Source organism: Loxodonta africana, chromosome 9, assembly GCF_030014295.1.
Source record: "Loxodonta africana isolate mLoxAfr1 chromosome 9, mLoxAfr1.hap2, whole genome shotgun sequence".
Lineage (NCBI taxonomy): Eukaryota > Metazoa > Chordata > Mammalia > Proboscidea > Elephantidae > Loxodonta > Loxodonta africana.
In genome coordinates, this window is record NC_087350.1 from 29895002 (window position 1) to 29967090 (window position 72089).

Consider the following 72089-nt stretch of genomic DNA (forward strand, 5'->3'; position numbering starts at 1 on the left):
AGTGCTTCAAGTCCTCTTCTATTTCAGCAGGCAAAGTTGTGCCATCTGCATATCGCAGGTTGTTAGAGTCTTCTTCCAATCCTGATGCCACATTCTTCTTAATGTAGTGAGCTTCTCAGATTATTTGTTCAGCATATAAATTGAATAAGTATGGTGCAAGGATACAATTCCGATGCACAGCTTTCCTGATAGTAAGCCACATGGGGTATCCCAGTTCTGTTAGAATGACTGCCTCTTGGTCTATGTACAGATGCTACAAGAGCACAATCAAGTTTTCAGGAATTTCCATTTTTCAAAATGTTATCTGTAATTTGTTATGATCCACACAGTTGGATGCCTTTGTATAGTCAATAAAACACAGATAAACATCTTTCTGGTACTCTTTGCTTTTAGCCAAGGCCCTTCTAACATCAGCAATGATATCCCTCATTTCACTTCCACTTCTGAATCCGGCTTGAATTTCTGAAAGTTCCCTGTCAATATATTCCTGCAACCAGCTTTGAATTTTCTTCAGCAAAATTGTATTTGCGTGTGATATTAATGATATTATTTGATAATTTCTGCATTCTGTTGAATCACCTTTCTTTGGAATGGGCATTTGCTAGATCCGGTTAAGTCTGCCATATGCCATTCTAGGATCAGGATTTCTGAACTCTATCATAACCTTATAGGACCATGGATGCATATGCAATCAGACATTGTCCAAACACATTGTGTGGTGCACAACTGTATTTACCTTCTCTGGTTGGCCTATTACATTGATATTCATGTTATCCTAATAAGGCAAGTACTTTAGCATGCTTAAATGTCCTTTTGCTCTTCTCATGTTTCCTACTTTACCTGTCCCATCCTGTGGACATTTTCGATATCTTAGTCCAGAGTTGTAATGGGAATACCTTCTGCTTTCCTTTTCTTTGGTCCTGTGCTTGTTTGTTTGTTTGTATTTAAACAACAAACTACTAAGACATTTAATCACTCTTACTTCTCATATCTTTTGTATTATGTGCAGGATGTATATCTCTTTTTATTTGAGTACATTTGGCAAAAGAGATTTCGGTGTTGGTCTTTATAAGGTAAGCTTCTAAAGTCTTGCATTTCTGATAATATTTTTCCTATTCCTATTCCTTTTTAATTGCCTGTATATAAAATTCTAGATTCAAATTTTTTTTCTTCAATACTTTAAAACTATTACTGCAGTTTTGTGTTGAGAAGTATAATGTCAATTTGATTCTTTTTTTGTAAATAAGCTGCTTTTACACTCTGGATGGCTTTAGAATTTTCTCATTTGCTTTTCTAATCTTGAAGTTACCCGTATTATTTCCCAGTACAGGCTTTTTCTTATATTCCCTGTCAGAAGTCTTGGTTTTCTTTAATTCTGGAATATTTATCTCCATTATTTCCTCAAATATTTCCACCTGTATTTTTATTTTCTTCCTTCTAGGATTTCATTAAATGGATATTGGAACTTGTATGTCTACCCTCTATAAATTGTAAGTTTTATCTTTTTTTTTTTTTATTCTTTCTACTGGCTTCTGTAAGCAATCTTTCCTCAATCTGAATTTGCAAGTCGCTTATTCAGACTTCAGCTAATATCATGCTACTATTTATCCTATCTATTACATTCTTTTTTTATACCTAAAATCACACTATGGAGCCCTGGTAGTGCAGTGGTTAAGCACTTGGCTGTGAACCAATAGGCCGGCAGTTCCAACCCACCGTTTTTTAAATGATTTCTTGGTTTTGTTGCATATTGCTAATATCTTCCCTTCATTTGTACACTGATTTATCATAGTTATTTCAAATTCTTTCCCATGGGCTTAATAATTCTGGTTAAGTTTTGATCTTTTTTTTATAGTATGTGTTCTCAGGTGTTTCATTGTTTTGGCAGGTGAGTTCAAGTGTCCTGGAGGTATCAGTTTCTCTGTCTGGTAATACATGTTGAGGAGGACCAAAAGACAGGCCCTAGTCTGTAACAGTCTTGTCAAGTTTAAGGAAATGGGAAGATGAGATTAGCCACAAGAGGAAGAGCTCCCACTGCTAGTAATTGTTGGATCCTTCTCCACTAAACAACTCCTCTAGTCAGTAACAGCCCTGGTAGAAAGTAGCTGATTAGATCCCAATTTGTGAGCCTTTGGTGGATAATGCCTTAATATTAAGTTTGAGAGCCCTGGTGGAGCAGTGGGTTAAGCGCTCAGCTGCTAAACAAAAGCTTGGTAGTTCGAACCCACCAGCCCCTCCATTGCATAAAGATGTGGCACCCTTGGAAACCCTATGGGGCAGTTCCAGTCCATCCTAAAGGGTCACTCTGAGTCAGAATCAACTTGATGGCAATAGGTTTGGATTTTGTTTTTTTAATATTAGATCTGGAGTCCTTGGGTAGTGAAAATGGTTAAGGCATGTTTGGCTGCTAATTGAAAAGGTGGAGGTTTGAGTCCACCCAGAGGAACCTCAGAAGAAAGTCCTGCTCATCTACTTTCAAAAACTCAGCCATTGAAAACCCTGTGGGGAACAATTCTATTCTGACACACATGGGGTTGCCATGAGTCAGAATCAACGTGACAATAACTAGTTTAGTAATATTAGGTCTACCTGGGGCAATTCCTGCCTGGTATCTGTTGAAATGAATTAGGCAAGGATTGCTCTAAATCAAACATGGAAGAGAGGCAAGAGACCCAGGGGGGTAGTCATGGGGAGGGCAGTGGAGGCTTCTTCTCCAACGGCTGTTAGGTCATCACTGCCTCAGGCAATACCAGGTCCACAGCCATCCCTCTTCTCACCCCAGTTCAAGGTAGACTTGGCATGTTTCTAAATAAAAGCCACCAGAAGTCAATGTTTAAATAATTGGCTAATTAGAAGATAATAACAAACACATAATATGTAATGGGTTATTATGCAGAGTATATTAAGTGTTCCTGACAATAAGTAGTAAAAAAGCAGATCTTACTTGAAATTTGAGCAAAAGACATAAGCCAGCTTTTTTCTTAAAATTAAATGTATATGACCAATAAATACATGAAGAAAAAAAAATTCATCTTTAGCAGTAATCAGGAAAATGAAAATTTAAATAGCAACAAATTACCATATAATTACCATAAAAAAAATTACCATACTTCATATTAAATCAGAAAAATTAGAAAGAATGATAATATTTAATATTGGTGAGAATTTTTAAGGAAATGCACATTTTAACACCCTTTTTCTGGTATTGCATTAGCCCAGTTTCTTTGGAGGATAATTTGGCAATATCCACAAAATCTAAAATACAGATGCCTTGTTACCTCAGTGATACACTAGTAGGGCTCTACCTATGAAAATGATGTCACACATGCACAAACATATGTGTATAATAACACTGTTTGTAACATTAGGAAACCCTGGTGGCGTTGTGGTTAAGTGCTATGGATGTTAACCAAAGGGTCGGCAGTTCAAATCCGCCAGGCAGTCCTTAGAAACTCTATGGGGCAGTTCTACCCTGGCCTATAGGGTCACTATGAGTCAGAATCGACTCGACAGCACTGGGTTTGATTTTTGGTTTTGGTTGTAACATTAAATAAAATAGAAAATTTGGAGGAAAGAAACTAAAGGCACATTGGAGAAAAGGTAAAATATATATATATATGAAATTAGACCGTTAATATATTTTCAATAATTAAAAACATTGTAAATATATATGTTCTCACATGGAAAGTTCTCCATAAGTACCAAAAGTAAGTTGCACAATAATTCAGATACCATAATATAACTATGCAAAACGAAACACATGCACACATCCACATCCAGTCTTGAATTTATTTAGAGAAAACACAGCAAAGATTCACACCAATATTAAAACTGCCACAACCCTTGAAGACAGAGCAGGCTGTGTATAGTATTACTCTATTATTATGTCTGTTTTGTATCTGTTTTCTCCTCTACAATTATGTCTCTTTTATAAAGATAATATGTATTCATATAATTTGGAGGCATTTTACACCCACCAAAAGTGTACAGAGAGTATATTTTTTTAATTTGCATATAATTAATTAGAATATCAGGCCTCTATGGTCTTACTTCTAATTGGAACATCTTTCTTCATTTAATCCTAAATGTTTGCATCGTCTCATAATATGGAAAGATACCAAAAATGATAATGAAATCTTTGAAGGAACAAAATTAAATTCTAGTACGAAGTTAGTAAAATAAAACAAAATAAAAATTGTGTGTTACGATCAAATTCACGTAAAAGTATATATGAACATGAATAAAACCAAGAAGAAAACAAAATGAAAAGAGTTTTGATATCAGACAAGTAAACTATTGCTTACTGCTTATGTTTTTTTCCCAAAATTGTCTTTACTCTTCTCACAATTGAAGACTCCATGGAAACAAAGTGTACATCATATTCCTATGAGAAAACAATAGTTACTTTCCTCCTTTTCTACAACATTCTTATTTCTGCAAGTTTCATATGAGAATCAGGAAATGAAGTTACGTGCCAGCTTCATATAGATGGTTATTTAGTGAGAACAAGAATTAGGTGACACAGGTCTAGAAAAAACCCAACATTCCCTCTCCATTCCAGTCATGCCAACCAAGTTCTATCTTTTGGTATCCTGTTTCATACTACCTCATAACCTGACAGATTTTCTATATTCATTAGGTCTAGAAGCTACAACAAATGCACCGAATTTTCCGTATTTTTCTAGTCTCAAAAGAACATGCATTCTCACTACGGGAACTCTGTATTTGTACCTCATTCTCCAGGTTGGCATTAAGTGTGTCCTTTTATTTCCTCCATGTATAGTCTGAAATGTTGCACCTTTCCTGGTAATAACGTTAAAAGAACATTTAGGACTCTCTTAGCATACAGTCCCATCATACACTTGCACTGTCCATAAAGTCGATTGCAATTTCCTACCTTTAAGCATTTGTTATACAAGGGTTGGAATGTTCTCTTCCCATTAGTACCCACCGATGCTGCTTAAATTGCATAATATGTAGTTATTGTCACATTAACAGTATTAAAGAAAGGAAGTTATAACACAAAGTATATTTTAGAGTACGTTAACTTCCCTTTCCCATTTGGCTTTGAGCTTCTCTTTGAGGTAGGCAAACCGAAAATTAATAAAGAATGTTGAGAGTGAAAAGATTGATAATAAATTTGGGGGAACTATTGAAAAGAGTAAAAATCAAAAGATCTTTAGTGATACTAGGAAAATTTATCAATTTGATATTATTTGTTATGGTTTTAACTTATATGATAATTGAATAAAAGCAAGGCATGTCGTTGTTGCTGTTAGGTGCTCCTGAGTTGATTAGAAGAAAACACTGCCTGGTCCTGCAGCAGCCTCACAATCATCGTTATGCTTAAGCCCATTGTTGCAGCTACTGTGTCAATCCACCTCATTGTGGGTCTTCCTCTTTTTCACTTACTCTCTCTTACCAAGCATGATGTCCTTCTCCAGAGACTGATCCCTCCTGAAAACATGTCCAAAGTATGTGAGACATAGTCTCACCACCCTTGCTTCCAAGGAGCATTCTGGTTCCACTTCTTCCAAGACAGATTTGTTCATTCTTTTGGCAGTTCATGGTATGTATATTCAATATTTTTCACCAACACCACAATTCAAAGGCATCAATTCTTCTTCGGCCTTCCTTATCCATTGTCCAGCTTTCACATGCATATGAGGAGATTGAAAACAATGTGGCTTGGGTCAAGTGCACCTTAGTCTTCAAGGTGATATCTTTGCTTTTCAACACTTTAAAGAGGTCTTTTGCAATAGATTTGCCAATGCAATGTATCTTTTGATTTCCTTACTGCTACTTTCGTGACTTTCATGCTGCTTCATGGGTCTGTCAGTTTGTCGTACAATGGGGGCTTACGTGATGCGTGATGCTGGAAGCTATCCCACCAGTATTCAAACAGCAGCAGGGTCAACCATGGTGGACAGGTTTCAGCTGAACTTACGTACTAAGACAGATTAGGAAGAAGGAGCTGGTGGTCCACTTCTGAAAAGAATTAGGCAGTGAGAACCTTATAAATAGCAGTGGGACATTGTCTGATATAGTAAGGAAAGATGAGCCCCTCAGGTTGGAAGGCAAAATAAGACTGGTAAAGAGCTGCCTCCTCAAAATAGAGTCAGCCTTAATGATGTGGATGGAGTCAAGCTTTCAGGACCCTCATTTGCTGATGTAGCATGACTCAAAATGAGAAGAAACAGCTGCAAACATCCATGAAAAATCGAAATATGGAGCGTTTGAAGCATAAACCTGGGAAAGTTGGAAATAATCAAAAATGAAATAGAACACACAGACATCAATATCATAGGCATTAGTTAGCTGAAATGGACTGGTATTGGCCATTTTGAATCAGGCAATCATGTAACTCTACCATGCCAGGAATGACAACTTGAAGAGGAATGGCATTACATTTACCCTCAGAAAGAAAATTTCAAGATCTATCCTGAAGTACAATGCTGTCAGTGATAGGATAATATCCATACACCTACAAGGAAGACTAGTTAATATGACTATTATTTAAATTTACATACCAACCGCTAAGGCCAAAGATGAAGAAACTGAAGACTTTTACCAACTTCTGCAGTCTGAAATTGATAGAATATTCAGCTAAGATGCATTGATAATTACTGGTGATTGGAATGCAAAAGTTGGAAATAAATAAGAATCGGTAGATGGAAAATATGGCCTTGGTGATGGAAATGATGCCAGAGATTGCATGATAGAATTTTGTAAGACCAGTGGCTTCTTCATTGCAAATACCTTTTTTCACCAACATAAATGGCAACTATATACGTGGACCTCGCCAGATGGAAGACACAGGAATCAAATTGACTACTGTGGAAAGAGATGATGGAGAAGCTCAATATCATCAGTCAGATCAAGGCCAGGGGCCAACTGTGGAACAGACCATAGGTTGCTCATATGCAAGTTTAAGTTGAAACTGAAAAAAATTAGAAAAAATCCATGAGAGCCAAAGTACGACCTTAAGTATATCCCACCTGAGTTTAGAGACCATCTCAACCATAGATTTGACCCGTTGAACACTAATGACTGAAGACCTGACGAGTTGTGGGATGACATCAAGGACATCATATATGAAGAAAGCAAGAGGTCATTAAAAAGACTGGAAAGAAATAAAAGACCAAAATGGATGTCAGAAGAGACTCTGAGACTTGCTCTTGAAAGTCGAGTAGCTAAAGAGAAAGGAAGAAATGATGAAGTTAAAGAGCCGAACTGAAGATGTCAAAGGGCAGCTTGAGAAGACAAAGTAAAGTATTATAATGACAAGTGCAAAGACCTGGAGATAGAAAACCAAAAGAACATGTTTGTGATTTCTTAAGCTGAAAGAACTGAAGAAAAATTCAAGCCATGAGTTGAAATAGTGAAGGATTCTACAGGGAAAATATTAAATGATGCAGGAAGCACCAAAAAAAGATGGAAGGAGTACACAGAGTTACTATACCAAAAAGAATTGGTTGGTCAACATTCAACCATTTCAGGAGGTAGCATATGATCAGGAACCGATGGTACTGAAGGAAGACAACCAAGCTGCACTGAAGGCATTGACGAAAAACAAGGCTCCAGGAATTGACAGAACACCAATTGAGATGTTTCAACAAATGGATGCAGTGCTAGAAGTGCTCATGGTTTATGCCAAATTTGGAAGACAGCTACCTGGCCAACTGACTGGAACAGATCAATACTTATGCCTATTTCCAAGAAAGGTGGTCCAACCATACGTGGAAATTATGGAACAATATCATTAATATCACACACAAGCAAAATTTTGCTGAAGATCATTCAAGAATGGCTGCAGCAGTATATCAACAGGGAACTGCCAGAAATTTAGGCTGGTTTCAGAGGAGAACTTGGAACCAGGATATCATTGCTGATGTCAGATGGATCCTGGCTGAAAGCAGAGAATACCAGAAGGATGTTTACCTGTGTTTTATTGACTATGCAAAGGCATTCGACTATGTGGATCATAACAAACTATGGATAACACTGCAAAGAATGGGAATTCCAGAACACTTAATTGTCCTAATGAACAACCTTTACATAGATCAAGAGGCAGTTGTTCAGACAGAACAAGGGGATACTGATTGGTTTAAAGTCAGGAAAGGTGTGCATCAGGGTTGTATTTTTCACCATACCTATTTAGTCTGTATGCTCAACAAATAATACGAGAAGCTGGACTATATGAAGAAGAAAGGGGCATCAGGATTGGAGGAAGACTCATTAACAACCTGCATTATGCAGATGACACAACCTTGCTTGCTGAAAGTGAAGAGGACTTGAAGCACTTACTAATGAAGATCAAAGACCACAGCCTTCAGTATGGATTACATCTCAACATAAAGAAAACAAAAATCCTCACAACTGGACCAATGAGTAACATCATGACAAATGGAGAAAAGATTGAAGTTGTCAAGGATTTCATTTTACTTGGATCCACAATCAACAGCCATAGAAGCAGCAGCCAAGAAATCAAAAGATGCATTGCATCGGGCAAATCTGCTGCAAAGGACCTCTTCAAAGTGTTGAAGAGCAAAGATGTCACCCTGAAGGCTAAGGTGTGCCTGACCCAAACCACGGTATTTTCAATCACATCATATGCATGTGAAAGCTGGACAATGAAAAAGGAAGACCGAAGAAGAGTTGACACCTTTGAATTGTGGTGTTGCAAAGAATATTGAATATACCGTGGACTGCCAAAAGAATGAACAAATCTGTCTTGGAAGAAGTGCAGCCAGAATGCTCCTTAGAGGCAAGGATGGCGAGACTGCATCTTACACACTTTGGACATGTTGTCAGGAAGGATGAGTCCCTGGAGAAGGACATCATGCTTGGCAGAGTACAGGGTCAGCGGAAAAGAGGAAGACCCTCGACGAGGTGGATTGGCTGCAACAATGAGCTCAAGCATAACAACGACTGTAAGGAAGACGCAGGACCAGGCAGTGTTTGTTCTGTTGTGCATAGGGTTGCTATGAGTTGGAATCAACTCGACGGCACCTAACAACAACATATTGTCTATGTAATATGCTTCAATATGGTGTTGTTTTGTGCCATCGAGTCGATTCCAACTCACAGCGACCTTACATAACAGAGTAAAAAGAAAAAAAAGTAGAACTGCTCAATTGGGTTTCCTAGGCTGTATTGTTTACGGGAGCAGATAACCAGTTCTTTTCTCCCACAGAGTAGCTGGTGGATTTGAACTGCCAACATTTTGGTTAGCATTTGAGCACTTAAACATTGCACAACAGGACTCCTTGTGGTTCAGTACAAACAGGTGTAATATATACATTCATTTTCACCTACACCTTGGGACATTTAAACATTTGGAGAACAGTTTGCGCTCATCTCCTAACCAAACTTGTTGGTTGGAACCCATTCGGTGGTGCCTCAAAAGAAAGGCTTGGTGATCTACTTCCATTTAAAACCCTGTGGAACACAGTTCTACTCTGAAACACATGGGGTCTCCATGAGTTAAAATCAAGTCAATGGCAACTTCTCTTTCTTTTTTTAAGCTGGAATTCTCACTTCAATGGTTAGGTAGTATTTGAAGGACTCTAGTCAATAAATCTATGGCCTGGTATTCCCAGGGGATCTTCCATTCAAATACTAACCAGATCTGACCCTGTTTAGCTTCCATGATCAGACGAGATTAGGGTTGAGTCAGAATCAACTTCACTGCAATGGGTTAATCAATAAGCTACATTTAGAGGCTGCTGTGTAAGAATTTGTATTTTGTCCATAGAATCCTTCAATATTGCAACTCGAGTCTTGAATTTTTTCTCCAGTTATCTCAGGTTAAGAAATACTGAGCATGTTCTCCCTTTTGGTTTTCTAACTCCGGGTCTTTGCATATTTCAGTATAATACTTTGTCTTCTTGAGCTGCCCTTTGAAATCTTCAGTTCAGCTCTTTTACTTCATTATTTCTTCCATCTGTTTTAACTGCTCTAGGTTCAAAAGCAAGTTTCAGAGTCTCTTCTGACATCCATTTTGGTGTTTTCAGTTTTTTCTGTTTTTTTAATGACCTCTTGCTTTCTTCATGTATGATGCCCTTGATGTCATTCCACAACTCATCTGATCTTCAGTCATTAGTGTTCAGCATGTCAAATCTATGCTTCAGATGCTCTCTAAATTCAGGCGGGATATACTCAAGGTCATAATTTAGCTCTCTTGGGCTTGTTCTAATTTTCTTCAGTTTCAACTTGAACTTGCATATAAGCAACTGTTGGTCTGTTCCACAGTCGGCCCCTGGCGTTGTTCAGACTGATGATATTCAGCTTTTCCATTGTCTTTCCACAGATGTAGTCGATTTGATTCCTGTGTATTCTATCTGGCAAGGTCCATGTGTACAGTTGCCATGTATGTTGGTGAAAAAAGGTATTTGCAGTGAAGAAGTCATTTGTACTGAAAAATTCTATCATGCAATCTCAATGTCATTTCTACTGCCAAGGCCATATTTTCCAATTTCCTATTCTTCTTTTTTTCCAACTTTAACATTCCAATTACCAGTAATTATAAATATTGAATGACACAGGAAGCATCAAATGAAGATGGTACACATAGAGTCCTGTACCAAAAAGAATTGGTCAACCTTCAACCATTTCAGAAGGTAACATATGATCAAGAACCAAAGTCCAAGCTATACTGAGGGCATCGGCAAAAAGCAAAACTCCAGGAATTGAGGAAATACCAGTTGCAATGTTTCAACAATTGAATGCAATGCTGGAAACACTTAATCATCTATGTCAAGAAATTTGGAAGACAGCTATCTGGACAACATCCTGGAGAATATCCATATCTGTGCCCATTCCAAAGAAAGGTGATCTGACAGAATGCAGGAATTGTTGAATAATATCATTAATATCATATCCAAGTAAAATTTTGCTGAAGATCATTCGAAAACGGTTGTAACTGCCAGAAGTTTAAGCTGGATTCAGAACAGGACTTGAAATGAGGGATATCACTGTTGATGTTAGATGAATTTTGGCTGAAAAGAAGAGAATACCAGAAAAATATTTACCTGTGTATTATTGACTATGGAAAGACATTCAACTGTGTGAATCATAACAAACTATTGATAACATTGAGAAGAATGGGAATTCCATAGCACTTAATTGTGTTCATGAGGAACTTGTACATAGACCAAGAGGCAGTCATTCCAACAAAATGAAAGGATACTGAATGGTTTAAAATCAGAAAAGGAATGCATCAGGGTTGTTTGCTTTCACTATACTTACTCAGTCTGTATGACTAGCAAATAATTTGACCAGCCAGACTTCGTGAAGAAGAACACAACATCAGGTTTGAAGGAAGACTCATTAACAACAGGCGATATGCAAATAACACAACCTTGCTTGCTGAAAGTGAAGAGAACTTGAAACACTTAACTGATGAAGATCAAAGACTACAGCCTTTGGTATGGATTATACCTCAACATAAGATAACAAAAATCCTCTTAACTGGACCAATAAGCAACATCATGATAAATGGAGAAAATATTGAAGTTGTCAAGGACTTCATTTTACTTGAATCCATAATCGATGCCCATGGAAGCAGCAGTCAAGAAATCAAACGGCTTATTGCATTGGGCAAATCTGCTTCAAAGGACCTCTTTGAAGTGTTAAAAAGCAAAGATATCACTTTGAGGGCTAAAGTGTTCCTGACCCAAGCCATGGTATTTTCAGTTGCAGCATATGGATGCAAAAGCTGGACAATGAATAAGGAAGACCAAAGAAGAATTGATGCCTTTGAATTATGGTGTTGGCAAAGAATATTGAATATACCATGAACTGCCAGAAGAACAAACATGTCTGTCTTGGAAGAAGTATACTCAGAATGCTCTTTAGAAGAGAGGATGGTGAGACTTCATCTCACATACTTTGGACATGTTATCAGGAAAGGCGACTCCCTGGAGAAGATCAGCAAAAAAGAGGAAGACTCTCAACAAGATGGATTGTCACAGTGGCTGCAACAATGGGCTCAAACATACTAATGATTTTGAGGATGGCACAGGATCAGGCAGTATTTCATTCTGTTGTACATGATGTCACTATGAGTCAGAACCAATTCGATGGCACCTAACAACAACAATAACAACATGTAAGAATTTCAAATACGAGCAGTGAAAGTGGTTTCATTAATTAGCGTAAGAGGTAATTTCACATTGGTGAAATGACTGGTATTAAAAATATGTGGTTGACCAGAAAGAAACAGTCCCCAAGACCCTTGCATAAAAGAGATAAAAAAAATGTTTCGGGCCCTTGTGCTAATTGAACCTGTGCAACTTTTTCTCCATTCAAGAGAACACTGTGGTTGATCCAACTAGATATTGGCTAAGACTGGGTTTAGCGCGTGTGGTTTCCGCCTCAGAATGAACCTTCCATAGTGAGTTCTTGTGTGAGTGCCTAAAGGCAGAGAAGAGAGACTTCCACCATGCTTACTAGAACAGGTTGTACCTGCTTGTTAATAAATATTTATAGTCTGGTCTAACACTTGTTTTCATTGTAAAATACTGTCTGGTAAAGAGATCTTATTACTTCTACATATTCCTAATCTCTTCTGATATTTACCAAAATACTTGAAAATTGCTGAAAATCCAAATTGGTTTGGTCAATTCCCTATCACCCTCTCTCTGGAGAATAACGCAAAAGTGTTTCAGAATCCCCATTTCGAGGGCTTGGAGGTTTTATTATTACACTAGTTTTAGATTTGCTGTATTGGTAAGCCTGGACTCACATGAAGGTGGAAGAGGGGACTACACTTGGTAGATCAGGAGTAAGTCTCCCACGTCATAAAAATTTCTTCTGAGTCAGTAGCTTGATTCCTATATTTCCACAGTTAGAGCACCATGGCACTAACTGAAGGTTTTTTTTCTGTTTCATAATTGGCTTTGTCATTGCTGTTTTTTAAGCAGGAAACCTTATTACCAAGAAATGAATTCCTCTGGTAGTTTATATCCTGATGGTTTGTTAGAAAATTCTTTTTTAGTTGCAGAACATCAAAAGTCACTTAAAGAAATTTCTGTCTGCTTGTAAAAGAGATGTTGCTCACAGATGTGTGTGTGTGGTTGTGTGAGTTTGTATGACTGTGTGTCTGTAGGTTTGAGTGTGAGTTTGTGTGTATATGAGTAAGTATGTGTGTTTGTGTGGATATATGAGTGAGTGTATATGCCTGTGTTTCTTGGTTCTCACTGTATTTTAGTTTATTTAAAATTGGGGAAAGCAATTAGATTAGATTTTTACTGTTACCATAGAATCACTAATTATTAAGGTCTGCTGTTTTTATTTGCCTAAACTTTTCTTTTCCTCATTAACTGTACTAATTCTTTGAAATATAATGTATCAGAAACCACACTTTTGCCCTAATTTTTCTCAAAAAGCCGCAAGAGAACACACAGCATAGAGTTCTACTGAAAGGCCTGGCAATGTGGAACTGATCAGAGTACGAACATGTTCTACAGAGGAGATTAGCAGTTAGTTTAAATTTCCATCCTAACTGTCCCTTATCTAATGCCACATTTGGGCTGAATGCTGTAAGCAAGCTTCTCCCAGTCTGCAAATGGAGAGTTCTCTCACTTGTGTTAATTTTCTTTTTATTTATTTATTTATTTTCATTTAAATGACATCAGCAGAGTTTGAGGGTCCTTTTGTCAACTAAAAATACCTCTGGTGCCTTCCCCCTCATCCCTTTCTATTGTGGAATGAACCCATCCCATTGAGTCGATTTTGACTCATAGTGACTCTATAGGACAAGGTAGAACTGTCCCATAGGTTTTCAAAGACTTTAATCTTTACGGAAGCAGACTGTTCCATCTTTCTTCCGTGGAGCAGGTGGTGGGTTCGAACTGCTGAACTTTTGGTTAGCAGCTGAGCACTTAACCACCGCACTACTAGGGCTCTTTATACCAGCCCAAAATGAAATAATTCATTTGTGTCAGGAGAGTCATCGTCAGATGCAGAAAATAAGTTCATTTTCACCTACAGAAGCACAACCATTTTAAAAAACATTAGTGTCCAGCATCTGGTAGGCAAGAAGTGAAAAGGCCAGACTATGTGAAACCCTCAGAAAGCTGGTATAGATGACAAGCACTATAAGGAAGGCAGGGGAGCACTCACTGAGGCTCTGAGGAGATACTGCCTTAAAGTGGAGATGCTACCTGAACGTCGCCTTATTATCACCTAAGAAAGAAAACAATGTACAATACAGTGTGCTTTGCTGGTCCTTCTTCATTCTCCTGAGCTCTTCAGTTGGAATGTCCCAGGGCTCAGTCCTTGGAACTCTTCTCTTCTCTATCTATACCCATTTCCTTAATCATTTCATCTAAGCTCATGCCCTTAAATACCATTTTTTTTTTCTATGACAGAAACCATATAGGCCTGCAAAACCAAAAATATTTTTTATCTGACACTTTGTAGAAAAAGTTTGTTGACCCCCGCTTTATAGCCACGGAGTTTTCTATGACAGTTATTTGGAACAGGAGTGTATTAATTATGGCTTTTTATTTTAGTTTTTCTTTTTCTGACTCAGCTTTCTTTTGCCTCCTTAACATGGTGTCAATATCCTCTAAGACATAAATAACGTCATATTTTTTCTTTGATGTCCACATGAACACATTGTTAGTGAAATCCAACATTGTAAATGACCTTAAAGTCCAGCTAGTCTAACTCTATGCATAACAGACAGGGTTGAAGTGACTTTTCAATGTCAACCAAATAAGAGGTGAGATGGACAGAAGGGGAAATCAGGTCTTCAGATTCATAGCTCCTATGCTTTCACTTACATAAAATTTCTGCTTTTTTTTCCAGGACTTACATGAGGCATGCTCTGATTTTGCTTATAGCAGTGGTCCCAGTATGAGCATAGCATTCATTTACCCAAGGAATCAAAGAAGACTGAGGAGAATGGCTTGCCATGGGTTTGAGGAGTTTCTCAGAAAATAATTCAGCCTAAGGAAAGGTGTTAAACCAAAGTCCCCATGTCTATACGGAAAAGAAGAGACAGAGAGAGTGAATGTTGTGGGTCACCAGCCAGATGCCCCTTCAAGATCAAAGCACTTAGTTGCCAAATTGCAGAAGGTGTTAGCTGTGACTACTCATAGCTGAATCCTTCTTTAGGACTTGCACTCAGCTGAAGCCACCTCACGCCTCTTTGGGGACAATACCTATCCAAAAACTAAGCCAGTGTGGAGCTACAAAGCCTGGCCTTTTGTGTCAATTGGGTACAAGCTACAGATCATCCATGTAATTAGTGAAGGCATCTGTTGTGACCAAATTATGTTTAACTCGTCCCTCTGCCCAATCCTGCTTTCTTATCTCCCTTCATACAAGGTGTTAATCTTGAGTACACTCCCCAAAAAATATCCTGCACAGGAATCTCCTTCTGAGTTTCTTTCTGGAAAACTTGACCCAGGCACTAGTAATTACTCAGACCATCCTCTGACCCAATCACAGTGGACTCAGGGCTTCACCTTTAGACATGGGGGTGTAGCAATAATGAAGCAGTGGTAGCAAAAAAGATCAGTTCTATTGACTTCTCCGAGTCATTGAGTTTGCATTGACTGTAGAAGAAAACACCTGGATAAAAGCATTGGTGCCTGACACTCGGGCAGTGACTTGAGACTCCGTGTGGCATGACATGCAACAGGGGCAGTGCCAGCAGCATCATAGTGGCAACGATGCCCTTTGCTCTGGGCATCAGTGACTGGCTCAGGAGTTGGCTGCCTCTCCTGATAGACATCACCACTGTGCGCAGAAGGGGAGGAGGAGAACCTCAGATATGGTAGCCAAAAGAACTGTGTTCAAAACTATGGGAGGCACGTCCTGAGTTCGCCTAGAAGCAGTTGGCCAGGTGGAGAGGAGTGTGCAGGTCCTGCAGTTGTAGATAGGGCTGAGCCAGAGAAATATGATTTGGGTAAGAGCATGACCTTCTCCTTGGGTGGCATGGCTTGGGGAGACACTGGCTAAAACCTGTGGCTTTTTTCACTAGATCCAATTGCTCTATTAAATTCTTTTCCCTGCACCTTCAGAGCAAATAATTTCACATAACTGTCTCCTTTCTTTGATCCAAGTGACTGGAAGGATGAGCCAACAGTCCCCCTCCCCCACCAAACCTGCCATAGCCCAAGGCATAATCAATTTCAATATGCAGGGGAAATAGACCACACAGGATCTATGGCCTCCCAACAGGGACCTGACATATTAACTGTTGTAATGCCTCTAATTCAGCCTGTTTACTTTGGGATGGCCCTGTCTCTCCTGCTCATCATTTTAACCCATATGTTGGCGCTATGTCATGACAATTTAGAGTGATGGGGGTGATCTTTGGGGCATAGTCAGGAGAAGCCTAATGAAGGAGCAGCTACAAAGAGTCCACGCTGCCGCTGCAGGGTAATGATGACTAATTCCATTCATGCCCCTCACCCCTGCATTGAAATCTGATCTTGCCTTTTAAATTGACGTCTGTCCTAGGGAATGAGCTTCTGCCAGTGTCACTGCTTGATGCATTGGTTCAATGGGGGCATTCCTTCTTGTCATGAGCCGAAGACAGTGAGAGGGAGAAAAGCAGCAGAGAAGGGGAGATGAAGGCCTCCTGGAAGATGAAAAATGAGCAGGGAGAGAAGGGGAGACATGTTCAAACCAACACCACAATTTTGATTGGAACATTTGTAAAGCAGATTATTGAGACGATCTCGCCACATGTATGTCATAGCTCTAAATATCTCAAGTTGGTGTATTTTTTCAGAAAGTATCAAAAGTGTGAGAAGTAAGTAAATAAGGGCTGCATTGTGGCAGGTGATACCACACAGGTGACACTTTTCTTTTTAAACTGCTCAGGAATCTACAACATGATTTTGACCCCTGATGAAGTCTTAATTTGCTGGAGTAAAGGACTATCCTTCAGATCTATTTTTCTCTAGCTCATCAAGGTTAAGTTAATTGTTACACAGTTAACTGTCTTTAGAAAATAAATAAATGGGCATGTTTGAGGTCAGACTTTAAAATGAAACACACACACACAAAAGAAAATGCTGCTTCTTCCATTTGTAAGGTAAGACTCAATTATTCTCTTTTATTAGGGAAGTTTTTTTTTTTTTCTTTCCACTTTTCCTTTTGCTTTTATTGACACCATGAACACCTGAAGGTTTTAGAAGACAAGAAGACCCAAACTGTGGTTTGGCAGAAACTTCTGGCCTCTGCTGAAAGGGTAAACCAAGAAAACTAAACCAGTTGCCATCAAGTTGATTTCAACTCATTGCGAACTCATGCGCAGAGTAGAATGGCACTCCACAGAGTTTTCAAGGCTATGACCTTTTGGACGAAGGTCTCCAGGCCTTTAGTCCAAGGAACTTCTGGATGGGCTCCAACTGCCAACCTTCAGTTAGCAGTTGAGCACTTAACCATTTGCACCACCAAGGAACTCCATGCTGAAAGGCTAGAATGCCATTAATTAATTTCAATAATCTAGGGATGGTTGCATACTCCTTTCAAATAAATGGTCAGATGTTAAGATTTTCGTTTTACAAGGATAAATCGCTTTGATTTAAAATATATATGTATATTTTAAATATATTATATATATATTCCATGAATTTTGATATAATGAACCCACTAAAGAAGGTTATGGTTGGGAGAGCTGGTTAATGTTTGGGTGAACCTCTACACCTCTCATGCTAGAATAGGTCCTGGCTCAGAACTGATTCTGCAGCAAGACCAGAAAAGGTCTTCAAGAGCCTGGTCCTGCTCCCAGATATTTTTGTTGAGGGTGCTTACTCCTGGCCAGGATGAATACTGAAATTCTGATCTGCCCTACCAGTATCGAGCCTTATCAGCCCTGCTTTAGAATGAGTCTGACCTTCTCCCAGCAGGGATGGCTAAGGTCAAGGGCAGGCTTCTCATGGGCCTTTTTTACTCAGAGGAACTAACTACTCTCCTTCACCCCATACACAGTTCAGCCAGGAGCAGGAATGTGCAGACAAGCAAAGCTCTGCCACCGCCTGATTGCCTGGGCCAAGGGCTTCAGTTTATGTCCCTTGGCTTGTGCTTCTGGTATACCCAAGGCAACAGATAGTAACAATAATCATTACCCTTTACTAAACAGCGTCTTTGCCAGGCACTGGGTTAGCTTAATAAAAAACAACACTGAAAGCAAAAATTATTGCCTGTTGTCCTTTTGCTTGTTGATTTTCTCTGCTTTAACTCAGTAAAGATTTAACAAGCTCAAGAGAATAACATTATTCACCCAAGTTCACACAACCAGCAAGGAGCAGAGTCAAGAATAAAACCTTGTTGTTGTTGTTGTTATCATTGTTAGTTGCCATTGAGTTGGTCTCAACTTATGGCGACCTTAAGTATAAGGGAACAAAACATTGCCTGGCCTTGCACCATCCTCAAAATTGTTGATATGTTTGAGTCCACTGTTGTGGTTATTGTGTCGATTTTTCTCAGTGAAGATTTCTCTCATTTTTGCTGAGCCTCTACTTTACCAAATATTTTGTCCTTTTCTAGCAATTGATCTTTCCTGATGATGTGTCCAAAGGAAGCCGAAGTTTTGCCATCCTTGCTTCTAAAGAGTGTTCTGGTTATATTTCTTCTGAGCCTGTTTTGTTCATTCTTCTAGCAGTCCATGGTATAGTCAATATTCTTCACCAACACCAAAGTTTGAAAGCATCAATTCTTCTACTGTCTTCCTTTTTTATTATACACTTTCACATGCATATGAGGACTTAGCGTTTAAAGGACTTGGCTTCTAACCAAAAGGTCAGCAGCTTGAATCCACCGGCTACTCCTTGGAAACCCTATGGGGCAGTTCTACTCTGCTCTATAAGTCCACTATGAGTCAAAATCAAGCTCTACTCTGCCCTATGAGGTCACTATGAGTCAGAATCACCTCGATGGCAATGGGTTTGGTTTTTCTTGATTTGATTTTGGGTAATGCAAGATGTGAAGGAGCCCCTGTGCTATGCCCCTACCCTGCCCCTGCCCTCTGTGCAGTAGCCCAACAGGCCTATATGTTGATTTAGATACACAGTCCTTGAAGAAGTAAAGGCCTAGAGAAAGGTGGAAAGGAGTCACCTCACAAAGTTAACAGCAATTCTGAAAGTATCATTGTCATGGATTGAATTGTGTCCCCCAAAAATATGTGTATCAATTTGGTTAGGCCATGATTCCCAATATTGTGGGACTGTACACCATTTTGTCATCTGATGTGATTTTCCTATGTGTTGTAAATCCTGCCTCTATGAGGTCAGTGAGGGGGGATAGGCAGCAGTTATTGAGGCAAGACTCTCTAAAAAATTGGATTGTGTATTGAGCCAATCTTTTTTGAGATGCAAAAGAAAGAAGCAAGCATTGAGGATCTCATACCACCAAGAAAGAAGCCCCTGGAGCAGAGCACATCTTTTGGACCTGGGGTTCCTGCACAGAGAAGCTCCTAGTCCAGGGGAAGATTGATGAGGAGGACCTTTTTCCAGACCCAACTGAGAGAGAAAGCCTTCCCCTGGAGCTAACACTCTGAATCTGGACTAATAGCCTACTAGACTGTGAGAAAATAAATTTCTCTTTGTTAAAACCATCCACTTGTGGTATTTCTGTCATAGCAGCACTAGATGGCTAAGACAATCACCACTCCCACTGTGCCCTGAATGAAGTGGGGGAAAAAAAACTGTAGTGAATTAAAACATCATAATGTTGTTTCTATCTGCAAACATGGGACTTCCGAGTGGAAGGGAGAAGTTACCTGCCAGCAAAGTCATTTCATTGGGATTTTTGGTTCTCTCTCAGGTATAATATTCAGGTAGATAATTTACTAATACATTCAGTTAATTGACTTACTCATCTACTTCAGTAAAGAGATTAGAAATGGGATTGAATCAAGTCCATGACTCCATAATAATAAAAATTTACAAGGCAATTCCACATATATTTTCTTTTATTAGTATCAAAATAATGCTATGATATTGTTTTATCATAATAACAGAGTGTTATCATCTCTCTTGAATAGATTAAAAAGCCAAAATACAGAAAGACTATGTGTTACTTCAGAGTTATTAACAAAAAGACAGAGGATCAAAACTCTGGTTTCCCAATTCTGGTTTACTGTTCTTGGCCACCTCACTGGTGGTTCCCAACTCAGCCTGGATTGCCATACATGAGACTCTCAGCCAGAGATTCTCATACATTTTGGTCTGGGATCAGGTCCAGGCAACAGCATTTTTAAAACAAGCCCAGATACATGTGTAGCCAGGATGGAGAAGTACCACACTACAGGATTCTGTCTGTTGATGAAAAGCACAGTTGGCCAGGCATAACCTGAGACCGGCCATGTTGTCACTCTAACACAAGCATCTCCAACGTGACCTAATATTTGCAGAATTATTGATAAAAGATATTAGTTTCACAAGGGCTATTGATTTTTAAAGGCAGCTTCAGGTATTTGCCATTCTTTAGAGTTTTCAAAACTGAAAATTTAATTATTGCGTTTATGACTGTTCTCTCTATTACTAACCACACACAGAAAAATTTCCCGAGGCCAGAAACCATGTCTAATTAACCTAAGGGTTATTTAAACTAAAGAAAAGAAGACTGAAAAGCAACTTAATGAGTCCAATTATTTCCTTCAAGCCCAGGAGGGCATTAGCAACATGCTTTTCTTAGACACAAAGCAGGCAGACTTCCCTCTCATCCTCCTCCCAGTCTTTCCTTCAACAACAAACTGAGGGTTGGCTTAAGACAGAGTGATAGCTACCAATAGTTTCTTTTATACATGACTTCCAAAAAATAAAAGAAGTCCCTTGGTGGTGCAAATGATTAATGGGCTTGACTGCTAACTGAATGACTGGCAGTTTGAGTTCACCCAGAAGCACCTCCGAAAAAAGGCCTGGTGATATACTTCAGAAAAATCAGCCATTGAAAACCCGATAGAGCACAGTTATACTCTGACACACATGGGGTCGTCGCGAGTCTGACCAACTCAACACATCTAGTTTATAAAAAGTACAAAGGGTATGCAGAATTAGAGTCAACCAATGCAAAGAAAAATGATTGACACTATTGTATTATTGTATTAGTCAAGATAATTAGGTTATATTGCAGTAGCCACAGCATATTTACTATTCCTCAGGGACATTATGTGACCTGAGCTGATTGCTGAGGAAGCAGACGAGGGGCTCTGGTCCAGTTACCCTGGCACACAGCAGCACCAACGTCTTGTAACTGACCAGCTAGAACGTGCAGACTTCTCAGTTGCCATGTATGGGAAGAGGAAGAAACTGGGAATTTTTCATGGGCTTTTCGCTCCCTCACTCTGTAACCGACATAAAAGTGTTCACATTTTCCTGGTCCAAACTATTCACATCGCCCTTTGCTAACTGTAAGTGGACTGGGAAATTCAGGGCAACTAATGGAGAATTTCGTGGGTAGTACTCTCTTTGCCACAAGACTCTAACGTGCCATATACGACTCTTCCCAATATTTTGACCTAGCTTGCTTCCGTAGGACACCCCGTAAGTTAAGTTGCTCTACCTTTTCTTAGAAGGACAAACGAATGCCCCTCCTCTTGATTACTCTTTAAAAAATAGTCATACAGGAGCTTTTTGGAAGCTATTGTTTATTTTTACGGGGAATAGATAAGTAATGAAATACTAAACAGTAAATTGTTGGTTTGGACATTAGAAAAAACTTTGTTTTGGGAAAAAGGACTAGGTAGTGGTCCCAGTGCCTTTCAGGTCTATTGTTCATTCATGTATTCATTCATTCATCATGGACTATTTCCTAGAATCTAAAAAATATAATTGGCTTGCATGGTATGACTTATGCACAGTCATAGCTGGATTTGGTAGCCTTTCTGAGGGCCCTTCCAAACCACTAAAGAAGTGGGCTTAGAAGATTCTTTAATTGAGCTAGGTTTTGCACAGTTGAAGAAAACCTAGAACGAAGACTAAACCAGACAATTTCCAAAAGAGCATTACATTAATTTCTCTGGAACCCTGGAGGCTGAGTTCTCAGGAAGCTATCAGCTTAATGAGGAGGAAATAAGATATCCTTTTCATCAGATCTCCATTTGGCAGCACAGGTTCCCAGCATCCAAGTTTCTGTTCATAGAAGTCACTGGGCCAACACAAAGGAAGCAAGCCAGTTTGATCACTTAAATATGGTTTTTGAAATAGTCTATCATTATAATAAACAAGTTTTAGGATAGCTCCTCTTGGAGATCTATTTATGGTAGCTTTTCCACCGTGAAATTTAGGCCTAAGATTTCCATTAAGGGTAGAGAATTCTAGATGGAAGGAAAAAAAAGGATGAGAAAAATTAAAATATCATTCAGCAGTTCTTCAGGGTACTTAAAGATGTTTCTCAGTTCATACTTGAAGGTAGACAAAATATGTACTCATTGAAAATAAGCAAGAATTTAAAGCAATTTTATATATCAATATGGTAATGAATGTTTTTATTATATATAGAATGCCATAGGAACAAAGTGATTACTGTAATTTGTTAAAATATAGTACCTTTGAAACCTGGAGGCCTGGTGAAGCAGTGGTTAAGAGCTTGGTTGCTAACCCAGAGGCTGGTGGTTGGAACCCTCCAGCCATTCCGGGAGAAAGATGGGGCAGTCTGCTCCTGTAAAGATTTACAGCCTTGGAAACCTTTTGGGGCACTTCTACTTTATCCTATAGGGTTGCTATGAGTCGGAATCACCTCCATGGCAATGGGTTTGATTTTTGGATAAACGCTTTGAAACAATCTCACAAAGGAAGGCATTTATGAGATGAACTGTTTTGAATGCATTAATCTGTATAAACACTGAGAATCTACAAAATCTGTGTAAGATAATACCATCAAGATATTTTCTTCTTCATTGGAAATATGATGTCTTACACTTAAAAATTCTCACAAATCACCCAGTTCTTGTTGATAAGTATTTGGAAGCATGATTCTAAGCCCTGAATGCACATTAAAACCACTTAGGGAGCTTTTAAATAATAGCGATGATTGAGCCCCACCTAAACTACTTGAGTCGGAATCTCTGGGAGCGAGGCCCAGACACCGATATTTTTCCACACTCCATGGATGAGTTTAATGTGCAATCAGGGTTGGCAATCACTGATACAGAATACTTGCTTTCCCCATCTCTCCAGCTGGCAGCAATATTCTTTTTCCCAAACTTCCTGTTTTTATACTTCCTACTCTTTAGAAAAAGTAGAGGTGTACATATTATCTCTTATCTATTAAAGAGTAAGTTCCTGGAGGGTAGAGCCTATATCAGATTCATCTTTCTACTCTCATAGTTTCTAGAAAGGCACACGGCATGAAGCATTTTGACTAAGTGGGAATCAATCTGACAGCAACAGGTTTGGGTTTTTTTTTTTTTTTTTTTGCTGTTTCTGGTTTTTTTTAGCTGATTGAAGGGCTTACTGTCTGAGCAATTGAGTAAATCGGATACCAGGCTTACTAATTTCATAAGCTTTAAGGAGCCCTTTTCAGTGGAGTGGCAAAGTAAGGATCAATGAGGAAATGGAAGTGAGGAATTAAAATTAGTAATTTGGTGATGCCTGTCCAAAGAACATCTGAAATCTAATTGCAAGCAGTTGCCCTGACATGTTCTTAGAGAAGAAATACAAGACAGGATGGCTCTTCTTCCGGGACATTCAGTATAGCCTGTTCCTCTGTAACTTTACAGTTGTCTTAAAAGCAATAATGCCAAGGGGTGGAAAGTGGGTACTGAGGAGCTAGAGAGTCTCAAACTCATAAAAACTTTCTTTTTTTTCCAAGAACTATAGGTGTATAATATATTTCATCTCATTACAATAAACTAAAAATAATAAATTGATTTAAAAGATGGCCAGACTAGATATAAATGTTTATTTCTCAGTTGCCCTTTGATTTATACCTCTAAGAATCTGCTCTTTGTCCTCACCATATTTGATTTTGTCTAGGTAGCTTACCCGTTACGGTCCAGTCAATTCTGACTCACAGTAACTCTACAGCTATGAATCAGAATCAACACAATATTAACGGGTTTTTTTTTTTTGGTAGGTAGCTTACTTGCAAAATAGCTCACAACTGGTAGCTCCAATCAGATAGACATCATGCTACCTGATGAAGCAACTCCTCAGCCAAAGAGGCAGGTACAAAAATGTTTTTCTTCAGTCATGACTAGTTACCAATTCTTACCAGTTGCTGTCGAGCTGTCTCGAACTCATGACGACCCCGTGTTTGTCAGAGTAGAGCTGCGCCCCACAGAGTTTTCAGTGGCTGATTTTTCAGAACCAAGGTCATCAGGCCTTTCTTTCGAGGTGACTCTAGGCAAACTCGAACCTCTAAGCTTTCAGCTAGCAGCTTAGCGTAGTAACTGTTTACACCACCCAGGGACTCCATTTATCAATCGTTACTGCGTTATAAAAAACAGAAGCTTTGTAGTGTATTAGTTCATGTATTAAGTCATCCAAGTACCATATTTAAGATTTTTGCCATATGCTCGTAACTCTTATAGTATTTATAATTAGATTAACATTTTAAGACAATGTACTGTCTTTTACTAAAACGGATTTAAAAGGAAAATTTCAAATCCCTGTCATAAATAGAAGTTGTCTATAAAGGTCACATAGAAATACTAAAATAAAACCTGTTTGTTCATCTCGCATGCCACCAATGGTGCGTGAACCACCAAATAGTGGGAAATACCAGCATAAGTAAAATCAGTTTCTTTAATTAGCAGTTACATTATAGCCACACAATGATGCCGAAATTTATGCTATTGCAAAAATGTCAGAAATTAGAAGTACCTCTCAATTTTCATTAGCACCGGGTAAATTTAGATGGATAGCAAAGAGATGTAACTCTCTGGCTATTTCCAGGCCTTCGTGGAGGCAAGTGGTTAAAAAGTAAGTCAAGTACTTTTTAGAGAGTAAGTCGTTTAAAATTTTCTCATTTTGGAAATAAAATCCCGGGACATGCTACAACAGAGATAAAGCTTGAACGCATGCTGACTGAAATAAGTCAGTCACAAAAGGACAAATATTGTATGATCCTGCTTATGTGAAATATTTAGAATAGGCAAATGCATAGAGACCAAAGTTTATTAAGGGTTACTAGCAGTGGGAAGAAGGGAGAAAAAGAGAGTCTTTGCTTAGGGGTCACTGGGTTTCTTTTAAGGGTGATGGAATAATTTGGCAACAGATAGTGGCGGGTTGTACAACGTGATAAATATAATTGATGTCACTGAATTGTACACGTAAAAAGTGTTGAATTGGCAAAAGTCGTCTGTGTATATATATATATTTTACCACAATAAAATTTTTTACTCATTTTATATGTGCACAAATATTTTTCTAATTTTCAACAGATTTCTTTGTCTTCTGTATCCAGAAATGATTATGATCTCATTCTGAACTCAGTTATAAACAGCAATCGTTATCATCCATGGTTTAATTTGGAGTCAGTGGAATGACGACAATTGTACGAGTAGAGGAACGTGGCGCTCTCTTTGGAAGCATGTTTTTCTGATGACCAAGCTGAATTTATAACACCCAGGCAGACATGTGTCAGGGTATCATTGACCACCTTAGCAGTTATCACAGTTTGTAATCATTTATTTGTGTGTTTTTCTTTGTTCATTGGACAACTAGCTGTTTCTAGACTACCGCTCCACATTCTATGAAAGAAGGGGCCAAAGTCACTGTTGGAGTCCCAGTGACTGACACACAAAAAAAAAAAAAAAATTTTTTTTTTTTCACTGCTGAATTAATGTTTGTTACATAAATGACTCTCTTTCAGTCTTGTTAAAAATCTCCACTTCTCTGTTCACTCACATTGTACTCTGATCTGAAATCATACAGCTTTAAACTCTCCTCAGTGACAATAGTTTTACATACCTCTCACAGCAATCCCTAAACCCACCATTCTCTCCTCCCCCAACTTCCTATGTCCTTCCCTACCATAAAATCCTAGCCTGGAAGAATTCCACTGTAATTTACTTCCACTCAGGCAAGCTTCTGTTAGCACCTTAGGACCCAGATCTTAGATTCTCAGGAAACCACACCTCGGGAGGGAGTGACAACTATAAGTCACAGCGTGTCATGTTACATTATGATCCAAGGTAACACAAAGTACAAGATTCGCTTGACTTTCTGACTTCAAGGAAGAAAAATGGAGAAGACCTGGCCAGTATCCGAAGTGATTTAGCAAGGAGCATCCGAAGTATCTCCAACGTCTCTACCCCTTTTCCATTCATCTTTATTCTGTCATCACTGGCATCACCCTAACAAAGAATCTATAGAAATTAGGACAAGGTAGCAGCACTAACACAGAGAGAGAAAGAGAGAGAGAGAGAGGAACACCCTGCTATCCAAACCCGTAAAAAATTTGATTTTAATTCCCTGGCTATCACAGATAGCGGCTGCTGCTAGCATTTAAGATAAGATTAGTTGGTGTTGTGCTATCAGCACCTCCACGTTTTCCCTGCAGGGATTCCTCTGACAGGCCGAAGCTGGAGGCATGTCTCAGGATTAACACGAGCTAATGATTATACACTAAAGCTTTGGAACTGTCAGACTAATAGGATTAAGCCAGAGCAGATGCAGGTCCCCGTTCAGGTTAAAAATGCACTTTTTACATTACAAAGTCAGACAGATCCCTTTGAACATGCAATGAATATGGATGTTTTCAATTATCACAGTCTTCCAGGGCTATACGATATGGTAAATTAATCCCTTTAGAACGTCGGAAACAGGACAAAATAGCCTTCTTGAAGCTGAAATCCCTAGTTTTAGATTTTCTTTCATGGGGATAAGCAGCGGTGCACCTCACATAATTAATCTTATTACCAACAGAGAGAAAGGGGAAATAAAAAAAAATGTGTAAAAACTATTTAAATATTTGAGAAACTCAGGGAAAAAAGCCCTTTGAAATCAACATCTTTTAATTAATTTCCGAACAGTCCAAAATAGAAACATAAGGCATGATAAGCAAATGTCTGGATGTGTTTTGGGATGAGTTTGTATTTCTCTATGCCTCGGGCTGTTAAAGCAACAAGGTGGAGGGGGGAAAATTAAGGTCACTTAAAAAAACGAACACAATCATAGCTGCCAGTAGAAACCCTTACTTATACGAGGTTTAAGTTGATCTCTCTTATGATCCAGGTCCTGGGAGGGAAGGGGGAAAGAAAAGGGCATGTGAGATATTTATATTTCACTGTTCCGTGAAAGGGTCTCCGCTTCCCAGTAGAGAAAACTATCCCTTAGAATAGCTCAGAAGTAAATTCCCATTATTGCAATTAAATGGGGTTGGGTGTGAACATTAGCAGGGGGTGGAACTAAGAAGTTTCATGTGTTTGATTGACTTGGGAGGAGAAGGGAGAAAAGCAACTATCTATCATGAGAAAGGCTTCCTGTGGGAGCTGCCAGCAGGGAATAGAAGTAGTTTTACAATAATCAGAATAAAGCAGGAATAAAGCATCATTGGTTTGATTCTCTGGAAAGTCTATCTCTCTATTTGGGTTGAGCAGTTGGTACCCTGGTGGGGCAGTGGTTAAGAGCTATGGCTGTTAACCAAAAGGTCAGCAGTTCAGATCCACCAGGGGCTCCTTGGAAAACCTATGGGGTAGTTCTACTCTGTCCTGTAGGGTTACTGTGAGTCAAAATCGACTCAACACCAATGGGTTTCGTTTTTTTTTTTTTTTAAATTGATATTGGCCCTCATTAACAGACCCTAGAGTCACACTAATATGACTCCCCATCTCACAATGTAGACTGTCAAATCATGTGGGCTATTTTGTCCAACAGGCAAGAATCTTATTTTTTTTTAATGCAAAATGAAAGAGAGAAAAGAAGAAGGTAGAATCTACCAGGTTCCTTCCTTGATCCTACTCTTCTCTTTGGTTTTCTTTATGCCTAACATGGATGTTTCTAGGAAACCATGTGGATACGTCCATCCAGGATTCAAATAAAACCTGAATGAAACTAACAGAACAGCAGAGGAAAACTGTGGCCAAACTGGGGAGCATAATTCAGGTCCCAACATTACCAGCCAATCAAAAACAAAATTTCAAAGTGAAATTTAACTCTTCAGTTTCCCTTATGGTCCAGCATATCTAGATACCCCTCATCCAGGATGCTCTATAAATTTCACAAATCTTAACGTGTCTGCTCTGTAAATACTGTTTCCATCCCATCCGTCCGTTGCTGTCAAGCGATTCTGACTCATAGAAACCCTATAGGACAGAGTAGAGCTGCCCCATGGGGTTTCCAAGGAGCAGCTGGTGGATTCAAACTGCCCACTTTTGGTTAGCACACAAGCTCTTAGCCCCTATGCCACCAGGGATTGGGCAGACTAAAATAGCTGAACAGGAATGAAAGATGTTAGCAAATTTCCATAAATATTCCTATTTTTTAAACTTTGATTGAAAAAGTTATTCTTTGCAGCCTGAAATGAACGAAATTGTTATTTTAACTGGACTATTTTTTTTTTTTTTAACTTGGTGTTTGGAAACCCTGGTGGCATAGTGGTTAAGTGCTACAGCTGCTAACCAAAAGGTCAGCAGTTCAAATCCAAGAGGCACTCCTTGGAAACTCTATGGGGCGGTTCTACTCTGTCCTATGGGGTCGCTATGAGTCGGAATGGACTCAACGGCAATAGATTTGGAATTTTTTTTTTTTTTGACTCGATGTTCATTTCTTTTTGTCAGTTTCACAACAAATTGATATCGAAAGATATAAACTGATTTTCAGTTAAAAAATTCTACCCTAGGAACAGGCATCAAGGAAGCTGTCGTGTTAATTATGTATGTCATTCTCCTTTCCTGGAACACAATGGCAATTGATTTTTTTTTTTTTTTCAGATGGACTTAATCCTCTGTAATCATCATGCATATTTCAATGGTATGCATTAAGACAAATGCTGCTCAGTCTTTAACATCTACATCAATCACCCGGGACTGTTGCTAACTGGAGCTTCTGATACAGAAGGCCTTTTCTTCCCAGGCACCTGTGGGTGGACTCGAACCTCCAACCTTTCGGTTAGCAGCCAATTCAGTTAACCATTTGCACCACCCAGGCACTCCATATCAAAGAAGAACCAAACCAGTTGCCATTGGATTGATTCTGACTCATAGCGACCCCATAGGACAGAGCAGAATTACCAAATGAGATTTCCAAGGCTGAAATATTTATGGAAGCAGACTGCCATATCTTTCTCCCGGAGTGGTTGGCAGGCCAACAGTCAAGGACTTAACCACTGTGCAACCAGGGCTCCTCACTTTAAGTAACCAAAAAAAAAAAACCAAACCCAGTGCTGTCGAGTCGATTCCAACTCAAAGCGACCCTATAGGACAGAGTAGAACTGCCCCATAGAGTTTCCAAAAAGCACCTGGTGGATTCAAACTGCCTACCCTTTGGTTAGTAGCCGTAGCACTTAACCACTATGCCACCAGGGTTTTCACAATAAGTAAACAAGATACAAAATAGACCAGGAAACCCTCTTCTTCATTTGCTCTACCCAGTTCCCTAGGGATCCCCAGTATAGACTCCAGAGTTAGGACTCCTATCTTCTCCTCTGGCTTCACCATGAGTCTGTTTAAAGCACCCACTTGGCACAACTTCAGCTCACAGAATTTCTAAGCCAGTTTGTAAATTCTCCTGCCTTAAACCTTGGCCAGTGTGACAACTGGTAATGACAATAATAATAATGATGATAGTAATAATAATGTTTAATCTTAGGCTCAGGAGAGCTCAAGTGACTTCAAAAAACACACTCACCAGTTACTAACCATATTCCCAGCACTCACAGGAGCACGCAGGTTACAAAGGTAACCAAAGAAATGTGCACTGCCTTCAAAGAAAATAGAGGTCTGCTGTATGTATGAAAAAGGATACGCAATCACAGATTAGAACATTATAATTTGGAAAGATTAGACATTAGAAATTAACACCACAGACGAAAGCCATTATGTACTTTGCACTAAAGTCAGCACAAAGTTTAATATAAAATCAGACATAAGTTATTACATTTCTTACAATAGGCATGCAGTGGATATAATGATAATCACTGAAGAATGAAAAGTTATGTCACGAAAAACATTATGAGAACCCTTGATGTAGATTCAGGTGCACAACTGGAAGATTCACACTTGGTGACTCGAAACCCAGCAGTTAAGGCATGTCCTCATGTCACAATGGCTTTCAATGCAAGCAGTTTTAAAACAAAGTTTTATTATTAACCAAAGTGTCATGTTCCATTTCCCTAGTTGCTGCTCCATTCTCCTCACACTTTCCTTTTCAGTTGGTTTGGTTTTTGTCTTTGAACTATGTGTCTTTTCAGCATGAATTTTGTGGAGCTGGAAATTACTGAGTTCTCAGTGATTTAAACCCTCTGAACCCTATCTTCTCTCCTGCCTAAATCACTGCTTAAGTGGCTGGTAAGCACTTACTTCCAAGTAGAGATGTTCACTAAATATGTGCTTAGAAAGCATGGTAGATGAGGCTAATTGTTGAAGGCCAAAGAAACGGACATTAAGCGCATCTTATCTGAAGTTTTAGTCGATTGTTAGTAAGGCTCTAAATGGTGCCCTGGTGTCTTGAACTAGTTAATGTCATTAAGCTTGTAAGTAGAGTGACTCTGACTCTGGGGAGAAACTAACTCGATATTATTTTTCCACAGGGCTGAAAACCTTTATACAAAAGCCAGCCAAATGTTCCTAATTCTAGGGGAACATGTTATTTTAGCCTTTCGTGATGATGACTCAACACTGAGCCTCGCCGCTGTGTAGGATTCCAACAGAGATGACATTTTGCAACCCACAGCAGCAATGTGTCCCCTGTCTGGAGGCGAACTAAGAAATAGTTCACTTTAAATGGGCCTCTAAACAACTGTCAGGTCAGAATAGCTTGAAGTCATTACCTATCTGAGCCACGTTGAACCAGTGACTTTTAAATGGTGAAAATCTCTGGATCATATTACTAATCTCACTGGCCAGCAGTGGCTGTGTCAACAAACAACATTCCCTCTTAGTAAGCAGGCAAAAATAATACACTGCCCGTTATTTGGGAGTGAAAGGAGCCGTTGAGAGGTTGAAAGTTCAGGAAGTGAGGAAGTTGAAAATATGCCTCCTCAGAGCTTTGGTTCCAAAATGCTTCACAGCAGCCTTTAAATCACAACGCGCCACAAAAGAATGCACTCCAACTCTTGACCTTGTGTATGTTTAGCAGCGCAGACCTTCCCTACAAAGACTCATAAGCTGCCTTCCTCCAGTTGCTATTAGCTGTAGAGCTTGGACCCCATTTCCTGACCAATTAGCAGCTCAAGAGTCTACAATTAAAGAAAGAGGGAGCAGCTGTAAGTCTCTAACTCTGATTACTTATAAACCCTTCAAATCTAGGCTCAAATCGCCTCCCTATAATTTTGCTCAATTGATTAACTCCAACTGGTTTATCACTAAACCATTCATTTACTTTAACAATCCACTAAAGCCTCAGATAAAATGCATTTCATGTCCCTTCTTGGGCCTTTAATAATTAGCTATGTCTACCCTGTCTTTTAATCTCTTATTTAATGAGCACCTCCAATCTTTAATAATTTAAAAGGACAGCAAGCCGAGTATCAATTAAAGAGAACTGTTCTAGGCGGCATAAGCCATAAGTGTTAAGTCGGTGGGAAAAAGTACATAGAGCCCTGTTGCTTTTTACTGCTCAAGAGCACTTGAAAACTATGATATTATTTCAAAACATTACACTTTATTGCTGTTTATTTTAGTCAGCTTACAGGCAAAATTAAATAAAAAATAAACAGAAAGCATTTTGTACAGATTCGAAAGAGAATCACGCATGACAATATCTAGCCTACATCTTATTTCTAAAAATATTTTAACCTGTTCAGCTAATTCCCACTGGCCAAGAACACTAGCTAGCTTCATCCACAATTTAACTATGTGTTACTGACTCTTCTAATTTCTGGATCCACCTTAAAACTATTGATTGTTCCAAAATATCTAACCCATCCAACTCCTTCATACTACCTCAAAGGATATGGCTTCCATACCCAATTCATGGATGTTGTAAGAGATTCATTGGACCCTTTCATGCCCTCATGTCCTGGAGGATCAATAGCACAAAGTTAGCTCCAAAGAGTGATTGTCTCTTTAACGGATTTTGAAAAAACACAGGTGTCATAGACCAAACTAAGCCTCAGTTATCTGAAGATGTCTTTGGTAGACCGTTTGCAAATGGCCACTTTATTCCACTCCCCATGCCACATCTTTACAGTGTGACTTGGCAATGCCTCCCATCTTGAGGTGATGTCTAGATTCACACCCCTTGAGTATGGGCTAGACTTATGATTTACTTTGGCAGATAACATGGCAGAAGCCATGATATGCCAGTTCTAAGTCCAGGTCTCAAGCAGCCTTGCATACTTCTACTTGCTCTCTTGGAAACGTCCCTTGTGAACAAGCATGAGCTATCCTGCTGGAGGATAAGAATCCATGTAGAACAGCTAACTTATCCCTGGTGAGGCCATCCTAGGCAGCCAGTCCCAGCTAACCCAGCAACTGACCACAGACACACGGGATAGCCAGGCCCAAGATCAGAAGAACCTCCCAGTGGAGCCCAGCCCAAAGTGCTAACCCACGGAATGAGAGCCATTAATTGGATGTTGTGCCTTTAAGCATTTATGTTTGGGGTAGTCTGTTATCCAATAATAACTACTTGATATAAGGACCAAAATTTTACTACTTAGCCTGTTGGGAGTTTTCTGTATAAACCAAGGCTCTAAACTGCTCTGCACTAACAAAACCAAATAGAATCTCAAAGGTAGCCCAAATTTTCCAAGTTACTCCCCACCTTAAAAAAAGGTTGCCATCAAGTCAATCCCAACTTGTGGTATCCCCACACATTTCAGAGAGAACTGCACAACACAGAGTTTTCAATGGCTGTAATCTTTTGAAAGTAGATCACCAGGCTTTTCTCCTGAGGCACCTCTGGGTGAATTTGAATCGTCAACCTTTTGGTTAGTAGCCAAGCACTTAACTAATTGCACCACCCAGGGACCCCTACTTCCAACCTAAAAAAAAAAAAAAAAAAAAAGTTGCTATCAAGTCGATTCCAACTCACAGCAACCCTATATGACAGAGTGGAACTGCCCCACAGGATCTCCAAGAAGCAGCTGGTGGATTTGAACTGCCAACCTTTTGTTTAGTAGCTGAGCTCTTAACCACTACACCGCCAGGGCTCCTGCACCACCTAAGGGCCACTATAACATCACCTTCATCACTTTCTTAACTACCTTCAAATGTGAATATCCTACACATAGCTATATAAATATCTTATTCACAATAAGATGCTTATTGCTACCAACCTGAAATCTTAACATTTCCCACACATGGAATTTTCCCCATTAATTGGCAAGTATGTATCTTTGATTAAATATCTTTGATTAAAAAAAAAAAACCATCCGGATCAAAAATGTTAAGAATGCATCCATAGTTATTGGATATCTCATTAGCAGTCAGAGGATGCTTCCGGAACTTTCAAAGCAACAGCCTTCTCAGCATTATTCAGACGCACATGCAGGTCACACCATTAATGTCTTCATAAGCAATGAATTCACAAAATAATAATAGGAGTAACTCATATGCTTCTTCCCTAATATACCTACTTCAACAAATAACTAGTGCTGAGTTTTAACATTCTCTGATGACATCAGGAGATATGGCTGAACACGCTCTGGGCGCAGCCATATCGCTGACGTCAGCTGGCTTTTTCTTGCCGGTGGAGATAACAGTGTTGAGATGTCAGTCTTTGATGTCTGTATCTTAATGTGGTTAAGCACTGATATCCTTGAGCATGAGTCAGAAAAGGAAAGCATGGAACAGGAGGTAGAGATGAAAATTAAAAAAATGCTAGTTTCTTTGTCCCACCAGTCCTACTTGTCCAGTAGAATATGAAATTTCCCTTATCTCTGAATCTGCAGCCCACACCCCAGGACCTTCTCTGCCTGTACCTTCTCACTCATCTGCGTATCATGCAATCACTTTCAGAAGGCTAATTCAGATAAAATACACCCTGAATTCATATGCTTTACTTACTTCAAGCCACCTAAAATACAAATTTCTGAACCTGTCAAGTTTCTAAACACTGTTTTGCTTGGAAGGCTAGTCAGTATTTAGAGAAGTCAAAATGCCAAGCTCTCTTTAACACAGATATTAAGTTGCACAGTCTAATTTTGTTTTGATTCCTTGTGGTATTTTCTAAGAAATAAATAGCAATTTTCTACTTGTTTAGAAAATGAGCATCTCTTAATGGCTTATTTTTTCTGGAACAGAATTACTAGTACCAGTTGCCTTCAAGTAGATTCTGACTCATGACGACCCTGTGTGTGTCAGAGTAGAACTGTACTCCGTAGGGTTTTCAGCGGCTGAGTTTTCAGAGGTAGATTGCCAGGCCTTTCTCCTGATGTGCCTCTGGATGGACTCAAACTTCCAACCTTTTGGTTAGCAACTGAAATGTACCATGGGGGACTCCAATACAGAATTAGTCCTCTGGATATTTCCACAGATGTATAAAAACAAAAATAGACATTTTTAATCTCATCATATATAGATAAGAACATAAACCAATGCATACTGCCACGTCCAAATTAGATAAACTAGAATATGGAATACACTTGGCATTTCTTAAGCTGAAGTTTGGTCTTACAGTAATCATTACCTATTTAGTAAGCCAAATTAAGGCAAGAAAAATGACAAATTTACTGCTTTGAAAATGGAATGTAAGCCTGTTTTTGAAATAGGACAAAGATTCAGATCTCCTCAAAACTGTACGTTCACTAGTTTTCCAGCTTTGCAAAAATACATGTACTTTTACATAATAAAAGAGCTTCGACACCTAACAACAACATGACATAGCCAATCTGATGGTAATCCAGGCTTCAGGAAAACAAAGAGGGTAATCCGAGAGTCAAGACATGTCCCTTGACTCTCTAAGATATCATTGTCATGGAGTCAATTCTGAATCATAGCAATCCTATGTACAACAGAATGAAACACTGCCCAGTCCTGCACCATCCTCACAATCTTCGCTATGCTTGAGCCCATTTTTGCAGACACTATGTCAATCTATCAAGTTGAGGGTCTTCCTGTTTTTCATTGACCCTCTACTTTACCAAGCATAATGTCATTCTGAGGGACAGGTCCCTCCTGATAACATGTCCAAAGTATGAGAGACAAAGTCTCTGTACCCTCGCTTCCAAAGAGCATTCCGGTTGTACTTCTTCCAAGACAGATTTGTTTATTCTTCTTGCAGTCCATGGTATATCCAATAGTCTTTGCTAACACCATAAATCAAAGGCATCGATTCTTCTGTGGTCTTCCTTATTCATTGTTCAGTTTCATATGCATTTCAGGTGATGGAACTACCATGGCTTGGGTCAAGCGCACCTTGTCCTCAAAGTGACATCTTTGCTTTTTAACACTCTGAAGAGGTCTTTTGCAGCAAATTTGCCCAGTGCAATGAGTGCTTTGATTTCTTGACTACTGATTCCATGGGTATTGATTGTGGATACAAGTAAAATGAAATCCTTTACAGCTTCGGTGTTTTCTTTGTTTATTATGATGTTGCTTATTGGTCCAGTTGTGAGGAATTTTGTTTTCTTTATGTGAGGGGTACTCCATACTGAAGGCCGTAATCGTTGATCTTCAGTAAGTGCTTCAAGTTCTCCTCACTTTCAGCAAGCAAGGGTGAGTCACCTGCATATCAAAGGTTGAATGAGTCTTCCTCCAATACTAATGCTGTCTTCTTCTTCGTAGAGTCCAGCCTTTCAGATTATTAGCTCAGCATACAGTTTGAATAAGCACGGTGAAAGGATGCAACCCCGACGCACACCTTTCCTGACTTTAAACCAGGAAGTATCCCCTGTTTCCGTTTCAGTGACTGTCTCTTTTTCTATGTACAGGTTCCACCTGAGCACAATTAATGTTCTGTAATTCCCATGCTGTTCAATGTTATCCATAATTTGTTATGATCCACATAGTCAAATCCCTTTCCATAGTCAATAAAACACAGGTAAACATCTTTCTAGCATTCCCTGCTTTAGCCAAGATCCATCTGACATCAGCAATGATATCCCTCATTCCATGTCCTCTTCTGAATTCAGCTTGACTTTCTGGCAGTTTCCTGTCAATGTACTGCTGCAACTGCTTTTGAATGCTCTTCAGCATAATTTAACTTATGTGTGATATTAATGGAGAACCCTGGTGGCGTAGTGGTTAAGTGCTACAGCTGCTAACCAAGAGGTTGGCAGTTTGAATCCTCCAGGAGCTTCTTGGAAACTCTATTGGGCAGTTCTACTGCATCCTATAGGGTACCTACGTGTCGGAATCGACTCGACAGCCCTGGGTTTGGGTGGGTTTGCTGATATTAATGATATTGCTAGATAATTTCCACATTCTGTTGTATCACCTTTCTTTGGAATGGACACAAATATGGATCTTTTCCAATCGGTTGGCCAGGCAGCTGTCCTCCAAATTTCTTGGCATAAATGAGTGAGCATCTCTAGAAATGCATCTGTTTGTTGAAGTATCTCAATTGATATTCTGTTAATTCTTGGAGCCTTGTTTTTCACCAACGCATTCAGAGCAGCTTGGACTTCTTCCTTCAGTACCATTGGTTCCTGATCATATGCTTTCCTGAAAAGGTTGAATGTCGAGCAATTCTTTTTGGTACAGTGACTCTGTATTCCTTCCATCTTCTTCTGATGTTTCCTGTGTCCTTCAATATTTTGCCTGTAGAATCCTTCAATATTGCAACTCAAACCTTGAATTTTTTCTTCAGTTCTTTCAGCTTAAGAAATGCCAAGCGTATTCTTCCCTTTTGGTTTTCTACCTCCAGGTCTTTGCACATTTAATTATAATACTTTACTTTGTCTTCTCAAACCACCTTTTGAAATCTTCTGTTCAGGTCGTCTACTTCATCATTTCTTCATTTTACTCCAGCTATTCTGCATTCAAGAGCAACTTTTAGAGTCTGTTCTGACATTCATTTTTGCCTTTTCTTTCTTTCCTGTCTTTTTAATGACCTCTTGCTTTCTTCAGGTATGACATCGGTAATGTCACTGCACAACTTCTCTGGTCTTCAGTCATCAGTGTTTTATGCATCAAATCTATTCCTGAGATGGTCTCTAAATTCAGGTGAGATATATTCAAGGTCATGTTTTGGATCTCCTGGACTTGCTCTAATTTTCTTCATCTTCAGCTTGAACTTGCATATGAGCAATTGATAGTCTATTCTGCATTCAGTTCCTGGCCTTGTTCTGACTGATGCTATTGAGCTTCTCCATTGTCTCCTTCCTCAGATGCAGTCAATTTGATTTCTGTGTACTCCATCTGGCAAGGTCCAGATGTATAGTTGTTGTTTATGTTATTGAAAAAATGTATTTCCATTGAAGAAGTAGTTGGTCTTGCAAAATGCTATCATGCAATCCCCAGCATTGTTGCTGTTCCTAGGCCATGTTTTCCAACTACTGATCCTATTTCTGTTTCCAGCTTGTGCATTCCAATCATCAGTAATTATCAATGCATCTTGATTACATGTTTAATCAATTTCAAATTGCAAAGATTGGTAGAAATTTTCAATTTCATCTTTGGTCTTAGTGGTTGGTGTGTAAATTTGAATATTTGTCATATTAACTGCTCTTCCTTGTAGGCATATGGATATTATCCTATCTGCCATGGATTGAATTGTGTTCCCCCCAAAATATGTGCCAACTTGGTTAGGCTATGATTCCCAGTATTGTGTTGTTGTCCTCCATTTTGTGATTATAATTTTATGCTAAAGTGTATTAAGGTAGGATTGTAACATCACCCTTACTCAGGTCACCTCCCTCGTCCAATGTAAAGGGAGTTTTCCCGGGTTGGGGCCTGCACCACCTTTTATTTCTCAAGACATGAAAGGAAAGGGGATCAAGTAGAGAGTTGGGGACCTCATATCACCAAAAAAAGCAGCACCAGGAGCAGAGCTTGTCCTTTGGGGCCGGGATCCCTGCGCCTGAGAAGCTCCTTGACCAGGGGAAATTTGAGGACGAAGAATCTTCCTCCAGAGCCGACAGAGAGAGAAAGCCTTTCCTTGGAGCCAACTCCCTGAATTTGGACTTGTAACCTACTAGATTGTGAGAAAACAAATTTCTCTTTGTTAAAGCCATAAACTTGTGATATTTCTGTTATGGAAGCACTAGATAACTAAAACACTATCATTGACGGCATTGTACTTCAGGATAGATCTTGAAATATTCTTTTTTACAATGTATGTAATGCCATTCCTCTTCAATTTGTCATTCCTGGCATACTAGATCATATGATTACGAGATTCAAAATAGCCAATACCAGTCCATTTCACCTCACTAATGCCTAGGATATCTATCTTTATGTGGTCCATTTCATTTTTGACAATTTCCAATTTTTCTAGATTCATACTTCGTACATTTCACATTCTGATTATTAATGGATGTTTGCAGCTGTTTCTTCCCATTTTGAGTCATGCCACATCAGCAAATGAAGGTCTTAAAACCTTGACTTTATCCATATCATTAAGGCTGATTCTACTTTGAGGAAGCAGCTATTCCCCAGCCGTCTTTTGAGAACCTTCCAACCTGAGGGCCTAATCTTCCAGTATTACATCAGACAATGTTCCACCACTATTCATAAGGTTTTCACTGGCTAATTTTTTCAGAAGTAGACCACCATGTCCTTTTTCTTAATCTGTCTTAGCCTGGGAGCTCCTCTGAAAGCTGTCCACCAAGGGTGACCCTGCTGGAATTTAAAATACCAGTGGCTTAGCTTCACAACAACATGCAAGCCACCACAGTACACCAAACAGACAGATGAGTGGTGGGGCTATGGCATACAGATCCTTAAAATAATAACATGGTCAAACAACCCAGGACACAAGTGGAACACACAACATCAGGGAGTGTCCCCATTTCTCAGTTCACATAACCGACATACAGAACACTACTACCGGGCTGCTCATAGATGGCAGGATTTTATAGTAGCTTTTATCAACATATGGAAAAAGTTTTTTCAAGAACAATAATCTCATCTCATGGATTACTTATTAATTCTAAAAGTAAACATGTTCCTTTACAATAAAGAGATAGGGCAGTCACCACCTAACCAAGTGATCAAATTTAGCAACACCAACAGGGGATAACTTGACATTACATGTACTAGTTGTGATGCAGTAAGAAAATACAAGATCTATGAAGTGTTCTTACCAAAAGTATTTTACATCTAAGCATGAGGAAATAATCCAATAAATACAAAATGTAGAATATTCTACATTGCAACTTGCCTAGATGCTTTAAAAAATGTTAATGCCATGAAAAACAAATTAAAAAGATGGTATAGTATGTTTCAGATTAAAATGGATTAAAGACAAATAATAATCACTAAACCAAAAAAACCCAAACCCACTGCCGTCGAGTTTATTCCAGCTCATAGCGACCGTATAGGACAGAGTAGAACTGCCCCACAGAGTTTCCAAGGAGCGCCTGGCGTATTTGAACTGCCGACCTCTTGGTTAGCAGCTGTAGCATTTAACCACTACGCCACCAGGGTCACTGCAATGGGTAAAATTTGATTAGTTCCTGGATTTGGAAACAAATTGGTGTAAATAGGTGTTTTCAGGCAAATGGAAAATTTAAACTTGACCATGTATTAGAGAACATGATTAAATTAATAATAATATTCTTAGATATGAAAGTGGTATTGTAGTGGATAAATGCCTTTATTCTTGAAAAAAAAGATTTTTTTTTTTTTTTTATTCTTAGGTATATATTAAAATACGTAGAGGTGAATTGTTATATCTGTAAGTTACTTTCATATGGTTCAGGCAAAAAAAGTATGTAGAGAAACAGATGTACATATATAGAGATAAAGAGAAACAGATGTACATATATAGAGATAAATGCATATATAAACTAAACATGGAAAATACTTAAAGCTGTTGAATCTAGATGAAGTGAATATAAGCATTGACGGTACTTTCTTTCCATTTTCTGTAGTTTAGTAAGTTAGGAAGGAAAACAGTGTGAATAAATATCCAATGTGCTATACTATGTACTTGTCCTTCTAGCTGCTGCCCACTCTCTATAATGCTCAAGACCCATAAAAGAAGATAAAAATTCAAGGTCCTTATATGGCAATACAGGAGTCCAGGTGGTACAATGGTTAAGCACTTGTCACCTCCGCAGGGGGAAAAATTTGGCAATCTCCTCCTCTAAAGATTACGGCTAGGAAACCCTACGGGGCGGTTCAACTCGATGGCACATAAATATTAGGAATTTTACAAAAGCCACTCATTTCGGAAAATGAAATATTATCATACATCTTCTGTTCACCCCTGGATTTGATTTCTCAGGAAAGAAGGAAGCTTCCATTTTTTAAAGACATGAAGGGATGGTCCATTTTCATAAAGCAACCCAAACCCTTCAAAGTAATCTAAGTGAAACTTAAATATCGTTCCTGGAATAACATGTGACACTCACCTCCCCCACTGTCACCCCACACTGTAAGTGCAGACACTGCACTGACTCCTTCCACTCTCCTTGGGCTCAGCTATTAACTCATCTGACTCCTTCGACAGCAGCGGCTATAACTTATTTTATCCATTCATTCATCCATTCATTCAAAAATATTCATTAAGTGCCTACTATGTGTCAGGTACTATTTTAAACACTAGAGAACTTGCAGTGGACAAAATATGCAAAAATCCCTGATCTTGTGATGCTTTTAGTAAGGGAGTGACATATTCTTTCTCAAACAAGTCACTCATTTTCCAGTTTTATACTTTATTCATCTCTCGGTGAACTTGAGTACCTACTGCTTGTTTATTGTTGTTTTGTAAGGCCAGCAGATTTACAAGTCTTTAAATATTTATCCTGGAGAAAGAAAAGTGATAAAAATTGGAGAAGAAAAGTTGGTATTCTGTAGCTTCGGATTGTTCACCAAATAGGACATTAGTAAGGATACATGTAAAATATACGATATCACAAGGAGTTCACATGTTTGCCAGAGACATTCTTAAATGAAGAACAATTCCGTAGAAAATGGAACTTCAATTACTGTAGTCCAAGCTGTTTGGAATTTTCTCAGTGGCTTAAAGTCCTAAAATATTTTATGTATGTATTACTAAGCACAGATGTTTATCTCAAAAATAAAGACCTAGATTTCTGAACTGCTATGCCATAAGCCTGGAGCCCTGGTGGCTCAATGGTTAAGAGCTTAGTTGCTAAGCAAAAGGTTGGCAGTTCAAACCCACCATCTGCTCCTTGGAAACCCTATGGGGCAGTTCTACTCTGTCCTATAAGATCACAAGGAATTGGAATCAACTCAACAGCAACAGGTTGGTTTTATGTCATAAGCCTAATAAAACAAATTATCAGTTAATTTCTATATAGTTTGTGTTTTAATGTCATAAAATTTGGGTGCATATGTTTCAGTAATCTTGGCAGGGAGCTTTTAAATTACAAAACAAAAAAGGAAAAATCACTTACATAAATTTGTTCTTTTGCTGTTCTCTTTATCAGCATGAATTTCACACCATATCCTACATTATGACTTTGCTAAGACAGGTTATTTGTAGTTTACACCCAGTTTGCTGTCAAAAAGGACATGAGGTGATTATAGTAAATAACAAATGTATAGAAACATCACTAAAAGTAGAGCAGAAAATCAAAAATCTTACAGAGGGATGGGAAAATAGGTATGCTAAAAATATAAGCTCAAATAATTATTTAAAGGGAGAATTGAATTTTATTTGGGGCATTCTGGCAACTGAAACATAAAGGAAAGCACAATGGGCCAAATTGTTTTTGTTTATTTTATTATCTAACCAAAAGGTCGGTGGTTCGAAACCACCAGAGACTCTGAGGGAGAAAGATGTGGCAGTCTGTTTCCGTAGAGATTTACAGCCTCGGAAACCCTATGGGGTCGCTATGAGTCTGAATTTATTCAATGGCAGTAGATTTGATGGTTTATAAAAACTAGTTGCCCTCCAGTCGATTCTGACTCATGACGACCCCAAGCCCAGACGTGTCAGAGTAAAACTATCCTCCACAGAGTTTTCAGTGGCTAATTTTTCAGAAGTAGATTACCAGGACTTTCTTTCAAGGCCACGGGTGGCTCTGAGTGGACTCAAACTTCCAATCTTTGGTTAATAGCCAAGCACATTAACCATTTGACTCACCCATGGACTCCTTTTTATTTTATACCTGATTTATTATCTTATATCTGATCATTATCCCCCTCAAAACATTTCAATAAGTATGTACTGCATAGTCTCTGCAGTGCTGTTCGTTGTCTCTAATAATGTCTTTTATAATGAGTTAAAACTAATAAAGAAATTTCCTCATAGCCTGGTGTTAGGTTGGCTCATGTGATGAATCATTCCATTTTGTGGCAATTTCTGTACCATCATTAAAAGCAGACCATACCCCTAGGGCATAATATATTTCAAGACCATACCTGCTCCTGGGAGGATTCTTGAAATAGAAAATGGTTTGAGATTCAGTAACTAACATGACTGTTCCAATGGAAAACTATTCAGGCAACAACAAGAATGTGAATGGGGTGCATTTTGAGTCACATTATTTCAAGTAAGAAAGACCACCTTGCCTCTTTAAAGAGCAGAGATTTTTTTAAACATTTTTATCCTGGAAAATTGCCTTGTGAAATTTCAAAGGTATTGAATAAATGTTGCTTAAGACTTGTAAAATATTCATCAAATAACTTTTCATGCTTAAGAAAGGAGCAAAAGAGATTGGGAAGAAACCTGTATATGGAGATTTGGTGGGTCTCATCCAATCAGATGATGGCCTTAAGAGAACACACTGAAGTTTTTTGAAGAAGGAGGGAATTTTGTCTCAAGAATCAACAAAGAAATTTTGACAGTTTCCAGCTTGCTCACCTACTCTATGAATTTCCAACTCAAAACTGCAACATCAACTCTTACCTGAGTTTTCAGCCTGCCAACCTGCCCTGTGGATTTCAGACTTGCCAGCTCCCACGATAGCATGAGTTTAATCCTTAAAATCAATCTCACTTTCTCCGTGTATACACACACACACACACACACACATATATATAGTTTGTGATTGACAGTTAAACTAAAGATTTTTGATTTTAACCCACCCTCAGGTTTGCAGAAGAAATGCCAGGCACATTGCTTCCATAAAGATTACAGCCAGGAAAACCCTATAGAGCAGTTCTATTCTGTAGTACATGAGTTTTCCATCAGCTGGGGGCCAAGTCAATGGCAGCTAACAATGATATAAACCGATACAAAAGATGGAAACAAAGCAGAAGCAACAGTAGCTGGAAAATAGGGCCTTGGTGATAGGAAAGAAACTGGAGACAGCACGATAGAATTTTGCAAGACCAACGACTTACTCATTGCAAATGCCTTTTTAAAACGGTATAAACGGCAACTATACATATGGACCTCATCAGATAAAATACAGAGGAATCAAATCAACTACGTTTGTGGAAAAAGACAATGGAAAAGCTCAATATTATCAGTCAGAACAAGGCCCAGGGGTCAACTAAGGAACAGAGCATCAATCGCTCATAAGCAAGTTCAAGTTGAAGCTGAAAAAAAATTTTTTAAATCTACTAGAGCCAAACTACAACCTTGAATATATTCCACCTGAATTTAGAGACTATTTCAAGAATTGATTTGAGGCATTGAACACCAAGGACCAAAGAAGACCAGATGAGTTGTGGGATGACATCAAAGACATCATACACGGAGAAAGCAAAAGGTCATTAAAAAGATAAGAAAAAAGAAAAGACAAAAATGGATGTCAGAAGAGACTCTGAAACTTGCTTTTGAACTTTGAGTAGCTAATGCAAAAGGAAGAAATGATGAAGTAAAAGAGCCGAACAGAAGATTTCAAAGGGCAATTAGAGAAGAAAAAGTAAAGTATTATAATGAAATGTGCAAAGATCTGGAGTTAGAAAACCAAAAGGGAAGAACAGCATTTCTCAAGTGAAAAGAACTGAAGAAAAAATTCAAGCCTTGAGTTGCAATAGTGAAGGATTCTATGGGCAAAATATTGAATGACACAGAAAGCATCAAAAGACAGAAGGAATACACAGAGTCACTGTACCACAAAGAATTGGTCAATGTTCAACCATTTCAGGAAGCAGGATATAATGAGGAACTGATGGTACTGAAGGAAGAGGTCCAAGCTACGCTGAACTCATTGGCAAAAAACAAGGCTCCAGGAATTGAGAGGATACCATCTGAGATGTTTCAACAAGAAGATGTAATGCTGGAAGTGCTCACTCAGTTATGCCTACAAATTTGAAAGACAGCTACCTGACCAACTGACTGGAAGAGATTCATATTTGTGCCCATTCCAAAGAAAGGTAATCCAACAGAATGTGGAAATTATTGAACAATATCATTAATATTACACAAAAGTAAAGTTTTGCTGAAGATTATTCAAAAGTGTTTGCAGCAGTACACTGACAGGAAACTTCCAGAATTCAAGCCTGATTCAGAAGAGAGCTTGGAATGAAGGATATCATTGCTGAAGTGAAATGAATTTTGGCTGAAAGCAGAGAATACCAGGAAGATGTTTACCTGTGTTTTATTGACTATACAAAGACATTTGACTGTGTGGATCATAACAAGTTACAGATAACGTTTAGAAGAATGGGAATTCCAGAACACTTAATTGTACTCATGATGAACATCTACATAGACCAAGAGGCAGTCATTTGAACAGAACAAGGGGATACTGCAAGGTTTAAAATCAGGAAATGTGTTTGTGCCTGGGCTGTATCCTTTCACCATACTTATTCAATATGTATGCTGAGCAAATAATCTGAGAAGCTAAACTATATGAAGAAGAATGAGGCATCAGGGTTGAAGGAAGACTCATTAACAACCTGTGATATTCAGGTGACTCACCCTTGCTTGCTGAAAGTGAAGAGAACTTGAAGCACTTACTGATAAAGATCAAAGACCACAGCCTTCAGTGTGAATTACACCTCAACATAAAGAAAACGAAATTCCTCACAACTGGACCAAGAAGCAAAATCATGACAAACGAAGAAAAGATTGAAATTTTCAAGATTTTCATTTTACTTGGATCTGCAATCGACACCCATGAAAGCAGCAGTCAAGAAACCAAACGACATATTGCGTTGGCCAAATCTGCTGCAAAAGACCTCTTTAAAGTGGGCCAAGATGGTAGAGTAGTCAGATGCTTCCCATGGTCCCTCTTACAACAAAGACCCAGAAAAAAACAAGTGAATCGATTATATATGACAATCTAGGTGCCCTGAACATTGAAGGCAAAGTTGAGGAATCGGACTGAGTAACAGAGGGAGGGAAAGACAGTTCAGAAGCAGTGAGAAACTACCAGACCTGACCTGGCAGGAACTGGCACCATGCAGGCTGGATTGGCTGACACATATGGTGAGACAAGCAGTAGCACTTGGGATGCATTTTCTACATCAGGAGAGACCGCGCAGTGGAGAGTCTACTCAAGCCTCCAAAACCAGTGAAAAGCAGTGCTCAATCAGCAAAAGATAAGTACATGCATCTAACCTACTGCATGGGTCAAAAAACACCCCTCTCCCCACTCTGTACCAGTCCCAGGGCCAGCTTCAGTGACTGCCATGTTCCCTGGGCCAGAAGTAGGACCTGTTGTGTGTTCTGAGCCATTCTCCTGGCTTTGGAGAAGAAACAAACAGGAAAAAATAATCTGCAAGTTCCCCTCAAATGGAAACTCAGGGAAGGCACAGCCCCTTTGCCTAGGCACAAACATAAGGTGTCCACGGACGTTGAATGCCTTTCACCTCTGCATAGGCCTGTGTGGGCCCATTTCAACAGCATAGGCCCTCATTAACACAGTACAATAGGGTATATACCTGAACCTATTTTCAACTGTATCAGCTGTAACATGGAGTGGCAGATTCATGACATTTGACACCACTGCGCCCACAAAGCAGGGTGTTCACCTACCCATATCAGGGGCCTGATGACTAATGGCTCTGCCCATGCCACCTAGCAACCCACAACAGGTGTCCAAGAATAAGTGCTACCTCCCAGTAATTACAGCCAACAGCATTGGGCACCCATAGTCCAGCTACAAAACCCACCCACCTGCATGCTCTAGGAAACAAGGATATGCTTTCCTCCCAGACATTCAGAGGCAGCCATCAGCCCTCTGCCTTGCTCAGTGCATGACCCTCTACTGCAGCCAGATATCTATCCCTACTCCAATCATTCCTGCCCATCTAGGACTGTAGGTGAGAGGCTGCAGCACACACTCAGTGACTGACTACCTGAACACCTGAGCTGAATCTATACACGTAAATGGGACTCCTGGGCTCACAAACCTAGTAACAGCTCTAACCACCTGGCGACAGTACATGAGGGCTTCAAAGGCACCAATAATCAAACTAGCTCACATGACCAGCCAATTTGGGCATATCAAAACAAAACAGTAAGCAAACTTAAAATAAATATAACTACTTATTGATAGCTCAAAGACAACAGTCAATATCAAATCACATAAAGAGGCAGACCATGATGGTTTCAGCAAGCTCCCAAAATAAAGATTCAAGAAACCTTCCAGAGGAAGATAATGTCTTGGAATTACTGGAGGTAGAATACAAAAGATTAATATGCAGAGCTCTTCAAGAGATCAGGAAGGAGATCAGGTAAAATGCAGAACAAGCCAAGGAACACACAGACAAAGCAATAGAGAAACTTAAGAAGGTTATACAAAAGCATAATGACAAATTTAACAGGCTGCAAGAATCCATAGAGAGAGCACAAACAAAAATTCAAAAGATTAACAATAAAATTTCAGAATTAGACAACTCAATAGAAAGTCATAGGAACAGATTTGAGGCAATGGAAGTCAGAATTAGCACTTGACACAACCTTATTTGAGGAAATATCAGATAAAAGAATTAAAAAAATGAAGAAACCCTAAGAATTATGTTGGACTCTATCAAGAGGAATAACCTATCAGTGATTGGGGTACCAAAACGGGGGAATAACAGAAAATACAGGGAAAATTGTTGAAGACTTGTTGGCAGAAAACTTCCCTGATATGGTGAAAGATACAAGAAGCTCATTGAACCCCACACAAGGTAGATCCCCAAAGAAAGTCACCAAGACATATTATGATCAAACTTGCCAAAAGCAAAGATAAAGAGAGAATTTTAAGATTGGCTAGGGATAAACGAAAAGTCATCTGCAAAGGAGAGTCAATAAGACTAAATTTGGACTACTCAGCAGAAACCATGCAGGCAAGAAGGTAATGGGATGAAATGTATAAAGCCTTGAAGGAAACTAATTGCCAACCATGAATCACATAACCAGCAAAACTGTCCCTCAAATATGATGGCACAATTAGGGTATTTCCAGATAAACAGAAGTTTAGGGAATTTGCAAAAACCAAACCGAAATTACAAGAAATACTGAAGGGAGTCCTCCAGTTAAAAAATCAATAACATCAGATAACAACCCAAAACTACAACACAGGACAGAACACCCAGTTATCAACCCAGATAGGGAAGTAATTTAAACTAAAACACGGAAAAGAAGGAATCGGAGGTGTCAATATGTAAAAGATGACAACATTAAAACAAAAAAGTGGGAGTAAAAATGTAGTCATAGGTCTTTCACATGGCCAGGAACTCAAGGTGATATCATGAAATAAAGGATTAGTTTCAACTGAGGAAAATAGAGGGAAATATTAAGGTAACCACAAAGGAAACTAACAATACTACATATCAAAATTAAAAAAAGAAAAATGTAAAGACCTAGCAAATATAAAATCAACAACAGTGAAAAGGATGAAAAGAAAATACATAAAGAAAAATGACTCAGCACAGAAAACAAAGTGGAGCAGAGAAACTGTCAACAACACACACAAAAATCAATATGACAGCCATAAACTCATACCTATCAATAATTACTCTGAATGTAAATGGATTAAATGCACCAATAAAGAGACAGATAGCCACAGAATGGATAAAAAAACACAATCTGTCTATATGCTGCCTACAAGAGACACACCTTAGACTTACAGACACAAACAAACTAAAAGTCAAAGAATGGAAAAAATATATCAAGCAAACAAAATAAAAAAAATAGCAGGAGTGGCAATATTAATCTCTGACAAAATAGACTTAAAGGAAAATCTACCACAAAGGATAAGAAGGACACTATATAGTGATTAAAGGGTCAATACACCAGGAGGACATAACCATAATAAGTACACACCCAATGACAGGGCTACAAAGAACTTAAAACAAACTCTAACAGCATTGAAAAGAGAAATAGACAGCTCCACAATGATAGTTGAAGACTTCAACACGCCACTTTCAGAGAAGGACAGAACATCCAGAAAGAAGATCTAAACACCAAAATCAACCAAATTGATCTCATAGACATATACAGGACACTCCACCCAAAAGCAGACAAACATACTTTCTTTACCAATGTGCATAGAACATTCTCCAGAATAGACCACATATTAGCCCATAAAGCGAGCCTTAACAGAATCCAAAGCATTGAAATATTACAAAGCATCTCCTTTGACCATAAAGCCATAAAAGTCAAAATCAGTAACAGAAAAAGCAAGGAAAAAAAAAATCAAACACATGGAAAATGAACAACGCCTTGCTCAAAAACTACTGGGTTATAGAAAAAATTAAGAATGGAATAAAGAAATTCACAGAATCAAATGTGAGTGAAAACACATCCTAGCAGAACCTTTGGGACACAGCAAAAGCAGTGCTCAGAGGTCATTGTATAGCAACAGATGCACACATCCAAAAAGAAGGAAGCTAAAATCAAGACATTAACCCTACAACTCAAAAAAAATACAAAGAGAGCAGCAAAAGGAGCCCTTGGGCACCAGAAAAAAGCAAATAATAAAAATTAGAGCAGAATTAAATGAAATAAAGAACAGAAAAACAATTGAAAGTATTAACAAAACCAAAAGCTGGTTTTTTGAAAAGATCAACAAAACCAATAAACCATTGGCCAAAGTGACAAAAGAAAAACAGGAGAGGAAGAAAATAATCAGAATAAGAAATGAGATGGGTGATATCACAGCAGATCCAACTGAAATTATAAGAATCATAATAGAATACTAGGAAAAATTGTATCTAACAAATTTGAAAACCTAGGGGAAATGGACAAATTTCTAGAAACACACTATCTACCTAAACTAACACAGAGGTAGAACAACTAAATAAACCTATTACAAAAGAAGAGATTGAAAATGTAATTAAAACCAATCCCTCACCAAAAAAAGAAAAAAAGACCCGGCCCTGATGACTTCACTGGAGAATTCTACCAAACTTTCAGAGAAGAGTTAACACCACTACTACTAAAGGTATTTCAGAACATAGAAAAGGATGGAATACCACCAAACTCATTCTATGAAGCCACCATATCCCTGATACCAAAACCGGGTAAAGATGCCACACACACACAAAAGAAAATTACAGACCTACATCCCTCATGAACATAGGCTTAAACATCTTCAACAAAATTCTAGCCAATAGAATTCAAAAACATATCAAAAAAAATAATTCAGCATGACCAAGTTGGATTCATAACCAGTATGCAGGGATGCTTCAACGTTAGAAAAACAATCAATGTAATCCATCACATAAATAAATTAAAAGACGAGAACCACATGATTTTATCAATTGATGCAGAAAAGGCATTTGACAAAGTCCAACACCCATTCATGATAAAAACTCTCAGCAAAATAGAAGGGAAATTCCTCAACGCAATAAAGGGCATTTATACAAAGCCAACAGCCGACATCATCCTAAATGGAGAGAATCTGAAAGCATTCCCCTTGAGAACAGGAACCAGACAAGGATGCCCTTTATCACCACTCTTATTCAACATTGTGCCGGAGGTCATAGCCAGAGGAATTAGGCTAGAAAAAGAAATAAAGGGCATCCAAGTTGGTAAGGAAGAAGTAAAAGTATCTCTATTTGCAGATGACATGATCTTATACACAGAAAACCCCAAAGAATCCACACAAAAAAAAAACTACTGGAATTAATAGAAGATTTCAGCAAAGTATCGGGTTACAAGGTAAACATGCAAAAATCAGTTGGATTCCTCTACATCAACAAAGAGAACTTCGAAGAGGAAATCACCAAATTAATACCATTTACAATAGCCCCAAAGAATATAAAATACTTAGGAATAAATCTAACCAGAGACATAAAAGACCTATACAAAGAAAACTACAAGACACTACTGCAAGAAACCAAAAGAGACTTACATAAGTGGAAAAACATACCTTTCTCATGGGTAGGAAGACTCAATACTGTGAAAATGTCAATTCTACCCAAAGCGACCTACAGATGCAATACAATCCTGATCCAAATTCCAACAGTATTTATTAATGAGATGGAGAAACAAATCACCAAATTCATATGGAAAGGGAAAGAGGTCCCAGATAAGTAAAACATTACTGAAAAAGAAGAACAAAGTGGGAGGCCTCACACTACCTGATTTTAGAGCCTGTTATACTGCCACAGTAGTCAAAACAGCCTGGTACTGGTATGACAACAGATACATGGACCAATGGGACAGAATTGAGAATCCAGATATAAATTTATCCTCCTATGAGCAACTGATATTTGACAAAAGCCCAAAGCCAATTAAATGGAAAAACAGTCTCTTTAACATATGGTGCTGGCATAACTGGATTTCCATCTGTGAAAAAATGAAACAAGACCCATACCTTACACCATGCACAAAAACTAATTCAAAATGTATCAAAGAGCTAAATATGAAATCTAAAATGATAAAAATCATGGAAGAAAAAATAAGGATAACTCTTGGAGCCCTAATACATGGCATAAACAATACAAAACATTACTAACAATGCATAAACATCAGAAGAGAAAGTAGATAACTGGGAGCTCCTAAAAACCAAACACTTATGTTCATCCAGAGATTCACCAGAAGAGTAAAAAGACAACCTATAGACTGTGAAAAAAATTTTGGCTATGATGTATCCCATCAGGTTCTAGTCTCTAAAATATACAAGATCTCAACAACAAAAAGACAAACAACCCAATTAAAAATGGGCAAAGGACATGAACGGGCACATCACCAAAGATGACATTCAGGCAGCTAACAGGTACATGAGAAAATGCCCGTAATCATTAGCCATTAGAGAAATGCAAATCAAAAGTACAATGAGATGCCATCTCACCACAACAAGGCTAGCATTAATCCAAAAAACACAAGATAATAAATGTTGGAGAGGTTGTGGAGAGACTGAAACACTTATACACTGCTGGTGGGGCTGTAAAATGGTACAACCACTTTGGAAATTGATTTGGCACTTCCTTAAAAAGCTAGAAATATAACTACCATATGATCCAGCAATCCCACTTCTTGGAATATATCCTAGAGAAATAAGAGCCATCACACGAAGAGATTTTTCACACCCATCTTCATTGTGACACTGTTTACAATTGCAAAAAGATGGAAACAACCTAGGTGCCCATCAATGGACAAATGGATAAACAAATTATGGTATAGTCACATAATGGAATACTATGCAATGCTAAAGAACAAGGATGAATCCTCGAAACATCTCATAACATGGATGAATCTGGAAGGCATTATGCTGAATGAAATTAGTCAGTCACAAAAGGACAAATATTGCATGAGACCACGATTATAAGAATGCAAGAAAAGGTTTAAACACAGAAGAAAACATTCTTTGTTGGTTATGAGATTGGGTAGAAAGGGAGAGGGGTATTCACTAACTAGATAGTAGGGAATTCAGCACAACTGGACTAAACCAAAAACTGAGAAGTAGACCATCTAAGATGTAACAGCTGGCCTCAACCCACCTGGAGCAAAGGAGAATGAAGAACACCAAAGACACAAGAAAAACGGCCCAAGAGACAGAAAGGGCCACATAAACCAGAGACTCCATCAGCCTGAGACCAGAAGAACTAGATGGTGCCCAGCTACCACCAATGACTACCCAGACAGGTAACACAACAGAGAGTTCCTGATGGAGCAGGAGAAAAGTGAGGTGAAGAACTCAAATTTTAGTAAAAAGACCAGACTTAATGGTCTGACTGAGACTGGAGGAACCCCTGAAGACATGGCCCCCAAACTCTCTTGTTAACCCAGAGCTAAAATCATTCCTGAAGCCTACTCTTTAGAGAAAGATTCAAGTGTTTCATAACACATAAAACGATATTAGTGAAGACCGTGCTTCTTAGTTCAAGTAGATATAGGAGACTAAATGGGCAGCTCCTCTCTGGAGGCGATATGAGAAGGCAGAAAGGGACAGGAGCTGATTCAATAGACGCGGGAAATCTGGGGTAGAAGGGAGGAATGTGCTGTCACATTACAGAGAGAGCAAGTAGGGTCACATAACAATGTGTGTATAAATTTTTGTAAGAGAAACTAACTAGAGCTACAAACTTTCACTTAAAAAAAAAACTTAAAGCACACTAAAAAAATAAATAAACAAAAAGCTTTTTTAAAAATGTGGAGGGGAGAGTGTTAAAAAGCAAAGATGTCATCTTGAGGACTAAGGTGCACCTGACCCAAGACATGATATTTTCAGCCTCCTGATATATATGCAAATGCTCGACAATGAATAAGGAAGATCAGTCAAGGAAGAATTGATGTCTTTGAATTATGGTGTTGGCAAAGAATATAGAATATACCATGGACTACTAGAAGTATGAACAAATACGTTTTGGAAGAAGTACAACCAGAATGTTTCTTGGAAGCAAGGATGGTAAGACTTCGTCTCATGTACTTTGGACATATTATCAGGAGGGGCCAGTCTCTGGGGAAGGTCATCACGCTTGGTAAAGTAGAGGGTCAGTGAGAGGTAGACCCTCAACAAGATGGATTGACACAATGGCTGCAAGATGAGTTTAAGCATTGCAACAATTTTGAGGATGGCGCAGGATCAGGCAGTGTTTCGTTGTGTTGTACTTAGGGTCTCTATGAATCGGAATTGACTTGAGGGCATGTAACAACTATCTATGTATGTAAGTATGTCTGTGTGTATGTGTATGTATATACATATATATATAAAACCCATTGCCCTCAAGTCATTCTGACTCATAGTGACTCTGTATGACAGAGTTGAACGACCCCCATAGAGTTTCCAAGGAGCACCTGGCTGATTCGAACTGCCAGCCTTTTGGTTAGCAGTGGTACCATTTAACCACTATGCCACCAGGGTTTCCATATATATGTATATGTGTGTGTGTGTGTGTGTGTGTATCTATATATATCTCCTATTGGCTGTGTTTCTCTGGATAACCCTGATTGATATGATCTTATTTGTCTTATTTGGCCTCCACCTCCTCTCCATTTCTCTGCTCAAAGCTACCTGGATTTGTGGGGAGGGGGTGGCAGGATTTCCATGCATGTCCAAGCTGAATTCCACTCCTTCATTTAAAAAAATGTATAATAAAATGATAACAATGTTAAAAATAATAAAGTATCTGAATTTGGCATTTTTTTATTATGTAAATTCACTCAGGCTGTTAATACTTTAAGCAGTGGCTCCTGTGTGAGTGCTGGGAGAGTTTTATATCCCTACAGGCCCGTAACCTAGCAGCTGGTAATTCATGGAGCCCACGGGAGGCAGCTTCTCTGCTTTTTGGTCTCCTTAGCTGCAAAAATTGATGCTTTCTCCCCTCAGTTGGAGGGAGATAGGAGCCCACCTGTCCCTTGCTTCTCTGGAACCAGGGATTAGCAGGTCCTCTGAGAGCCACCACTGTACAGGAGTGATTTGTGCTCTCAGGAACCCCGAGAACCGCAGGTCAAGGACCTCTTGGTTGCTTGCCTTTAGGCTGACCTCCATCCCAGAGGGGAATGGAATCCTGCAGGCCTGCTTTCCCCCTTTCACCCAAGCAGAGCTGGAGGCTTTTTGCAAAGCTTTCAGGCTTTACCAGCTGCTCTGCTCAAGAATAGCTGTTGGTTGGATTGAAGCTGGGAAGGAAGGAGTGCATCAATGCAGGAACAGACTACCGTCTCTCAAGGATCTCCCAACATCAACTTCCATTCATTGCCCCTAAACCTAAACTTCTTTCTAGGAGAGTTTTCTAAGTTCCCTGGAATAATCATGGATTCAGACTTAGAATTTCCTATTTTTTGTTAATTACTTAACATTCCATTCTCTGCAAAAGTGTTATGTAGCATATATACCTAGAATGTTTTTAGTTGAATTGAATTGAATTCAGCACTCCAGTGAACATCCCTGGGATGTGAGACAATCAAGAGAGGGAATCCAAGAGTCAAAGACTCAGACCTAGTGTTGTCTAGCCTTCTGCCTCCCCTCTAAAATGAACAAAAAAATGTCCACAATGTTAAGGTATTAGAGATTTTCAGGGGTCCAAAGATCTCTATTTACCTTCCTGTGACTTCTAATTGAATATAAACAAACTGGAGCCTCCTTCCCCTTACAGAAAATGTTCCTGGGTGGTGCAAATGGTTTATAATCAACTCCTAACCTAAAGTTTGGCGGCTCAAACCCACACAGCAGCGCCACAGAAGAAAGGCTGATGATTTGCTTCTGTAAAGAATACAGCCAAAAAAAACCCTATAGAGCAGTCCTACACATATGGGGTTGCCATGAGTCGGATCCAACTCCACAGCACTGGGTTTGGTTCACCTTACAAAACCTTCAGACAAATGGCTGTTTATTTTTTTAGATTACTCTGAGTGATCGCACTCATCCCATTATAGAAACCAGGAACCAAATGTCTCATCCAGAAATCCCTCCCTCTCCCCCAGCACACACACACGCATGTAATACCAGAAAGGCAGGAAGATATGGATCACAGTTGCCTTCAAAGCTCTGAAAAATCTGTGGGAATTCATAGCCACGGTTTCCAGATCACATTTTTAACCCGATTCTCAGAACTTCAAGTCACTCCTATACAGAATGAATGTGGGAATGAAAACACCACTAACTTCCTAAACTTGGAAAAGTTTTTCTTTCTCTTTTTTTGAATAATCCAACTTTCTTCCAGCTTGGAAAGGCCTGATTTACATAAATCCCCTCACCCCCACCTTACCCCTGACAGTGGATTTCTAAACAAAGCAATCAAGCTGACAGATGAGTCAAATTTAGTTATTGTGTTGTACGCACGCATATTACAGGAATGGTGCTAGCTCTCCTGTGTTATTTATTGGTGTCAAGAGGTGCAATTTAAAAATCCTGCTCTTTAATTTTTTTCCCTTTCTATGACAGGCAGATTGCTCTCCTCCCCCCACACCCTCACCCCACACACACGCCATCTTGAGAAGTTACTAAATATTTGAGCATTAAGAAACCCTAATTTTTCCACATAAAACTCACTAGAAACATTTACTTTGATTTAACTTTTTAGACAAAGACAACCCTTTGATTTGGGGGCTTTCAAATTTGGGAATGAAAGAATTTGAGGTAAATTAGCTGCTAAAATTACTGTTATTATGCTCATAAAAGCTGCTAAAAATAATCAGTTCATAGGGCCAAAAATTCATACACTATAGTATTTGCTCCCTGACAGATATTTCAGAAATTTGGTCTAGAATAGAAGATGTGTATTTTTTTTTTAACTTATAACAGAATAAAATTACCAACAAAATGACTTTTGCATCCATAAATCTTTAATAGCACTGATATTTACATAAGCAGAGCTTTCTAAACACTTAAAACGATAAATGCCCAAAGACTAATTGAGCCATATCTGCCAGTCTTTGTTTCTGATCAAACTCAAGAAATACAGGTGAGCAACAACACACGCCAAGTAACCAGTTGCTTTTTCTTTCCATTGTACGTCTGCAGCACTTTTTGTTTTATTGAGCAAATGTGTCCCTCCCTTGATCAGATCGTGGCTGTCCCCAGCTCTTCTCATTCCCCATTACAGAAGCAGCTATTTACACAAGAGAAATAGAACCCTTCCAAAAGGCAAATCTTTGTTCATGTTTTCAAGCATGGAGGCAAACATTGGCAGCAAACACAAAAAGCAATGAAAAAAGTCATTTGGAATTTACTTTCTTTTTCCCCATTTAGAATCAGCAAGATGTTGATTGGTGCCATTACTACACAGACAACCACAGCAAGAGAAGGGCTTCCTGATGGCAAATGCAGATGATTCTGTGTCTGAAAGGGGTTCTCAGAGATGGTTCTGTTCCACCCTCCCGCATTGGTGTAGGGTGGCTCCAGACACTCTCCATTTCCAAAACATGACCTATCTGCCTTTTCCTTTCAAATAGCCAAAACATGAGACAATGGGACCTTGCTTTACGATTTATTTCAACATTTCCCAATCCAGAGATTGAGGAAACTCTACTATCTTACCTAATTTCCACTTTTGGCAATTCCAGTCTTTTCACTCCTGTCTGAGTAAAACCATAGACTTGCTGCTATATAATGCCCTTGTATTATTATATTTTTTGAATTCAACATTCTAGGTTAAACATTTTTTTTTTTAGGTTAAACATGGTTCCTTTCAATTGTTAAAGGTCCCCTTACATTTGTATAAAACTTTAAAGTTTATAAAAATTCTTTCATATGCATTCTCACTTGAGTCTACTAGCAGTCTCCAAATAAGGCAAAAGAGATATCATCCTTAGGTAAAAGTAAAGAACCTGGCCCAGCAATTCCATTCCCTGTTATATATACACAAGAGACTTGGAAGCAGAGGCTCGAACAGATACGTGTACACCAATGTTCATTGCAGGACTACTCACAATAGCCAAAAGGTGGAAACAACCCATATATTCATCAACAGACGAGTGGATTAAAAAAAATATATATGGTATAGAAATTTAATCTAAAACCAAACCCATTCCAGTCAATTTCAACTCCTAAGGATCCTATAGGACAGAGTAGAACTGCTCCACAGGGTTTCCAAGGCTGAAAATTTTTATGGAAGCAGATTGCCAAATCTTTCTCCCACAATGTGTATAATGAGTTCAAACCTCCTACCTTTCTGTTAGGAGTGAAGTGCATAACCAACGTACCACCATGGCTCCTTAATGGAATATTACTCAGTCATAAAGAGAAATAAAGTCCCGGAACAAGTCACGACATGGATGAACCTTGAAAACATGTTGAGTGAAATAAGTCAATCACAAAAAGATAATGATTGTATGATCTCACTAATACAAAGTACATGGAATAGGTAAATATATACAGACCAGAGTTTAATAGTGGTTACCATGGGCTGGAGGTAGGGGGAATGGGGGGAATTACTGTGTAGGAACAGTAAGTTTTGGTTTATGGGAATGGAAAATTTGGCAGAGGACGTTGGTGATTGATGTAATTGATCTCACTGAATTCTATGTGTGAAAAATGTTGAATTGGCAAATGTGGTGCTATTTTTCAGTACAATAAAAAATAAATAAAAAAGGACCTGAGGCTCTGAGGAGTTCAATAACTTGCCTCAAGAAACAAACTTTGTAAGGTCAGAGTCAAGACTGTTATTGACTCTTATCTGATTCCCAACCCAGCGCTATCCACTCCAGCAAATTCTTTCCTCCCTTGTCCCATTTGCTGTTTATTGCCTTTGAACCTTCTCAAAGATGGAGCAGAATATTGTGGTCTTATATAAAGGGATTTACGTAGAAGAACACACATACTGCTAAATAACGACCTTCCATTTTAGCACCGCAGTGGTGACGCAGATGTAGCTTGAAATCCAAGATGCCTGTAAATATTTTTCTAACTTATCTATGTAGGCTTAGTCTTTGAGCGATCAACTCTCCCTATTTATTTTTTCTTTGCTATAAATGATGGCTCTAGTTTTTTGTTTTTTTTTTTTATAAATGATGGCTGGTGCAGATATGCATGGCAGTTTCAGGAGGAAAATGAAAGAGTAGGTGCTTAGAGGGCTAGTTTTTAGTTCAACTTGATCCTCTGTCATCAGAAAACATATATGTGAATAGGGGTACCTTCCTTAAGGTATATGTTTTACACACTCCCTTTGAAATGCCTGACAAAGAGGTGGGATCTTTTAATGAAATGGAGATCCGTCCTGCTCCTTGCAGCTGCCTTTCCATTTGGTGTGCAGTCAACTGTGTATTTAATACAAACACTGCTTCAGGATTTCCAGAGTAGATAAGAAGGCTGCTGCAGTGAGAACACAGTGCAGAGAGAGTCTGCACACAGGTAGCCCAGTGAAATTTAGCTGGGTGAATAATTACCATGATGCTCATAATTAATAATTATCTCGTGCCAGTGGAGAATTGTACTAATTGGTAATCTCTTCGCTTAAAAGTCCTAATATTTTATTTCTGCTTATTGCTAACTATCAAGTGGAATGCTAATGGAAATCTGGATGACTGGTATTGTAATAATTATAACTGTAATCACATTCAGCAGCTAACCTCTAATTAAAATAAATCAGATGATGTAGCGAATTGGCTACGTACAGTTGTGTTTCCAATAATACATCTTATTGGGGAAAATTATTTTCTCCCCCGAATGCCTTTGAAGATCAGATTAAAAATTATGTGGATGTGTTGTATTTCTGAGGAGATGTTTTCTGTGGTAATAAGTAGGTTAATTGCATATTCATCAGGTGATGGAGATTCAGGATAAACACAAGTTAGCATGTAATAAGTATTACTGTTTCTAATGGAATTATAATATTGTTATCTTGCAATTATATGTGGGTCATTCTTGGATGTTCAGCTAGTAATGAATATATGTGTACAAACCTGAAATTCCTTGACTGAACTCTGAAACGCCATCAGATAAAACTATCCATGAGATTTTAAAACGTTAGGTTGTATGATTAGAGGATGATTGTCTTTGTTTATATTTCTGACAATTTTCCAAAACGATGTCTACAATTAGCACATATATACATTTATGTTATATACGTATATATGCATATGGGTGTGTACACATGTACACACTTGTGTGTGCATAAATATATATATGCATATATATGTGTATATATATATGCAACCAAACCCATTGCCGTCAAGTCAATCCTGATTCCTAGACACTCTATAAGGACAGAGTAGAACTACCCCATAGAGTTTCCAAGGAGTAGCTAGTGGATTCCAACTGCTGCCCTTTTGGTTAGCAGCTGAGCTCTTAACCACTGCAACACCAGGGCTCCAAGTTTATTTTATATATATATATGTGTGTGTGTGTGTGTATCACAAACACTGGTCTAAGCTGGTTTTAACTCTCCATCGAATACAGACAAGAAAACTGGTAATAAGTGTATATATGCCTATCTCCATGAGGATGGAAATGGATGTAGGACCACCTCCTGCAATAACAAACCTGACTAATAACTAAATTCACTATTTTTAAAAGCAATTTGTGCTGCTCTCTCAATCTTGTATCTCCACATTACACAGCCCATTTTGCCATTTCATGCATTGGGTCAGCAAACTTGTTCAGTAAAAAACCAGACGGTAATTGTTTAGCCTTTGTGGACCATATGATCTCTATAGCATCTGCTCACCTCTGTCATTGTAGCCGAAGCAGCCACAGACAATACGAAAAGCAGTGGGCGTGGCTGTGTTCCAATAAATCCTTATCTATGAGAACCAGTGGGTTTGGCCCATAGGCCACGGTTTACCTGATCAGTTAAAAAATATTTATGAGCACTTACTGGTGCTGTCCTAAGTGTAAGAGGTAGAGTGATGAATAAGAGAGATAAGATTTATTTTCCCGCTAAGTTTCCATTCTATTAATTGAATACTTACTACACGTATGATAGTATGCTGCTGTTGTTGTGTGCCGTCAAGTCGAGTTCTGCTCACAGTGATCTATAGGACAGAGTAGAACTGCCCCAAAGGGTTTCCAAGGAGTGGCTGGTGGATTCAAACTGTTAACTTTTGGTTAGCAGCCTGAGCTCTTAACCACTTCGCCACCAGGGTTCCTTGGTAGTATGCTAGGGAATGGACTCTTTTCCTTGTCTTCAAGAAGTTGAAATTTTGTGAAGAAATTAGATTACATGCATCCATAGTAATCATTGTGGGGTAGATAGCAGAAGGATCATTAAGCACCTAAAAAGTGCTAGAAGAGTTCCAGTAAGGAAGATATGAATTTCACAGGTGGTGGCAGTTGAAGATTTTTTGCAGTATTTATATGAAAGGCAAAGAGCCGTGAATGGGGAGGGCACAGCTGAGACTCAACCAGTGTGCAAGGAGAGCAGTGATTATAAAAGGGAAGAATGAGTGACAATGAGCCTACATAACATGTATGGCCATGTAGTGATGCCCTGACCTCAGCTTGAGTCCAAATTTTTGATGTCCATATACATACACATTCTGATAACCAGTTATATCCCCACTGACCCCTAGCAAACCCACAGCCTGCTACTTGCTGTTATCAGCCCAAAGCAACCCTGCAAAACTGGTTACTCCCCATATCAACCCAGCATGTGCAACCTTCCAACTCAAGCCTCTGTAGGAGGGTTTAACCCAAGGCTCCTGCTTTTGAGGCATCAATATAGTTTAAATTCCTCAACCTAGGGTGTGTTCCCTCTCCGTTGTACCACCTAACTCTCCAGTAATAAAAACCCCCAACCCACGAAAAGCTGCCTGTGGCACTGTTCCATGGGAGTAGCCCCCCTGAGGCCCTGCCTGGCAGACCTTTACTCTCAACTGCAAATAATAAACTCAGCATTCTCCTGCTACCTGTGGTGCCATTGTGCCATGTCCTGCCATCAGAGAATTTATTAAAGCAATAATTTTAAAGCAGCCTGGAAAGGTATTTTGGACTGGACTGTGGAGGTCCTCAAGAGCCATATTAAAGACTTTGGACTTTATCAGTGGTGATTGGTATGGAAGAAAATGCAGAATCATAGAATGTTTGTAAGCGTCAAAATGAATGGGTATGAGAAGCATGAATATGTGGACAAGTAGATGCGGTTGGGGTTGCTTTATAGGACTATGGGCAAAGACCAAAATTCAGAGCATAATGTAATAGCCCTATAGGAGACTACCGGAGCCTGATCTAGCATATGGTTCAGCATTATGGAGAAGAGATAGCTTCTAGGAGCTTCTTCTGGAAGGGGTAAGAAGTTCTTGGGCTAAAGTTACTCATCTTGATCTGATCATAGCCTATCAAATACACTGGAGTTCAGCTGTCTTATAACACTTGTTGTTAGATTTCAATGAAGGAAAATCTGGAAAGTGGAAGTGATGACAAACAGCACTTAAAGACAGCTGCAAAGCGTAACACACCTTATTTCTTGTCTGACTGGGAGCCTAAAAGAGGACAACCAAAGCTAGTATACACCATCTGCTTTTAATATGTTTGTTTCCTTCCTAAATGTGCCTGCATTCCCTTCTCCTTTCCAAAGGGACCAAGCAGAAAACTTTTTGGTTGCTCTTGACAGACAAGGAAGTGACATAATCTGGGGTCATTGGATCCAAAGGTTACCTTCTGAAAGGCCCTTAGAGCCTGAACTTGTAGACACTGTGATCTTTAAACTACTGTGGGCTTTGAGTGGGTTCTGAGTTACAGAAGTATGAGAAATATGGCTGAGAGTCATTGATAAAATCAACCACTTCAAAAGTATATCAGCTAATGATAAACTATGAAAACTGTGCTCAAGCATAACAACGATTGTAAGGATGGCGCAGGACCGGGCAGTGTTTCGTTCTGTTGTGCATAGGCACTTAACAACAACAACAACAGCGATAAACTATGGAAGACTGTTTAAGAAAGTGATACAATATTTAATTTCAACTGATTTGAATTCAAGTATTGTATGTTGATAGCACCTATTCAGATTATCAAATTCTTTTTATTTCTTCTCTTTGTTCTATGGTTGCCAAAAAGCCCAAAGTATTACAACAACATGAAAAATTGGCCAAAATGAGTGTAATTCATATCCTACAAATATATGGTGACACTCCTTCACGTGCAGACACATACACATGAATGTTCATACAAGATTGGAAACTACCTACATTTGAATTAATAAACAAAAACAAAGTAACTACCGAACTCACTGCCGTGGAGTCGATTCTGACTCGTAGTGACCCTGTAGGACAGAGTAGAACCATACATAGGGTTTCCAAGGAGGTTCTGGTAGATTTGAACTGATGACCTTTTGGTTAGCAACCAAGCTCTTAAACACTGCACCACAAGGGCTCCAAATTTCAATTAACAGTGAACAAGAAATAAAATGCATCAATATTATAAAGTGGAATGACATACAGTAGTTAAAAAAAAAAAATGAACCAGATCTATACCGAAAAGAATAGATTTCCAACAACATAACAGTAAATGAAAAGAAAAGTCAAATTAAAGAGTGGTGTGTTTTATTTGACATGGTTTTATATAAATTTCAAAACACAATAACAGTGCTCTATTATTATTATTTTTCCGGATACATGTATATATATATGTCCAGGCACGTATATAACTCTACTCATCATATATATATATGTGTGTGTGTGTATGTATTTATATATATACATGTATGTATGCATAAGGCAACTACTTTCATAAATTTTGAATAATTTATATATATATATAATTTAAAATTTATGAAAGTAATTGCCTTTGGAGTGAGAACAGAGAACAAGATTGATGACAACTTCAATTTCATCTGTAATATTTTCTAACTTTTTATTCTAAAAAAGATTTGAAGGAATGTTAAAAGTTAGCAGATCTGTGTGAGATTATTCTTTGAGCACAGTCAGATATCTTGGAGGTAAGAACCACTATTTCAATCATTCTAAATATAGTTATATTTTAAGGGTGTACAGAGTGATTTCAAGCGAACTTTGTGTAATGTGCTCTGTAACTTTATATGAATTCAATTTATGTGTTTATATTCACACTTTTGCATAGATATTATTGATTAAATTGCAATAGTATATAATAATTTTTTTTTTCAATTAAAAGATCTATATAATAAGAGGAGCCCCGGTGGCTCAGTGGTCAAAGAGCTCAGCTGCTAAACAAAAAGTTAGCAATTCAAATCTACCAGCTGCTCCTTGGAAACCCTATGGAGCAGTTTTACTCTGTCCTATAGGATCACTATGAGTAGGAATCGACTCGATGGCAGTGGGTTTTTGGGGCTATATAATAAGAAACTTTTAAGGTTAATTTTTGACCAGCACTATTTACCTAGAAATTTGCAATTTGGCTCAATAATATGGACAATGATTTGGACTCTATGGAGGTGGAGTTTTGCCATAAACTCAAGGAATGTTTTGCACTGAACTGAAAAGCACACACCAAAGTTCAGAGAACATATACTGAACACACCTTGCCAAACTAATTGCAGAGTCAATTCTGACTCATGGTAACACCATGAGTGTCAAAGTAGAACTGTGCTCCATAGGGCTTTCAGGGGTTGATTTTTCAGAAGTAGATATCCAGGCCTTTTATCCAAAGCACTTCTGTGTAAACTCGAACTTCCAACCTTCCCCTGAGCAGCCAAGCACATTTATCATTGGCCTGACTTAGGGACTCCCAACACACCTAGTGCAACCACCAAAGAAAAACACTAACATTCATGAAAGGATTTGATACATATTAAAAAAAATAAAACTTTGAAATTTTCATAATGGAAATTGTAAAATACATGTATCTTGTTGTTGTTGTTGTTGTTGTGTGCCATTGAGTTGATTCCAACTCATAGTGACCCCTATAGGACAGGGTAGAACTGCCCCATAGAGTTTCCAAGGCTGTAAATCTTTACAGAAGCAGACTGCCACATCCTTCTCCCTGAGTGGTGTGCGGGTTCAAACCACAGAACTTTTAGTTGAGTGCTTAGCCACTGCACCACCAGGGCTCCATTTTTTTTTTTTTTTTTTCAGTGTTTAAGGAATCTTAATCAAGTCCTGTACATGCCTTTTATCTTTTCAACTCCACTTATTGAGAGATTCTTCTGGTCTTTTTTTTTTTATATATATATGATTTTTTTTATTGTGCTTTAGATGAAGGTTTACAAAGACAGTTAGTTTCTCACAAAACAATTAATATGTATATTATTTTGTGACATTGGTTGCCAACCACACGATATGTCAACACTCTCCCCTTCTCAGCCCTGTGTTCGCCATTACCAGCTTTCCTGTTCCTTCCTGCCTTCTCGCCCTTGTCACTGGACTGGTATGCCTATTTAGCCTGGTTCTTCTGAACTTTTTGATTGCACTTTTGAAAACCTCTTCTCAGGGATCAACAAGCTCTGCCTTGTATCAGTCAGAACTTTCTGAAGTCCAAAGTCAGTGCAGGAACGTGGGGCAGGCTGTGCCCACAGATACCACAGATACAACCTCTCATCAGTACAGCTGAAAGGAAGTCTGTAGCCCAAGGCCAAGAGGACTGTGGGGATAATGAACACGGGCCAATGTCCAATCCAGATGCCAGTGGAAAGGTAAAGAGTTTCACCAAATAACACAACATGGGAAAAGAGAACAGACCCCTTGTGAGGACTGACTGCAGCAGGTCGGCTTCCCGCTCTGCGTGATCTCTCCTTGAGGCTGCTCTTTGTTTCTCCCCTGGAGATCATGCAAGAATCACCTGCCAAACATGCCTTACACCTCCATGCCATCTAATTATAGCCTGTAACACTCCGGAGTGCTGACAGTGCTGAGCTATTGACTCTTGACACTCTCTAAAGCTCTTAATTATCTTTTCACATAAGCCCCTTTCAGACCTGTCAACTTCTTTGTATTGTTTATGGTGGAAAAAAAAAGTAGCATATTAAGATTTCAGGACTATACATCCAGAGACAAACTTGCTACACTTGTGAGGGCTCTTGAATGTCTGTGAGCTCGTAAACACGCAAGTGTGGAGGGTTTCAAATCGTGTACGGCAATCCTGATGCTAACTTACAATGGGATAAGTAAGCTTCTTCAAGCAAAATGAAATTAGCCCATACTTCAACCAATCTGATGCTGAAATTCATATATGACCTTTTCTTCCCTTAGAGTTCAAATATGTAGATGAGATAGAAATAGAGATATGTATGTGTATATATATACATATGTAATTGGACTTATTAACAATAATTGGAAAATGTTTTTAAAAATTCATTCAAATCCTTATTGGGTTATTAGATAATAACCCAATAAGGATTTGAATGAATTTCAAAAAATACTCATGCTTTACTCTTATTTAGAAATTATTTTTATGTGGCTTAAAGTTATAACTAGTTGCACCTATTTTCTCCTACTGGACATTCAAATTACCCTGGGAGACACAGAGACGTGGGCATTACTGCTAACTATGATCATTTCAGATGAAAAAATTCTAGCTCAGAGATTTAAAGTGACGTGCCCTAAGTCCTCTAGTAAATGGAGAAATAAGACTACCTTTCATCTGAAGAGGGTTTTGGTTCTAAAGTTAGCATGTATGAGAAAAATCCTAAATAATTAAAATCATCACTTGAAATCTCTCTTATATCATTCATAAAATGTAATATGCAGATGCACTAACCCACAACCAACCCACTGCTGTCGTTATGTCCCACTAAATCCAATACAGCTATTGCTATTTGATTTCCCCCAGCACTGGAACTGTCTGCTGTCTCCTTAGTAGAGAACCAAGTGATGTACTTGGTTGGCATTTAGGCACCATGTTGTATAAAGCAGATCATCGGACTCACTCTCCCAACACTGAGATGTTCAAACCTTGAATGGTAAGGAGGACCGAGACTAGCTGAAAGCGCAGGATGCTCCCATCTTATTGGATACCCTTTCTCTGGGACATAATGTCATCTTCCAGCCGTTTAAATTATTATATTCACCTCTCTTTCTCATTTTTTGTTTTGCTGGTGTGTGTGGTTGAAGACAGGTAAGTTAAGGAACATATCGTATGCTTCTACCATATCAGGGCTTTGACCCTAGTCTCAGTCCTTCCTACATAAGCTGTTCTACTTATCTCTTCCTTTTTGAGCTTGGGAAGCAAATGGAACAGTCTGACAATGAAGTAACACGGCCTTTCTGAATTTTCTCACTTAATCAGGAAAATAGCGATACCTACTTTTTTATGCACCTATCAGACACCAGACACTTCAGGTCTGGAAGTAAAACTAGGAACAGGAGACAAAAAAGAGACCAGGGACCATGCAATGTGAAGGAAATACTTAAAACTAAGAATTATGTTGGAGACAGCTTTTAATTTAGAATGGTCATCACTAGGGTGGAGATTTGAATCTCACTTACCAGGGAGGATCTGAATGAAGAGCAAGGAGCCATAGCTAAGATAACGCTCATTAGAGAGGTACCTAAGAATAACTACAGGCCCTTGAATGGCCAAATTAGAGTACTTTTCACTGAGGCAACACAGTGCAGAGAGAATGAGTGAAGCCCCATGGGTGCAGACAAAGCTCAGAACTTCACTATGTGCTGCTAAACAAATCACCTAGCTCCCAGAGCCTCAGTTTTCTAACCTGCAGCTTTAGAATGATGGTGCTTAGTTAAAAAAATTCCTGCAAATATCAAATACAGAAATGTCTTTAGAACACCTGTAACACAAGGTTTGACAGTATAAGTTCTCAAATGCTTTCACGAATATTTTATGAGGATATGAGGGGCACAGGAGTTCATAGTAAAGTGAACAAACCACCAAAAGCATCAACTTTTTATAACTTAGAATTGGATTTAATATTGATTGAGAATAAAGAAAATCACATGGACATAAAATGGCTGCTGGTCGTTTTGTTATAATGGGATGCAAATTACAGGAGCTGGAGTTTGTGTTGCTTAGGTATGAAAGGTGTTTTCTCTGAAAATGAGAGCAATCATGTTTCAAGAAATAGTATCAGATCGAGTAGTCAATTCTCTCATTTGAAACCAGTGGTAGAATCAATTTCCATATGTTCCTTTACTTCTTGTTTGTTTTAAGAAACTCCACTTCTTAGCATAAAAAAGACTTGTAGGTTTAATAGCTTAAAATCTCCATATACAGGCAAGTGGGTGATAGGCCTACTGTTGTTGTTGTTGTTGTTAGGTGTTATTGAGTCGGTTCCAACTCATAGCGGCCCCATGTACCACAGAATGAAATACTACCCAGTCCTGCCCCATCCTCACAATTGTTGTTATGCTTGTACCCATTGTTGCAGCCACTGAGTCAATCCATCTCTTTGAGGCTCTTCCTCTTTTTCACCAACCCTCTATTTTACCAAGCATGATGTCCTTCACCAGGGACTGGTCCCTCCTGATAACATGTCCAAAATATATGAAAAGAAGATTCACTATCATTGTTTCTAAGGAGCATTCTGGCTGTACTTCTTCCAGGACAGATTTGCTCATTCTTCTGGCAATCCATGGTATACTCAGTATTCTTTGCCAACACATAATTCAAAGGCATCAATTCTTCTTCAGTCCCTAATTTGTCTGTCAGTTTGTTGTATTGTGGTAGCCTGTGCATTGCTGTGATACTGGAAGGCCTGCTGTATAAACGCAAAAAAATGCGCGTACAGAAATGTGTGAGTGCCCATGCATGATCGGGTACCGAACACCCACGTGTGTGTTTCTCAGTCCAAACCCCGTACATCTCTACAGGTTTCTCCTTCCTTCCAACAGAGAAGATGCAGAGTGGACTTCAGAGAGAAAAGCTCTTCTGTATCTTTGCCTAGAAAATTCACTATTAGGTACAGTTTTGCGTTCAGAATTAGTCACTAGGGTTGATGTCGCCCAGTATGGTAATTCCTGGTGTCACACCCCTGTGCTAATCACCACAATATTGTAGCTAAAACACCACAAAATTTGACAAAACCAGTGCCTATAAAAACACAGGCAGCAACAAAAACAACAGCACGTGCTTGTAACGTGTGCAGATGAAACCACGTGATTCGAGGCATCATTGTGATCCAGTCAGAATCACAGCTCTGACAGCAGCTCATTAGGAGGTTCAAAAAGTAAGTTAGCATAGAGTTTTAGCATTGCAGGTATGTTGATACGTGTAAGCTGGGCTTATGAAAATATTTTTGTTGTTATAACTAACTATGGAGATATTTTCATAAAAAATAATAAATTTATGCTGAAACACTGCACAAAAATTGTATAGACAGTCATTTTGGTGTCAGCCCTTCGGACAGTGTCACCTGGTGTGATCCAAATCCCCCGCACTTCCCTGGTGACACCACTGAAAAAGAGGAAGACTCCAGGTGGTGAGCTAGCAATAGGGAGGTAAGGCAGAGAGGCAGCAAAGCTCCAGGGAACAAAGGGTTGAGCTGAACAGAGACCCAGCTAGAGGTTTGCACCTGCCACTCAGACATCAGCTCACCCCAGATTTCACAGGGTGTGAAATGTGGTGCTTTCTAGAGCTACTTCCTGACAGGGTCACATCATCTCCAACAGTTTCACCTTCAACAAGTTGCTCTCATATGGCATTAAGTAATTCGGCTTTACTGGGAGTTTGGTATCAGGAGATACCTGAGAATACGTGCAACATTCAGACTAAGTGAGAAGGCCAAATGTATTCGTTATGTAAATGTACAATCAACACAGGCAAATGGGCAATATTTACTCTTCATCTCATAAACAAGATGTATTAAAATAGTTTTGAAAATGGATGTTTCCTAATTTAGAGTACATTTCCTTATAGAAAGGAAATCATCGATGTGTTGGTTTCCTAAGGGCTGCCATGACAACCTACCATGACCTGGTTGGCTTATAAAAACAGATACATATTGTCTCACAGTTCTGGAAGTTAGCAGTCTGAATTCAGAGCATCAGCAGGGCCATGCTGTCTCTGACGACTCTAGAGGGAGATCCTTGGCCCTTCCAGTTTCTGGTAACCCCAGACACTCCTTGGATTGTAGATGGATCTTCACATGGCAATCTCCTCCCTGTCTGGGTCTCTGTGTCTCTTCTCTTTTATTTATAAGGATGTCATTATGATAGGATTAAACCCTATCCTACTCTTATATGACCTCATGTAACTTAACTGAAGGAGCCCTCGTAGCACAAAGGTTAAAGTACTCAGCTGCTAACTGAAAGGTCTGTGGTTCAAGTCCACCAGCTACTCCTTGGGAGAAAAGACCTGGAGATCTGCTCCTATAAAGATTACAACCTAGAAAACTTCACGGGACAGTTCTATTTTGTCCTATAGGGTCGCTATGAGTCACAATTGACTCAATAGCACACAGAAACAACTTAACAGATAACATTTCCAAAGACCCTACTTCCAAACAAGTCCATACCCACAGGTACCAGGGGTTAAGACTTCAGCATATCTTTTGGGGGAACACAATTTGTAACAATTAATAATGGTTAAATTTTTAAACTAAGCTCATTGCCATCGAGTCGATTCTGACTTATAGTGACCCTATACGACAGAGTAGAACTGCCCCAAAATGTTTCCAAGGAGCAGCTGGTGGATTCAAACTGCCAACCTTTTGGTTAGCAGCTGAGCTTTTAACTACTGTGCCACCAGGGCTCCAAGAAACCCACTAACCTTGATTTGAAACTGACTCATTAGCGACCCCATAGGGTTTCCAAGGCTGTAAATCTCCACAGAAGCAGACTGCCACATCTTTCTCCCACAGAGCTGCTGCTGGTTTTAAATCATTAACCTTTTGGTTCACAGTCCAGAACTTTAACCACTGTGCCACCAGGGCTCCTTTTTTTAAACTGGCCTCCACATATCTATTTAACCCACAATCTAGCAAACACATTATTTTGTAATATAAACAATATAGGGAAGCTTACAGGGATAGAGGATATAAGGGACAGTTTGACTTAATTCAAGTTTTTCTTAGAACTTAATCTAAGTCAAGCTGTCAAATTGTGTCTTTTAAACGAGTGCAGTTTATCGTATGTCAATTTTACCTCAATAAAGCTGTTTAAATAAAAAGGCCAAGAAAAGTTAAGGAAGCCTCATCCCTTGTCTTCCTCCTCCTGTCTCAGACATCGAGTATAGGAGAAAAGATAGTAAATTTCAGTTTGTCTTATCAGTGCTGGAACTCAACTAAATGAAAGTTACTGAGGTCTTTGTGACCTGCTCTCAAATCAAAATACGTTTTAAACCGTCATCTTTATCTAAAAGCATGTTCTAATCTACAATCAACACGTTTGCCAATGAATCAATTCTGTTCAGAACTTGGAAATTGGCTGCTGTATCTATTTATCGACAGTTATCACCTTTAATTTATTTGCCAACTTGTGTTAATTATAAAGCAATCAGAAAACAGTGACGCAGGAAAAAAAAAATCCCATTTAATCCCATCTCTGGGGATCTTCTTACAATTAACTGCGGATTTTTGTTTTATTCTAATTAGAGCATATGCATACAGATCATTTAAAATGGTATGAATTTAAAACATAGTAGTTGATTTTGGAAAGTCCCTTGGATTTGATTTTTGAATACAAGAAAGTAGTCCGACAACGGATCACTTATCTTTCTGCTTTGAGAAAGCTGTGATTTCATGATGAAGGTTTTCTTTTCTGGCTCCTTATAGGCTAAAATAAATATCACTTCTATTCCTCCTTTATCACTTATGAATAACATACAGAGGATATAATTGCAATACAATGATTTTCTATATTCGGAGTTTACCTTCTACATCCGTACTATTATGTAGCTACAGTCTCACAAAGAGCCACAGTCACACACACAGACACACACACACACGCACACAAGATGCCCCACAGTTTTTTGCTAACATTGTACCACTTCTGAGATAAGAAAGATCTCTAAACTATGATTGGGCTTTTATTATTAAATATATGTATTAAATATGTATTAAACTTATTTTTTTTCTTTATGTGTATATATAGGAAACTCTGGTGGCATAGTGGTTAAGTGCTACTGCTGCTAACCAAAAGGTCAGCAGTTCGAATCCCCCAGGCGCTCCTTGGAAACTCTATGGGGGCAGTTCTACTCTGTCCTATAGGGTCACTATGAGTTGGAATTGACTCGACGGCAGTGGGTTTATGTGTATCTATTATTAAATATAATCTGTATGTGTATATGTAGGTACATGTATAATTGGATTTTATATATTTGATTTATATATATTTGGAGTTTCAAGTTGTGTGCAAGGAAAAGATTCTCCCTGCCGTCTGTTGAGGCTAAAAGAGCTGAGCAGGTACAGTGCTTGGTAGAATCACCTCCTCCTCAGAGCCACCTATCCAAAAGAGGCTCTGCTTTACAGCCAAGGAAAGAGTCACCACAGTGCAGGGGAGCCTGACTGATGTCCACTGTAGTTGATTGACATGTTGGTCCTAATTCTTTACTTTCGTATAGTATTAGGTGTACATCATGTTGCTATGGTCTCGTGATGAGTAAAGTGTAATTATTTGCTCCTTGAAAAAAAAAATGTATATACACACACACACACACACGTATTTGGAAGTGGGTTTTATCATTATCCCTTCAAGAATTGTACTGCCCTTTTTTTTTTTTTTAATCTTCTGATGTGTAAGAACACTGGTGTTAATAAAGAAAAAACTAACTTACTTCTGTTTCTCCCTTCACTTTGATTTGGCTTTTCTTGTTATGTTTTCCTTGCCTTGTCCATTTTTTTGCCCTCATTATTTTCTCTTTCCCTTTCCTTCACAAGTGCCACCCCCATTAGCAAAAACTCCTTTCCTTCATGTGCTCAATCACATGGTCTTCTCTGACACTTGCTTCTAGTTTCCCACTGTCACCGAATTTTATTCCAGGTATTCTCTATACTTACCTTCTATTCATCCCACAGAATGAACAGGTTTGGAAAGCTCTGGTTTAGATTCTATTAGGGAAAAAGCATTGTGAATTGGAAAGAGTGGGCTTTGAGTTCAAATGGACTTGGATTATAATCCCAATTCTTTTTTTTACCTCATTATGTGACACAGTCAATAGCTTAAACACAGAGATGCTCAGCTTCCTCATTTACAAAATGGGTACAACAACATATAGGTGTAAAAACAGCGTGGGGGGCAGTGTTTGACCTTCTCTAACTTCACAAGGGGAAAGAAGAATCAAGATCAACAGCCCAAGGCTGAGTCCTATGAGGTGGACATCAGACACACATTCTCTCTCTGCCATCTTTGCCAACTCTGACACCAACCTTCCCTCCCATAGCACTCTTTGCTGGGTTCAATAATTCATTTCAATGGCCA